This window comes from Pinus tabuliformis, chromosome 5_1, assembly GCF_031772625.1.
Source record: "Pinus tabuliformis cultivar Carrire ecotype Pingquan chromosome 5_1, CPIR1, whole genome shotgun sequence".
NCBI classification, from domain to species: Eukaryota; Viridiplantae; Streptophyta; class Pinopsida; order Pinales; family Pinaceae; genus Pinus; species Pinus tabuliformis.
The window spans coordinates 602,514,231-602,586,319 of record NC_142305.1 but is presented as its reverse complement, the minus strand read 5'-3'; the positions used below and the strand labels follow the sequence as shown (position 1 = coordinate 602,586,319).

At 37.8% G+C, this 72,089-nt stretch overlaps 2 pseudogenes; one reads left to right on the top strand and one right to left on the bottom strand.

The window, feature by feature from the left end:
- Window positions 1-36,042: 36,042 nt before the first annotated feature.
- On the top strand, window positions 36,043-38,761 carry LOC149166329 (cinnamoyl-CoA reductase-like SNL6; annotated as a pseudogene).
- Window positions 38,762-41,686: 2,925 nt separating this feature from the next.
- Window positions 41,687-44,562, bottom strand: LOC149166328 (pentatricopeptide repeat-containing protein At4g13650 pseudogene; annotated as a pseudogene).
- Between the last annotated feature and the right edge of the window lie 27,527 nt (window positions 44,563-72,089).

The window sequence follows — 72,089 nt, the reverse complement described above, 5'->3', positions numbered from 1 at the left end:
TTGAGATGGGGTAAACTGAGAGGTAACACTATCTTGGGATAAATCAGATTCCTCTTGAGATATCGAAATCCCCTGTAATTTATGAATCAAAGATTGGACTTCAGGGGCTTCGGTAGAAGAAGAATGATCTGGGTTCTTTGGGATTTCAGCAGTGGGCTCTGTTGTTGTTTTTACAACTTCTCGCTTAGGATTAGGATATTTTGAATGTGGTCGAGAAGTTGGAGGTGATGGTGAGGGAGTTTTACTCTTAGAATGGCCTATTAATTTGGATTTACTTGCCATTCACAGTCAGGCCCTCCTTCTAGCGCCAAAAATGTTGAAGCCTCAAAAATCATTGCTTACAACATTGGGGGAAAACCACCCAATCTGGACCTTGGTTGGCAGCTCCTTTTCTGTTTGGTGTAGTGGCTCCGACTGGGGTAATGGGACCAGTTTCCCAATATAAATTATGATAGTGTTGATGGGGTGATATATGATAGTTCAACATAATGTTTAAGCTAAAAGTAATCTAATCTAAACTAATAATCACATGCATATATCCTAATTTAAACACTATCTAGCTATGACTATACCCAGGAATAAAATTGAAACATGCGATCTACAATAATGTCCTAAAGAAATTGGTAATAAAGATCATTCAACTACAATAGGAAGTGAAATCATTTTAACAATAATTTCTTCGGATAAATTGTTAGCCGAAATGACTGTGAAAGATATATCACATAAGGATTTATTCATATATTTAGCATAAAATTTGGGTCATCACCATACAAAAGTGCAATAATGCTAACCAAGCTTTAAACTTTCATACATAAACAATTTGAAGAAAAATTACTGCTTAACAAATAAACAAAACGAAATCACGAGATAAAAGTACCATTTATAATAAGTTCTTCTCATGTGTTTTAGCAATATCGACCTACTTCTAATCAATCCAACACCATCTAAGAGTACAAAAGTGCAATTTCAGTAGAAGATGCTAGATAAGATAAAAATAAATCTTGTTCCATTGGTTTCTCCAGAACTAAGTCCTCAAAAGGAAAGAAGTGCATGTTTTGAAGATTGTCTCTAATAAAATTTTTGGACCCCTCTCTAAATGCATGAGAGGTGTTTAAATACTAAACTATAAATCCTAATAATATATTATTACAAAAATAGTTGAGGAGGTTTAAACGACCTTCTTCAAATTGTGCAAAAAAAAAAAATAGAAATTAAGATATGGTGACTAACTCCTTTGCATTTGATCTTTAAGATCGTAGATGTCCATCATGAGTTTGAGCTATGTCAATCGACTGATCATAGATTTCAACTGCCCAATGAACATGACATCGGTCAATGCTGGCACCATTTTCTGCATGGAAGAGGTTAGGCATCGTAGGGTCATCCACTGGCTGTAAGGTTTAACTAAATATTGCTAGTACGCTTCCCAGTTTAACCTGGTCATTTGCCTAATTGCTTCCTCTTTTTCTCCTGTTGCCTACCTCCACTATTGTTCGAGCTGTTTGACATTCAGAAGAAAACCTGGTACAGACTCTGCCACTAGGTTTGCATTGTGTAGATTTTTGTTGATAATTTCAATAACATAGTTCACTACTGCTGTTGCGACCGCCGTTGCCTTTTCTGCTTGCCTAATTCGAGAATCCCAGTCTACAAATAAAATTTCTTTGTGTGACTCCTCTAGTATAGGCAAATTGGCCTTCCTCCCATCCTCTGAATTCTGCTAGGTGATGAAGTCGAAAACTCTTTTCAAGACTTCATCATATTTGAGTCTCATGTCAATGACTTGACTCTTTAACTTGTCACTAGTCTCGCGATAAGGGCTCAACTGTGAGACCTTCTGGCATATAATTTATTTTTGATGCATTAGCTGGGGGTTTAGGCTGAGATCTTCAATTATAAACTGATCAATATTTGGGCTATCCTTATACTTATCTGTTAATGCTTGTATCTGTACTTCCTTTTCTACTAAATTGGCTTGATGTTTTATTTGCATCTGCTCGAATTCTTACTGGAGCTTGGCTATTTGTAATTTCGCTTGTTGGTTAGATTTTTCTTGCTCTAACTGTTCTTCCAACAACAAAATTTTATTTTCCTTTCCTCTAAGCAACATTTATACTTCTATTGATTTGTCAATAGTCACTGTAGCATAGGCTACTGCAAACTGAGACAGTCTAGTAAGGTTGTCAGATGGGTTGATGGGTGAGTCTTTCCAGACAATATCCATTGGTTCATTATCAGGAGTAGTAGCAGCTGTAGCATCCAACTTCCTCTTTTTTCTCTGCCTTTTGACAACAACTTTGTGGGTTGGTATATAGAACACATCTAAAGGAGGAATCTCCTCAATTCTCAAACAATTTTAGAGGTAGGAGTGGCAGGAATGTGCTCTACCTATTGATTACTTACAATTTTCTCTACTGTAATTTCTTGAGTTGTTTTGTGTTGCAGATTCTGTGGCTTAGGTGCTTGTTTCTCTGTATGGAGTTTTGTATTAAAATGCTACCATTCTTTCTCTAGATCAATCACCGGGGGTTTTGTTGACTGGGTGGAGGTGGAATGAATTTTAGCCTATTTTCTAGCTGAGGTTTTCTCAGCTGTCTTTTATGTAGATTGGGGTGTATCCTTTTCTGACTCCTTACCTTTCCTTCCCCCATTCTGTGACTATTACTCTGATTTATTTGACTCCCTGGTAGGCTTCTCTTGGGACTCTGCTTGGGAATCATCTTTAGAATTTTATGTGGAAATTCCTTCTAGGCTTACGCTGGGAGTTGGCTCCCTTATCGGTTCAATCAATAATTGGTCCAATGGGACCTCTAACAATCTCCTTTCTTTGTATTGATGATAGGCTTCAATCTCTTCTTGGTAAAAAAGTAGTGATGAAATGTGCTTCACTTCTGTGAATGTCTCTTTCTATAGGAAGATGTCATCAAATGGATCTTCCTCATGACTAAATGCCTTCACTTTTACCATGGTAGTGAAGTCTTTGGCAGTTCCATTTGGGTCATACTAGCGACCTGGGAATTTAGCTAATTTCAGAGATTGCATGACCTCTGCCTCTTTGAATCCATGGCCCAGATCGTGCAGTGCAAATGCTCCACACTGTAATGGAAATGCATGCTAAATGGCTTTTTTCGCTTCCTTTAATTCTTTTCTTAGCCCACCCTCACTAGCTATTTGATAGGCTATCTCTCTAGCCATCAATTTGTTTGGAACGTAGTATGGGAGGAAATGAGGTGAGGTGATGCTCCCAAAAACCATGATATATGTGAATGTTTCCTCCCCAAACCACCTGGCCACTGGGAGGATATCTACCTTGGCTTCCTTAGAAAATCTAGGGGCATCTCGGTTGTAAACTTGTTTGTGGATAGGTAGCATGACCCCATGACAAATTTTGTAAAAATGCGGGTGAAATTGAGACTCCCACATGTCCTTATGATATATATGAATGAGAAGTGGATCTTTCACACTCCACTTCCATCCCATGATAGGAAATTTTGGACCAAAACAATTTGCATCCATCACATAGACACTCATAAAAGGTGGAGGGTAAACCCTCGTTGAGACACTCCTTTTCCTCCTATAACCGATTATTGCCTTTGCTAAATTATCAAAAAAAATTTGGGCCCAATTCATTATGGTTGTGTTTATGACTGCATCTATTAATGGCAACCATTCTGGAGAAAATTTAGTGCTATCGAGCTTACCAAACATCCTACATAGCATGGCTGCTGCAAAACTATGGGGATGAGAAATAGATGCAGTAGAGTACATATCCGCTTTGTCCTTTTTGATCTTGCCTCATTATTCGACCAGGTCTGGGTGACATCTGATGGGTCCTCATTCTCTTTGGAAAACTTCTCAGGGAACTGTTTGTTGTAGATGGCTTATGGCTCTGGTAGGTGGCTTGTGGCTCTGGTAGGTGGTACATAAGCCGTAGTTTGTCTGGCGAAAAAGATCCCATAACCTCTTGGATTCTATTCTTAAATTCTTTGTCTGAGATATCAGCTTGATTAATAATCCACTTAACCATATTTGTGTAAGGGATTATCTTTGGGCACGCAGCTATGCGATGTAGAAATTAGCATGTCGTCTAAAAAATGGTGGCATTTGAGGAAGTATGAACGTCAGCTGTGACCTTTGTTTCCAGAGGTCTTGGTTGCTCTTCTTCTAATAAATCATACATGGTTTCCCATGTAGAGGTCCCTCCTTCTCTGCTGCATGTAGTATCTGTGAATAAAGGAGTCATTTCTGATTTCTCAGATGCAACTGCCTTGCCCTTCTTTGCCATCACTCCCAAAGACTCCTTCTGTGGATTTTCCCTGAAAATGGAGAAAAACAACAACTATCAGATATACAGAGATAAGAATGAATGTAAGCTGGGATAATACAGATAACTTGAAAAGGTGATAAGAAAGGAGTTTTATTTGAACACAAGTGAGAAGATATCATATCACCTTGGATGGCTTTTCACACATAAATGCCATTAAATTTTACTAAATGCCCACTAATGGTTCGTTATCTCTTAGCTTTAATGCTCATTAATGTCCGCATCGTAAGTCGGGAAGAAAGCTTCTAGGGTGATGAGCCTTTAAATGGAAATTTTTCGATTTGCGAAGCAATCTCGTAGATCGCATTATCGCGTTATGTATGTATGCTTTCCTTATTGTTTCTGCGATATGCGAGATGCGGGTTGCTTACTACTATTTCCAGGACATAATCCATTTGTCAGGTTTTCTTGTGTAAAGCAATTTTTATTAAGTAGCGAACCTAAATACTTGTCTATGATGTATTCAAGAGTGGGTCCAGGTTTCAGTTGCATTTAACAATCTTGACAGATGGTAAGTTTATAGTGTTCCTTTAAATGTCTGAAATGCGATGCGGTAAGGGAAATGCTGTTATCGCAATTTCACATCTCGCACATTTTTAAGGTAACTCATTAAGGTGTACCTTCTAAGAATAGCAATATGCGATGTGGGCTTTAACTTTAATAAAATGCCTTAGGACGTAGTTTATATAAGAAATGTAATAGTTTCAAAGTATTAAAGTGCGAAGTCGTCTTTTGATCGCTTTTCGCTAGATTTGGTGGATTAGCAAGGCTTTCAATCACGCTTGATCATGGGATATGCAGGAAAGAGAGACATTGAATAGTTTTTTGAAAAGGTGTTTGATTGATATCTTATTCCAAAAATTAAATAAAGAAAATGCCTAAATGCTAAACTTATTTTTGGAAAGCTTTTTTAAAGGGTCCCCATTTATTAATGTAATATTGACTACTACTATTAACAAATGGGGGGTCGTTGAATAGCACAACACAATCCAAGGTTCTACCAGTTGTTTCAAGGCTATCTTGCACTGTATGTGCAAGCCACAATTTCCCTACCCAGTAGTGAACATTAACTATAAATTCATCAATGTGTAACCACAAGCAATACTGTAACAACAAAAAGAGTAACAACAAGTAATAACTGTAACAACAAAAAGGGCTCACAACAACGCAATGATAAACATTCACAGCAATAATAAACTCACTGAAATGAACCTAACACATATCTAATCCAACAGCACCTGGTCAGGAGAGTGGGCCCTACTCCCTGATCAGGGCTGTGGCGAGATCAAAGAATCATGATATGCTCAGAAGGTCAACTTGTAATTAACAAAATAAATATTAAAATTGTGTTGTTATAGACTCAAAGTTAGAGTATTCTTCTGCAACCTTAATGACCCTTAACCGTGTTGGCTTTCACAGCCCACAACTCTACTTTATACAATTTGTCAATGGTACAACTCCTAGAATTATGACACTGTCTACCCTTAATTACATGGTGGTTTTCAAAAAAAATAAAAATGTCAAAAGATAGAAATGTGTCAATCGAAAAGTTGATTCATCGTTGCAGCCAGTATTCAAGAATAGCGCTGCCAGTTTGATAGCAATGTTCAGTGAATCATGGTCCTAGTCATTCTCCCTTTAAATATGAAAAAATAACTGAATTAACAAGTCACTTAGGTAATAATCCCCTGCAACTATGCTTCATTGACCAATAATACATAAAGACATGATGAGAGGTATACCTGTGCAATTTAAGATATTGATTAACCACCATTGGCATGAAATGGACAAAAGAACATGGTAAAAAGGGTGAGTAAAAGTATGCAAATCTAGCCACCAACATCTCCACCCAACTGGACTTACTACATGTCCTCATGTAGTTTTCACCTACGCAAGTCTGGGTTTGAGCTGCGATGATCAATGTGAAGCTGTGTAAGATCGTCTTTTGCAAACATCTCTATCCCTGGAGGCTTATACCCATCTATTTGGATGACTTCTTTCCACCAATCCTCGCTTACCTCGTACGCTAGAGTGTATTGATCAGCTGGCAGCGAGTTGATGGAAATCGGAACCTCAAACTCATCCATTGGACCCCATGAATCTACATGCAAGAAATATACCAGAGTACCCTGTTTAGAGCTCGAGAAAAATTGGGGGCCCCAGAAGGCTCACATATCTTGACAGTTGATGACGAGAGAATCCACCTTTTCTGGCAGCTATCCCGAGCCTCCTCCTGACAAGTGAAGATCTATTTTGTGCATATATCAACACACCATTACTGAGTTTCCAACATCTGTTCTTTCCATCCTTCGATCCCCAAGAGGGTTTCGTGTCTGTTATAAACATTCAAAGACTGACAATTCTCCATCCTAATGACAAGTGACCTATTTTCCTGATTTTCTTCAAATGTACCAAAAGCCTTTTTCCATTTAGCTGGTTGATAGTGTAGGGGGTAAAGGATTCAATTTGAATGTATCCTACATATGGCACCGGGTTAAATGATTGATCATTGCCCATGAAGTAGTCATGCATGTACAACTCGCATATCAAATGTTGATCCAAAATATTGTGGCATCTCATGATGCACAAAAGATGATTGAATCTTCCATATCGTGAATGAGCTCATGGCGAATTCTTTCTAAACAAAAGAATAGATATTTTTTGTGGAGGAACAAGGCATAGCTATGAGCAGGGGGATTACAAGCCATTACTTGCTGAGCCAAGGTAAACATCTCTTCCTTATTGGCCTTTAGTAGCTTCACCTATTCTTCCAGCCCCTCAATTTGCTTCTATTGTTTCTCTTGCTTCCACTTTTCCTTTTCTATCTATTCTATGTAACCAAAGACTATTTTCACAGCTTGGTCATGAGTTTTCCTTATTCCTTCCCGGTGTGCCTCTAAAGGCATGGACCCTCATTGAAAGAGCGTTGTTGTAGCTTGCTATTTCTAAATTTCTACAAACATGATAAACTCCTGTGCCTCGATCATATGCAAAAACAAATCTATTTGTGTAGCTACTGAAGTCGTTGGCTTGTTGTCAGTCTGTGTTGCCACTTAAACAGTTCCAGGTCAGGGCTTCACAACATTTTTCTTGTGCTTTCTCACTTTTCTTCGTAGGCGCCGCAACCATTTCCTCAATTTCATGATCTCCATTTTCAACTACATATTCTCTCTTAATTATGCTTGATATCATTCCTTAAGAGGGGGTCTCCTTCTCACACATTGCTCGATAAAATCTTGTTTCATAGCTACTTATTCCACAGGCATCATAGCTGGTCTAGGGCTTGGCAGGTTGACGTTGAAAAAATCGTCAACTGGCTCTTTTTTTACTCTGATTTCTTTCGTTTGTTCCTCGACCTGGGGAATAATCTTGCCATCTCCTTCTTCAAGTCTCAAGACCTCTATATATTCCCTTTACACTTCTAGATTCACTGCAAGGTCTTGTGTGGTAGTGTCTTTGACACCCTCCTCTTGTAGTTGCTCTGCTACCCGCCCATCCTCTTTCACATGTGTAGGAACGGTTCCTAACCCTTGCAGGTTAGTTTTGTCAGCAACATCCATTTCTCACAAATGGTTTCTAACCCTTGTAGGTTAGTTCGATTAGGAGTGTACTCTCCCATTTTCTCTGGAATAGTTTCTAACCCTTGTGGGTTAGCCTCATCTGCAACAGTCTCCTCCATATGCTCAAGAGCAGTTTCTAACCCTTGTGGGTTAGTCTGATCAACAACATCTTCCTCCATCGGCTCATGAATAGTTTCTAACCCTTTTAGGTTAGTCTACTTGGCTGCATCTACCTCCATCTCCTCAGGAATAGTTCCTAGCCCTTGCGGGTTAGCTTGTTCAGCTTCGTCTTCCTCCATCTGCTCAGGAACAGTTTCTACAGGAGTAATACCGGCCAAAGCTTCTTCATTTTGTCCTTCGATCAACACTGGTTCTTGTGTGACAGTGTTGATATCTAACCCTTTAATTTGCTCGATTCTTTCACCAATCGACACTGGTTTTTGAATAACTGTTTTGATAATGGTGCCCTTAGCTTTACCAACAAATTTAAGGATCAGAGGAGAAGCTTCTTCTTTCTCCATGCATCTAGAGGAAATGGTTTTCCTTGCACCTCTTGCAAAAGATGCAAGAAAAGGAAAATGAGTAATGATTTCATCAATTTTCGTTCTCTTAATGCCTGCTGACGTAGACCCTCCTTCGTCTTCTTCTTTATCCACCGACTGCCCTATGCTCCCCTTTTCTCTTCCTGCCTATGCTTCTTCCGAGTTGTCCTTCTTCCCAGCAACCAACACTATCTCTTGTGGAGTGGTGTCAACTACAACCCCTGTTTCCCCCAAAGGTTCCACATTCAATTGAACAAGTGGTGTTAGTTCTTGTGTGACAACATTGCCTACATTTTCAATTATAGGTTCTTCAACTGTTTGAACAGGTGGTGTTTGTTGTTGTGTGTCAACACCACCTACATTTCTGACTAGTTGTTCTTCAATTGCTTGGATAGGTGGTGTTGGTTCTTATGTAACAACACCACCTACATTCTCAACCAAGAGTTCTTTAATTGTTTAGACAAGTGATGTTGGTCCTTGTGTGTCAGCACCACCTGTAACTGCACCCAAGGGTGGTGATTCTTCTCTTAGATTGTCAGTCGACACTGGTTCTTTTAGATCAGTGTCGACTACACTCTCTTCTATCTCCATTGCATCAATCTTTATTGGGCCAACAGGCAACGGTGGAACAATGTCATCCGTGGCCTTTTCTTCCACTCCTATATCTTCTTCCTCTTCCCCTACAGGTAGCATATCCGCAAGTTCTTCCTCTGCCAACTCGGTAAATTGTTGCGAAGCCACAGAGGTTCGAGATAGAGCATGCACCACCAATAATCTAACCAACCCATGATTTGTAATAACTACTAATGGCTATCGAGACCGCCAAGAAGATTGCACCATTAAGTAGAGGCTACTCCATAGGAAGTATCACATGTCCAAAACATGAACTCGTGCATGTCAAAACCGAAGGCATGCAAGAATTTTGAAATGATACTTAAACAATGTAGAGAAATAACCTTCACAGGTAACATACCTCATTACAAAATATGCCACCTCACCCCATGGATATGGTAATGATTTACGATCATACCCTCTTCCTTTCTGGACTGCTGTCTCCCTAACCTGTAAAAACAATTCTAGAAACTTTGGTAGAGGAGCCTTCCGATAGAACCATTTCTAACCTCCTCGTTGTAATCCACTGGCAATTGAAATAGCTTCCTCCACGACAAAATATCCAATCCACAGACTCTAGAATGATTTCCTCCCAATTTTAGCACAAATTCTACTCTGATGTATTCATCAAATCCTTGTAGCCTCTCAAAATACACACGCCACCTTGAATCCAAGAAAACTTGCCAAACATCTACATTGCATCGAACCTGCTCTGTATTCTTTAGTTCGTGTCTCACAGATTGTCCACCCATTCTATAATGGTTTGTAACAACACTTCAGAGTAATAATAGACTGTCGGGAAGGAGTGTCGGTAGGTAGATTTGCAGTGAGAGCTGTGATAGGGATGGGGTGTAGTGAGAGTGAAAACCAGAAGGATAACGATGAAATATGGAAAAATCACTGTAGATAATGGATAATAATGGTAATTATTTCGTAGCATTGGAAAGAATCGTTCATTAGTGCAACAATACTAACTTCAAGTCCCGATGCATAGGGGCATCATGCGAAGTCTGGTGGAGAATCGTGAGTGAATGCGCTTAGCACAAGGTTTGATAAAAATAATAATAAGTCATCATTATAGTACCTCCCCCCAACTCAGGGATGAGTGTCCCTCGTCATATCGAGTCATGTCACATGAATTATTAATCAAATCCACAAAGTCGATCAAGGACGTACCTGGGAAACTTACCCTGATGGAGTAAAAATAAAGGGGGAGTAACAACATTAGGGGAGTAACAACACCCAAGGAGTAACAACACCGCTTGGACACTTAGTCGAAATCATGACATAGTAACAACACCGGAATACTTAGACAAAATCGGGATGGAGTAATAGCACCGATGGAGTAACATCACTGGAGGAGTAACAACAACAGTGGAGTACTTAGTCAAAATTACCACGATCAGAGTAACAACACCGAAGGAGCAACAACACTAGTGAAGTACTTAAGCAAAATTGCCATCATTAGAGTAAAAACACCAGAGCAGTAACAACGCTAGTGAGGTACTTGCAAGAAAAAGATTGATAGAGTAGTAACAACATTATTTATTTGTTTATATATATATATATATATATATATATATATATTTAAATCATGGGTGTAGAGGAGGAATTCCCTGCACTAATAACTTCAAAACCATAGTTATCAGAGAGATATTTGATAAAGGAGTCTCTTGAAGCTGGATGGTGATATAATCTGAGGCGATGTTCATTTACGATCAAAGGAGTGTGTGCCTCATCAATTGTGATAATTCTAATAGTCCCATTATTGAACACCGTATCAACTTAATATGGTCCCATCCACCTTGAGCAGAGTTTTCCCTTAAAATACTTGAACCGAGAATCATAGAGTAATGCTCAATCCCCTCTTTGAAACACCTTTTTCTTAATGAATTTATCATGACATTTAGTTCACTGTTGCTGGATTGCAACAGTATTCTGGATAGCTACCAAACAAATTTCATCCAACTCATTTAGTTGTTCCAGCCGATGTTTTTGGGCTTATGAAAGATCTAAACCTACTTCAAGGGTTGTCCTAAGCATCTTAATTTCGAATTCCATTGGAAACAAAGGGGATTTCCCATAGACAAGCTCATATGGTGAAAACCCTGTTGTGTTCCGCCATGTTGTTCTATACGTCCACAATGCCTTAGGAAGTTTTTCAACCCAATTCCGGTGATAGTTTTCTACAGTCTTTGTAAGAATATTCTCTGGTACATTGTTTGTGCTTTTGACTTGACCATTCGCCCAAGGGTGATATGGAGATGTTACCCAGTGCTTGATTCCATATTTCTTCATAAGTCCTTCTATCAGATGTGATGTAAACTATACCCCTCCATTTGAAACTATCTCTCTAGGAGCTTCGTACCATGCAAGAATTTCTTCAAATAAAAAGTTTGAGACAACCCATTTCCTTGCTTTCACAACAGCCTTGGCCTCTACCCACTTTGTTACATAATCCGTACAAATCAGAATGTGAACTTTCTATTGTGAAGGTGGATTAAATGGCACGAAGAAATCAATAGCCCATTTTTCAAAGGGCTCAAGAGCTAGTTGAGGTTGTAATGGAATTTCATCTACCCGACCAGGCTGACCCATCCACTGGAAACTATTGCACCCTCTAACATATTTCCTTGCATCACGAAAAATAGAAGGTCAATAGTATCCCATTTGTAACACCATGTGACATGTCTGCTTATCTACAAAATGTCCTCCACAGGGGCCATCATGAGCATCTCTTAGAACATCATAGATGTCATCTCCACTTATGCAAAATCGAATTTGCTAACCATATCCTGTGTAGAAGAGATATCCCTCTATCCATGAATAACAGGCACTGTGATGGATAATCCTTTAATGTTCTTTGTAAGACAAGTGTTGAGGCACCTTTCCTGTAGCAAGAAAGTTAGCAATATCTACATACCACGGAGTGTGAGTAGAAATTGCAAAAAGATGTTCATATGGAAAACTATCCTCTACAGGTGTACCTTCATCACTAGTACCCATCCTAGACAGGAAAGCCGTGACTATGTTATCTTTCCCTAGTTTGTCTATAATAGTAATATCAAATTCCTGAATTAACAACAACCATCTTGTAACACGACCAGGGGTTATTGGTTTGTTCATAATATACCTGATAGTTGTATGATTAGAGTGCACGAAAGTAGGATACCTTGTGATGTAATGCCAAAATTTATTAACAACGTAAACGGTAGCCAAAAACTCCTTTTCAGTTACCGTGTAATTTAATTCAGCAGGGGTCAAATTCTTGCTCACATAGTAAATTGCATACGGCTTCTTGTTCTCCCACTACCCCAAAAATGCTCCTACTGCTATTTGAGAAGCATCAGTAGAGATGTGGAATGGGAGCTTCCAGTTAGGACCACGTAATATCGGAGACTTGCAGACTAGTTCTTTGATTTCTACAAAAGCTGCTTCACATTCATCTGTCCACACAAATTCTGCATCTTTAGGAAACAATTGAAAAAGCGGGAATATTATTTTAGAAAAAATTGTATGAAATGCCTAGAATAGCCAGCATAACCAATAAAGCTGTGTACCTATGTTAGTGTCTTAGGCATCAAAAATTTTAAGATTACCTCTACCTTTGTAGGATCAACCCGAATTCCTACAGCTGAAAGCAAGTGTCCCAACACTATCCTTTCCTTCACCATCATATGGAATTTAATTGTACTTAGAGAAACATGTGTATGCTTGCATCTTTCAAGTACTTTCTCTAAATTTTTCAAAGCTTTTGTAAAGGAATCCCCATATGGGGTAAAGTCATCCATGTAAATCTCAACACTGTCATTAACTAGAACAAAGAAAATTCTTAATATTGCCCTTTGAAAGGTAGTAGGTGTGTTACAAAGGCCAAATGGAAGGACTCGGTAGGCAAAGGTTCCCCAAGGGCATGTGAAGGTAGTTTTGTCTTGATCCTCAGGAGCTATTTGTATTTGATTGTATCCACTAAATCCATTGAGAAAGGAGAAAACCTCCTTCCCGGCTAATGTATCAAGGACTTAGTCAATAAAGGGTAAGGGAAAATGGTCTTTCTGAGTTTCTTTGTTTAGTTCCCTATAATCAACGCAGATCCGCCACTTGCCATTCTTCTTAGGAACAATGACTAGTGGGGAAACCCATTGACTGTCCGATATCAGATAAATAAAACCCACATCTAATAGCTTCTACAATTCATCTTTGAAAATGTTTTTTAAGGCAGGATTCATTCCTCTTTGTGGATGCCTAATAGGCCGACATTCCTCTTTAATGTATATATGATGAGTACATAAATCAACAAGGATGCATTTCATATCAGTATATTCCCAAGCAAAAGATTCTTTATGCTCCTGAAGGACTTTTAGCAGTTGTTTGGATTGGGAGTGTGAAAGGTCAGGATTAATATTCAATGTTTTCCTTGGTTCAATTTCTACAGGAACACTATTACGAGGTACAATTTTAGGAATGTTTTCTATTTTTGTTTCTGGTTCAATATCTTCCTGAACATTGCAGCTCATGATAGTTTCTAACAATGACAGGTTGAATTAGAAATGGAGTCGAGATTGTTGAGAAAGGTGCTAATGGCATCGTCCTCTGTTTCATCTTTAAAATAGAGAGCCTCGCTGATGGTAAGGATGGGTCTAATTTCTTCATCTTCATATTCAGGCTCTTTGGTAGGTAGAGACTTTTGAATCAAGGTAAATCCGGGTTTATTTGATGAACTTGGTTCTGCAAGGGGGTAAAGGATAAGGTTCTTTGTAACTTCCCCATTGGATATTACCATGTTTCTAGACCGACACCCAATGTAAGCATCTGTGGTTGCGAGCCAAGGTCTTCCTAAAATCAAAGGGTTTCTAACGGATGGGGATTGGGTATGTAAAACAAGAAGGTCAATGGGGTATTGCCACGAGTCTACCAAAATAGTGATATCTTTTAGCTTCCCTACCGGTCTAATAGTAGATCGATCTGCCAATTCTAAGATGGTGAGAGTTGGTTTAAGGTTCTGTAGATGCAAGGTAATCATGGTTGTAGATGTTATAACATTAATCGCTGCCCCCAAATCTACTAGTACATTTGGGATATCCACCCCATTAATCTTCATTATCAGAATTGGATTGCCAGGATCCCCATATTTGACAGGTATATATTTCCCCAGCATTATATCTGATAATTTTCCCATGACATGAATAGTAAGTGGGTCCTTTTGGTTTTCTACTAGGTTTTTTAGAACAATATTATTTAATTGTCTTAGCATAAATTGTTACATCGTTCATAGCCTGAAGTAATGGAATTTTCATGAATAAATTTTTCAATTCTCCCAAAAAGTCAAATTCAGGATGAGGACTTTGTTTGCTCAAAGATAGTCTTTCAGGATAGGGTGGATGAGTTTGACACCCTCTAGTAGAAATAGTCTATGAAGGGGTTTGTTGCTTTATAGGAATATGTGTTGGCTCTTCCCTTATCGTTCTTTGTTATGGTTCTGAGACTGCATCATTGGTATTCTCCACAATTATAGGTGAAGTTTGAGTATTGACCACTTGACCAAATCGAAGATTTAATTCATTACATTCCATAGTGGCAATACTATATGCAGGGAGTTTGAGTGTCCCAACTTGTTGAGCCCCTCTGTTATTTGTATTCAGATTGGATTGGACAGGTAATTAAGGATGAAGAGGAGGATTACTGGTGGGCATATTAGTAGGCAGCTGTCGCTATTGTTGCGACATAGGTTGGGAGAATTATCCTGAAGGAGGAGGAGGAGGTCAATGCTAATTCTGGGACCATGAAGAATTCTGACTAGATTGAGGATACCGGGGTTGCCAGGGTATTGAATATTGGTAAGACTACGACTAAGAGGGTGAAAAAGGTACAAACTTCTGACCAAAATTCATATTATTAAAATATTGAGATGGGTCTTGAGGCATACCTTAATTCATACTCAGCATCTGTGGTTGCCATGGTTCCCTTGATCCCATAAAATAAATTTGTTTTTCTTCTTCATTCTTCCCTTGAAATACTTCCTTAAATCCAAGAAGAGACAGAAAAGTGCTCGTGGAATGAATCTATTCACATATAGCGCAAGCCTCCACAGAATTTAATGGACATTCCTTCAACAAATGCTTCTTCCTGCATTGAGGGTAGAAAATAGACACGACCTTCTCTACTTCCATCTACTTTTGCTTCGTTTGCAACATGTCTAGCTGCAATGATAATGTGCTCAGGATATCGGTTCTCAAGTTATCGAGTAGATTCCTAATTTCAACCTTTGTAACTCCATTGTTGGATGTTTTGAGAGTTCAGATTCCCTGCCTCTGTCTCGCAGCCCCTTGTGAACACTTGATGCATAATTTATAGATGGTATCAAATTCCTCCTTTGATATATCTCCTTTCCCTACTACGTTCAATAGCTCCAAAGGTTCCTCCCTCAGTGCCTTGAGAAAAATGATCTTCAAGATATTCTTATCCAAGTCACTGTGGCCGGATCTTTGCAAACTATATTGAAAACATTCCACAAAATCTTCCATATTCTCATCCTCTTTCTGCATAATCTTAAAAATTTCTTCCTTTACATCCTGAGATTTGCAGTAGTCCTGATATTTCTCGAGGAAAATCATCTTCATATCATCCCATGTAGCAATAGATTTTCCTCCCAAACCCATAAACCATCTCAAAGTTGTGCCCTTCAAAGTAGCGAGAAATATGTTCAATTTCTGAGCATCAGAAATGTAATCATACCCTCAACAAACAACGTCGAATTGAAAAAGAAATGTTTCCGGATCCTCGGAAGTAAGACCATGGACGTTGGGTAGTGCTATCAAAGGAATATGGTTCATAAGTGCATCACCTCTGATATCTCCAATTGGGAATTCAGTTGAAGAAGTTGCAGGAGCCATGAATATCTGCCAATACTCACTTGGAATTTCAACAGGTTATGGCTCTAGTTGTTCTATAACAGATAATCAAAGTTGTTTAACAACACTCCCTTGATCGAATGGTGCCAAGAATTCCTTCAAATCTTATTCCTCTGAACTTACAATATGTAGTTCCTCAGATCATCTTCTTGCTACTTCTTCTTCCTTGAATTACACTTATACTATTGGAGGAGGTTATGGTTGTGAAACTGATAACCCTCCAGATCTCGTATGAGATCTTACCCTAGTAGCAGCTCGTGATGATGCTCCAGACTCAAACCTTGAGATGATCTCCTAGATGTAAGTTTTTTTTCCCAAATCAACCCCTTTTCTTTTCGAGGGTCTCCCTTTGCCCCTTTTATTGGTGTCTTTGTTCATACAATCAAGAAATAAAAGGGAAACATTCAAACAAATTAAAAGCTCAAGACCTGGAGCAGGATAAGGACTTCCTTCCCCAAGACGAGAGAGTGGCCCCTAAAGAAAATAAAGGAAAGAAAATAATCAAATCACAGAAATCAAGGTCAATACCTGAAACAAGGTGAAAAATAAAACTTCCCTTCCCAGGATGAGAGAACAATACTTATGAAAAGAAAAACAAAACAATCTGAAGCTCCAGACCTAAAGAAAGGTGATAAAAACATCCTTCCCCAGGATGAGAGAATAATCCTACAAAAACAAGAAAATCAAGGAACCAAACAACCAAATGATCTAATACTCAGGACCGGGAGCAAGGTGTAAGCTTTCTTCGCTAGGACAAGAGATTAGTCCTATGGTCAATGTTGGTTGTACTTTTGTGCCCTTGATAGCCTCCCCAAGAACAACGCCAAAATGTTGGTGTCCAAGTATGAATCATGAAATTCACCCAATCCACATTTAATTGTCAATCCAGGGTTCTACCAATTGTTTCAGGGCTATTGTGTATTGTATGTGCAGGCCACAATTTCCGTACCCGACAATGATCATTAACTATAAATTCATCAATGTGTAACTGCAAGCAATGCTGTAGCAACAATAAGAGTAACAACAAGTAATAACTGTAACAACAATAAGGACTCACAACAACGCACTAATAAACATTCACAACAATAATAAACTCATATAAATAAACCTAACAAACATCTAATCCAACAACACTTGGTCAGGAGAGTGGGCCCAACTCCCTAATCAGGGTTGTGGCAAGATCAAAGAATCACAATATGCTCAGAAGATAAACTTGTCATTAATAAAAGAAATATTACAATTGCACTATTATAGACTCAAAGTTAGAGTATTCTCCTGCAACCTTAACAACTCTTAACATTGTTGGCTTTCACAACCTGCAACTCTACTTTATACAATTTGTCAATGACACAACTCCTAGAATTACGACATTGTCTGCCCTTAATTACATGGTGGTTTTAAGAACGAAACAGAATGTTAAAAGATAGAAGTGTGTCAATCGAAAGGTTGATTCACTGTTGTAGCCAGTATTCAAGAATAGCACTGCCAGTTTGATAGCATCGTTCAGTGAATCATGGTCCTGGTCATTCTCCCTTTAAATCTGCAAAAATAACTGAATTAGCAAGTCACTTAGGTAATAATCCCCTACGACTATGCTTCATTGACCAATAATCCATAAAGACATGACGAGAGGTATACCTGTGCAATTTAAGATATTGATTAACCACTATTGGCATGAAATGTATAAAAGAACACAATAAAAAGGGTGAGTAAAAGTATGGAAATCTAGCCACCAACAGAACTCATCCTCGAAAAGAATAAAGTCTTGGATTTAGTCAAAGGAAAATAAAGAAGCCTACTAATGAGTCAAGTGATGCAGAAAAGGAAAAGTTCGAGGAAACTAAAATATTGGCCATGACACGAATAGTGGATGGAATAAAGGATAACCTCATTCCATATATATCCAACATAGATTTTACTAAAGATATGTATGAGACATTATGTAAATTATTCACAATTAAGAATCTTGGTCAAATTGCAAGTCTTAAGAATGAACTAAGATCTATAAAGATGACAAAAGAAGACATTGTGGCATCCTTCTTTGTGAGAATAGCTAGAATCAGAGTTGAACTCCAGGCAATAGATGAGATAGTACCTGAAAAGGAACTTGTAATTACTACACTTCTAGGATTACCAACATCTTGGAGTGCCTTCTAGCAGGTCTCAACAGTTGGAAGGAAACTCCTACATTTGAATAACTATGGAATGCATGCAGTCATGAAGAAGTCACAATTTATTTAGTAAGCAACAAAGAGAATGAAAAGGATAAAGTTTCAAATGCCTATTACACTCATCACAAGAACAAAGGATCATTCAAGAAGTCTACAGGGCCTAGAAGGAAGATAGACTTATCCAAAATTGAATGCTACAATTGTCACAATATGGGTCACTATAAAAGTAATTGTCCTGAAAATATGAGAAATAGAAAGATAAATAGGGATCATGCAAATGTTGCCGAACATGGATTTCCAAAGAAGCATAAGATCGAAGAATCATAAATAAAGGACTTATACTACTAAGTCCTTCTACTCTAAGTTTTTAATTGTTTTGTATTTTTATTTTTAGTACTTGTAGATTTAACATGCTTTGGAAAGACATTGTTGATTTGTTTTGTGCAAGTTATAGGTATCCCTCGAGATTGGATTAAGAGGGAGCCCTATACTTTTTTCCAAAGATAAGTATCCTACTCCTTGTATTATATTTTGTATTTGGTTTTGCTTTTCCTATCTATGCTAATAACATTTCTTTTTATATTTTCCTTGTTTAGGAAAAGCTTGCTGATAAGCTCAAGGGCGATGGAAAATAACTCTCAAGACAAAGAATAGAAGTTATATTGGAATTGATGTCCTATAAGGTTTGTCTAGAAAAAAACTCAAAGGTATTGTTACACAATATTTTGTCACACCTCGTGCATTTCCCTGTGACATACCCCAAAGTTCCCGAAACAAGACCATTATGCAGTGTACTCATTCATATATGCAGCTCAGATCCTTCCTAAGTCATTAATTGGAAAATGCCTTGAGCTTTCCCTAGAAGAAATAGCTCTAAAACCCTAATTTGAACATCATCACGCTTATGAGACTCAAAACAATGATGATCACCTGTTGCACTGAACTTGACCCATGATGGTATCGCTCTGTTCCCTTGTATACCCACGATGATCCCAAAAAGGAAACTTTCCTTAAGAGGATGAGAAGCTTCGTGATCTAGAAGCTTCCAGAGCGGCGAGCTGGAGGTTGTTTAGCATAGATGAGGTCAAATTCTCCCAATTTGGCCTCTTGGTCTTATCCCTATGAGCTACCTTTTTGAGATGAGGGCCTAATCCTATCTTTGGAGAGGTCCTAACTCCATTTCCCAACCTATATATACATCTTTTCCCATTCACAAATGGTTGGTCTATGCCTATTTTCACCCTTATGCTAAGAGTGTGCCAATATGCTACTCATTTGGCTTGGAGAAGGAGTGCTTGGAGAGCCTAGATTAGACTTGGATATTCATTCAAGGAGAACCTATCAACATCAAGGCTTGGTTGTATGCTTCCCCTTATTTTCTATTAATATAAAACTGCTACCTCATTTTCCCTAAATGTGTATGCTCATGTATCATTTAACTTAACATTCCCTGATCAATTAAGTAGGTTGCTTTTGAATATGCTATTTGTACTTGCATGCCTTGTTGTGTTTTGATCCCTTGTGCAGGTGCATAAAAGCTGAGAGGAGTAGGAATGAGCCTGTGACACAAGTGATTCAAGGTCTTCAAAAAAGGAGATCGAGATAGCATCAGAACGAGGTAGGCCATCTTCTTCATTTCTCTTTTCAATTGCAACTTAGGAAAGTGTCTAGTATATTGTCACTTAGGTTGCTAGACCCACTCATTCGGCTAGAGGGATCGTCTCTGTCTATGATCCTTTCCATCCAATGCTTCACTTTGTTTTTGTGATGAGTTTGACCAACCGTCCAATCCCATACTTGTTTTCTTGTTTGTAACTATTTTCACTTCCTGGTAATTGCTTGAAGGTTCTTGATTTGTGTTGCTCTTGAAGATTTTTTGTTTTTTCTTTATCTTTCTTGACCATCGCAGTTTTATCCCTCATTGTCATGATGACATCGCTGATATGTTGACTACGGTAGTGATGATCATTGCTTTTCTTTTAATAGGTGCGATGATAACAAAGGTTAAAGAAAATTAGGGTTTGTCTTCTTGTTTTCAGTTTTTTGCCTTTTGTCAGTGGCTTACCAGTGTGATTTTAGTGTCCTTGTCTTGCTTGACATGTTTGTCTGATTACAATTGCCTCTTTATTTGGTTTTAAGTGTGTTTGGAGCTTGATCTACCTTCTAGGGTTTTAGGTCTTCTAGGTCATCCTTCATTCACTCATTGGTCTTCTCTTCAGAGATCGATTACCTTTGTTAAAAGAGTCTTTTTGTGTTTGGATGTCTTTTGCAAATCACTTTTGGTTCTTGGGTATTAAGTTGTTTTCATTAGTGTCGAATTGAGTAGATGCTTTGAAAGTCACTTTAGTTCCCTTTAGCAAGCAATAGATTACTAAATTGTTTGTTTCGATTGAACTAAAAGGAAAAATTTGCTTTGAATTTTGTGTTTCGAAAAACAAAAGCGAAAGTGTTTATCTTTTAAGTAGTTTTCAAAGAATTTGTTGCATTCAAAATCATTAATGTGAAAGAGATTTTCATGATTATTGAAGTTGTTTGCATTCTCTTTTGCTTTTTACATTAGATTACATTGATTGCATTAAAAAGAAAAAGAAATCATCATTATATCTTAAGGTAGTTCACTTTAAGATTTTGTTTGGCATTGCATTTGCTTATGATATGAAAGATTAGATTTCATGCTTTGCGTTTAGCATTTGAAAATTATCATTGATGCATTTTTGCTTGGTTGATGCATGATTTGAGTGTTTCTCTTCCCTACATAGGTAGCTTTCATCAAATGAAAGGATTCAATTTCATCATTTAGTTGCATTTTAGGAACATGTGACATCGTTAAAGCCTTGAAATCAAAACATAATTTCAAGATCAACTTTAAAATCTATCAATTAATATAAGGATCATTTGAAACATTAATGTTCATACTTAGTGGTCTAGGCTAGAGACGTGTTTCGATGTCTATAAAACTTAGCAGCTGTCATTTGCTTTTGCATTAGACAATGCTAGCATGGACTAGTGATCCCCGTACTGTCGAGTATATGAAGGGAGACCCTTATAGGTTGTAAACCTTTATCCATAGGAAGCCGAGTCTGTCGCCCTGTAAACATGATACACTGAACACAACATTCAGGGAGATTTCCTACACGTACCTCAAGTCCTTGGTAAATTTATTTTTTGAGGTGTATATTGCAGTTCATGATTACTTGCTACTCCTTTTGCCTAGAGTTACTTGAGTGGTCATTTAGATCTTTCCTGACTCTTTAAATTTGAAAATATCGTCGAGCACTTGTCCTTTCAAGCTCACTAAACCATTGAAAGTGACTAGAGTCACCTTTTCGTCCTTTTATCGACTCTTAAAAGATGAAAAGGAAAAGTTTTTGTTTCTAAAAATAACTACCCATGATAAACATGTCGAACCAAAGCAGTTGCTTCTTGGACCAATATTGAGCAATTCCATATTAGTTTCAAGATTGTTAATAAGCCCTCAATGAATCTCCTTTCCTTTTCTGCTCTTGAGAGGATGTCATCATGGTTGAACCATTGAGTTCATCTCACAGTTCCCCTTAATTGTCTGGTACTGAAGGGTCCTCCCAAGGAGTTCATCCGGAGCTTCCTCAGTCACTTGAAGATCAAGGTTTGGAACTTAGGATTATTCCAAGTATCCAACCCTTGTCGTCTCGTCCACCTCCATTAGATTCCTAGTAACCTCAAGAATTTGATACTGAGACCCTAGACAATCCTATTTAGATCCCTGAGGGTCCACAGAGGCTTGTTATTCATCCATCAAATCCGTTATTTGATTCTCTTGTGATATCTCCTCGGCATCCTTACAGTCCTTACGATCGGCCTAATATTCCTTTGGAGTTATCTCCTCGCACATCTCAGGTTCCTCGTCACTAGTTGTTTCCGTATATGGAGTCAGAGGGTGAAATACCAACCTCTTCTCTGGGTCATTCGGAAGTTTCTACTACCCATACTCCTCATGTTGATGATGAACAAGGGTATGAATTTCCTCCAGAAGGCTTTCCTTTTACAAGAAGAGTCCCATCTCTCACCCTTCCTGAAACTAGTGGACCCATGTTTCCACCTGGTTATACAACCTTAGCTCAGTTAGTTTTGGGTACTCCTAGTGCTTCGTCATTGTATCAAAATCCCATTTGGTCTTCAAATGCTATGCCTACATCTGGTCTGTTCATTCCAAACACGACCTCTCAAACTTCTGTACAAACTACTGTCACGTTAGTTCCTGTTCAACCTATGATTCCATCGCAACCTGTATCGTCGTTTCAACCGACTCTTCTGGTACAACTGACTGTTTCAGGTCAGGTTTCGATTAGTTCTTCTACCCCTCCGTCAAGTGGATAGAATGTGCCACCGCTTGGGGGACAAAATCCGAATATTACTCTTGTGTCAAGAGAAACCAATATGAGTGGATTACAAAATCACATGGTGGGAGTTAATCAACCTTATTATGGTGGTATTCCTAACCTTGTTGGTCCATCCGGGTCAGGTAAGATCCAGTATCAACAACCTTATATGACTCAATTTCCACTCCAACAGGCTTATGTCCCATATGGTTCGTAAGCCTTGGTCAATTCGTCTTACATTCCTCAAGGAGGAGCTTATGTCTAGCCTGGTCAATCCGCTATTCCTGGTGGACATGGTCAGATTCAATTTGGAAATTACCAATACCCATAGGATATATCCCAAGGAACTATCCAACAACCCTTGCAACAGCAAGGGAAACCTTTGCAGCAACAAGGGAAACCTTTACAACAGCAAGGGAAACCTTTGCAGCAACAAGTAAAAACATTGCAGTAGCAAGGGGAATTGTTACAATAGTAGGGGCAACCTTTGCCGCAGTCTCAGCAACCTTTGTAGCAACAAACTCAGTTTGTTCAGTAGTCTACTCAACCTTTGTAGCAACAAGGTCAACCTTTGCAGCATCAAGGTCAACATTTACAACAACAAAGTCAGCCTTTGTAGTAGCAAGGTCAACCTTCGCAATAGCAAGCTTCATATGCATATCAATGGGGTCAGCGCTTACAAGCCCAAGGTCAACCCCTGCAACAGCAAGGTCAATCTCTTCATGTTCAGGGTCAACAGGCTCAACAACCTTACAATCCATATGCCGCATATAATATTTATAAACGGCCTATGGTAGGTCAATATCAAACCTACCCTAGAAAAAATCCACCTTATGGTCAAGGTAACCCTCAGTGGGGGAAAAATCAAGTCTCGTATGGACAAAATCCTCCACTGTGGGGGAAAAATCCTTACTAGCAAGGTTGGAACCTGTAGTTTGGGTCTCCTCAAAGGCCCTACATGTCATTCAACACACAATTGCCTTTCTTGGCTATGTTGGAGCTGCTTGATGTCTCATGACTCACAAATGATCTTATCTTTCATTCGCCTTACTAGCCTCTGATTTCGACTAAAATTCCAAGCAATTGCCCCAAATTCGAGGGAAAGTATAAAGAGGACCCACAAGCCCATGTGATGACATATCACTTATGGCACTCTTCAAATTCATATGTTGACGATTCTATCTATCTTCGTCTCTTTCAGAGAACCTTAACAGGTGCTGTCGCAAAATGGTATATCGAGTTGCCTCGAGCTACCTATGTTGACTTTAACTCTCTAGATATGGCCTTCCTCACCCACTTCCAATTGTTGGTTTGGTATGAAGCTAGAAATCATTTTCTCACATCCCTTAAGCAAGATACCACAACCCACATTTTTGATCATATCCATGAATGGAGACGTCAACGTCACCTCATCAAGTTTGAGTTTGTTGAGTTGTTGACTAAATGGTTCACAAAATCATTCATTAATAAGATTGCTAAGGATATAGCTATGGGCAGATGTGTTACTGAAGAGAAAGTTATTTCCCATGCTCAGTATCTAGACTTAGTCTATTCGCAATATGGCACATTATATGATATGTTTCTTGATGCTCTGATACCATCTTCGGATCTGACATCATCAAAGTCTCCCGATATACCATTTGTTGATGGTGTAATTGGTTCAGTGTCTCAGACTTCCACGAAGGATTCCTCAAAGCAGAAATCTGTTTCAAGCACTGGTTCCAATAATCCTTCGAAAAATTCATCGGATCTTGGTAAAACCTCTTAGGTACAATCTTTTCAGTATACCGTAGCAAATAAGGTCTCTAAAGGTAAGAAAAAGGGTAAAGGTAAAGCTAAATTCAATGCTTTGAAACAGGATCCACCCAAATCATCTGATAATGATGATTCTAAGATAAAGCTGAAATATCCTTGCCTCATTTGTGAGGAAGATCATTACACCAAGGATTGTCCCCGACGTTCTGAAGTTAACCGCTTATTGAAAGGGACATTGGCTATTTTGAAAGAACCTTTTCCATCTCAGCAGACATAGTTGGTAGACCAATTGAAATCCTCTGCCTCTTTTGGTTCCCAAGTTTTCATGATGCAATGTTCATCACCTATTTCAATTTCTACTCAAATAAAGGACTATCAAACCCGCATATGCAGACGATGGAGAAAGAAGTTATCGACACACCTTCTACCTCTACTCTGTCTAGTTCTAGTCCACTCCATATTGAGCACCCTAGCAATGAGTTCGTAATCCGACCACCTCCCAAAGGTGTACTTCGAAAATCATCTTATAATTTGAATGCTAGAGCTGCACAACACTACAATATTGTTGAGTATTTAGCTCAAGCACATTTGGTGATGTTTGCCTTGGAGTTTCTCCAAACCTATCCAATGCAGTGGAAATCATTGTTGTCTACTATTGGCGCTATTGATCTTTCCAATTGGAGTTTAATTACTTTTGATCTTGAAAACCACATTCCCTGTCTTCCTCATCAAATTGCTTTTCTGATATAGGTCCTCATCAAAGGAAAGATGATCCATCAGATTGTTATTGATGAAGGTGTTCTCACCTGTATTATGTATGTTTCGTGTTGGAAGGCCATTGGATCTCCTTCTCTTAACTAGTCCCCAAACACTTTGGAGGCCTTTGATGGCAGAGGCTCTTGTCCATATGGTATTCTCACAAACTTGCTGATTATGTTGGAAGGAAAGATCGTTGAGCTAGAAGTGGAAGTTGTAGATGTGAATCTCAACTGCAACCATCTTCTTGAGTGAAGTTGGACCCACGCTATGTTTTGTGTGGTTTCTTCTTTGTTATGGGTGGTTCGTTTTCCTCACAAAGGAAAAATTGTCACCATTGACCAACTGTCTTTTTTATCTTCTGGTTCATCAAACGACAATGTCCCTTATGTGGGAAATACCAAAGTTCCTTATGCGAGTGTGGGGGTAGGTATTTTTAAAGACTCTACTTTAATGGGAAATTTTACTCTTCCACCTCCAAATGTTACTTAAATCAATATGATCTTGGTTTCGACTGATCCTTGGATTATTCCTACTCCAGGTCAAATTGATTCATTTGGTGTTTCTATGCCTTTAAGTCCATTGGAACAAAATTATCAAGAAATCGTCTTGGCTTCGATGGCCACTTCAGAAAGTCATACTTTTTTTAGTATGAACCTGGACACTTATGTTCCATCTCCTTGGCTTGGTTCTTGGGATTCTCTAGATCATTTGAACGAGACATTCCCCATTGACGAGAGTATCATTGAGGTTATGTCTCTAGATGAAACTCCTTTGAACAATCTCCATCATTGTTCTTCATTTCTTCCCAGCCTTGATTAGATGCATTTGTGTCTTGAAGCATTTGTTTCTCATTTCCCAATGCATCCACTTCAAACACCTATCTTGGTGCATGAAGTCCTATCGGGGGGTAATATGGGAAACATTACTACAACTTTGCCCATTGACATTTCAGTCCAACCTGAAATCATCAAGATCTTTCAATTGGGGGCATGATTTCCTCGTCATGAGATTAAGTTTCTCCTGCCTCCCCTCATGATATTTTTTTCATCGAGTCTCTACCATTTGCCTGCTATCGCAACGGGGTTTTCATCTTATGACTCATAACCCTAACTCACCCGGGGGGCATGGGGGCATAGCCCTTTATGAGTTTTACTCCATTATTTGGTTGAGTCAATGCTTACACGTCATGTCAAAGGTGAAACTTCAGTTTTATTCTCTGTTGATTGATTACCTGAGTTTGAAAATGGATTCCATCTGAACTTTTTTACATGTGTAATTCATGTAATGTATTTTTGTAGATTAGTGTGTGAATTCATTAGTGTGTGATTTTTATTTTTGGTGTGTTTGTTTGCTTTGCAGACATGCATTTTTCAGCTTACCTTGTGTTCCACTTGGTTTGGAGATGTCGTCGAGTCATTATCAGTTTTTCTAATGGTTCTTGTTGTAGCACACAGAATTTGTCCTCTGCAGCTTGGGCACTCTTTGCCTTTGATGGTGAGTTGATTGACTTACAAGGTATATGCCTCGATTGGACAACTAACAATATTGTTGAATACAGTGCAGTCATTGAACTATTGTCAGAAGCAGTTGCTCTTGGCATTAGAGATTTAGTTGTCAAGTTAGATTCACAGCTCATTGTGTTACAGTTAAACAATCATTATTCAGTGAGAAATCCACAAATATTGCATATGTATCTATGTGTTTGATTACTAGAAAGAAATTTTGATTTTATCACATATCAACACATTCCACGCAATTTGAATACATTAATAGATGCATTAGCCAATTATGTTCTTGATCGACATTTGCGTCATTTATAAAACTGATCATATTCTGGACACATAAGTAGGAAATAAAACATGTATATATATATATATATATATATATATATATATATATATATATATATATATATATATATATATATATATATATATATATATATATCTTGAGTCTGTCAAAGTTTTTACATCAAAATCTAAAAAAATAAAGTGTTCTGGGACACTTGGCTTTCAAAGCCTACAAAATGTGTAAAATAGCTAGAAAGGCTATCAGCCTGCATGGTGCTCATGGTAGCACGAGACTGCTCTGATCACTCAGCCTAATAGCCAACGAAGTCTTGCAGATACCCCCCCGTGTGTCTCTGCCAGCGCAATGGCACCTCGTCTATAGTAGCATACTACATAACTCTCCGAGTAATCAATTCTAGGTTGCACTACATATCAGTTAAGGGGTCTGCCTCTTCCTCATAGTTAGCACCCACTATTAGATGAGAAACTCGTCGTGCTATTGGTGACATGCCAAGCAGTCTTTCGGGTCCTACATCTGTACATTTATCATAAGTTGAGTTCCAGTTTACACTTTTACAAAAAAGTCATAAGACTTGAAAATAATCCAAAAAACAAGTCTTTACCTACATCAGTCCGCTGTTCTCCCAGTGGCAGAGGTAGATCTGGATCCCACCAAAAATCTATGCCAATGTATGCATAATCGTCCACCACGAGTACTTGGCACTACAACCAACTAAAGAACTGTGGAGGGTAGTGCATATGCTGACCCATCCCTCCTCAAAGCATGAGTTGACTCCACCTTACCAACCTCGAGCCTTGGGGGGCAGGATCTGCTATCGCTGCCCACTGATACCAGAATAGGGGCACCCTCTCTAGGAAGAAAGTCATCAGTATCGAGCCAAACTCGAATTGTCTTAGGTTTCCTTGCTTCCCTTTGGTCAGCTATCTTTTCATATTCTCTGGGAGGCCTCCACACTAGTTGAATATGGTGGGGGTTAGACACTCTACTCCATACTGGAATTGGGATTTTGAACTCTCATGCAGGGCTTGCGCCCCAGATATGTGAGCTATGGTGAATAGGATGGTTTGTAGAGGAAGGTTGTTGGTGATTGTGGCGATCTTCACCTTCCCACCCCTTGTCATCTCTGCACCTAGGCAATGCCTCCTAATCAGAGCACTAGTACTCTCACCACTTGGGCGAGATCCAAAGAGCTGGACTCTTTCTCCTCTTCAGGACAATCTCGTGATAAAATAGATGTCTGATTCTTCTATTTTTAGTTCCTAGCCTTTGATGATAAAGATCTCTCGATCCACATCCCAAATACTGATAAAATAAAGCAGCAATTCCAACTAAGCCCTCAGTCCTATGGTCCTAAAGAACTTTAGCAACCCACAATCTCTAAAGGCATTACTGCATTTTGGATTCTGAGCTGCTTCATGATCTTCAGCCTCATGGCCTCTTTCTTTCCATTCCAGAACCATGATCTACAAAACATCATTTAACACCAATTAGAATATTTTTCATGGATTGAAATCAAGATATTTTTCTTTAAAAAGGGTTTTTTTCTTCAAAAAATTCCGCCTCGATGCCATCGCACCTATTTTTATAAATACAGTGATGTTATCACAAGTGTATTTGAGCTCAAGAGTGATTATCGTGGGTCCGATGAGCAAACCCGCGATGATCGCCGGTGCACAAACATTTTAAAATCCTCCATTTTAACACATAAAATTTCATTAAAAATACATGAAAATGTGAAGAAATGCAAGAGAAAGGACTGGCCTCTTACTTGTTGCAAACGGTTCGCAAAATGGCACCCTGGATCTCCCGTAATGGTCACTTGAAAATCGAGCAAATTAGGGCACAAATGCACTTTCAAAACTTACTAAGATAAGATGGTAAAAATAATGTTACTTTTGGTTATTTATAAGTTTTGAAGTCATTTTTGTCAATATTTAATAATATTTTATTATTATATCTCGATATTAATGATGGGTGCATTTATTTGTGCAGTTACAGGTGCTTTCGGTGGACATTGATTATTTTTGACTGACTCTCATGAGTTGTTGTTTTATCTCTTTTTCGGACTCGTTAAAAATAATCGAAAAAGGAACCCCCCTGGAGTCATTTTTAGGCCCTTTTCTAACTCTCAAAAATTGAAAAGATCGCCGAGTACTTGTCATTTTGAACTCGTTAAATCAAATGAATCGACGTCACCTCAGTATACATTTACCTCTTTTTCACGCTGAGATTGACTATTTACGAAAAAGGTACACCTTGGTCGACATGGTTAAGAGGTTCTCTCAGATATTGTTTTCTACCTTTTTGGGTTCGAGAGACAAATTACGAAAAGGGACATGATGGAGTTTTCTTTTTTGTCTCTTTTTCAAAATCTCTAAATGTCAAAAAGACATCAAGTTATTCTTACGTCAGACTCGTTAAAATTTTACGATGAAAGACTCATCACCATGATGAGACCGAGTTTCTCCTTCCTAGGACTTGTAAAACTTACTAGGATGGATTCATTCGAAGAATGAACTTACATGACAAGCATATGCTATCCCCTTCAAGCTTGTGATAAAAATAATTGGGGTACTTGCTAGAAATAGTGAGGGAAAAATGAATATGACACATCATTTGTATAGGTAGCATGTCGCTCTTGAACATGACACTCTTATGATTTTGTGTCGGATTTGGGATATCCTCACTCAATCACTTGTCCTCCTGGGTTTGGGTGATCCTTTTTTGCCTCTCATTTGACTATTCCATTTTTTCATCATGACCTTTAGTCCTATGTTGAGTCAAATGCTGCCACACTCCGGAGTCATGTCGCCAATGTTCAAGAGAAGTCCTATTTGCAGTTATTTACCTATACATTGTCTGACCCATTGTTACAGTCTTGGATCTTATTCATTTCATTCCACTTTATTCCTTGTTTCATGTCGATGATGGGGGACTCATCATTTCCCTCCTTCGATGGGTCACTTCCTATCGACTTCAGCTCATCATGTAGGAAGATGACTTAGAAACTCCCTTTTAGTACCTTAGAGCTTGTATACCCTAATGGAAATTTCTTTGCATATGATGATAGGTATTCATCATTGGCCTTTGATTGGATGATTCCATGAGTGTTCGATTTCAGTTTCATTATCACATTCATGGATTGTATTGTCGTACCTTGAGAGCCATTGTCATTATTGGTGGTTTCTCTCGTACCTGTTAACGGTCCACATCATTGGCCGATAATAAGGTGGTTTTATAGCATGTTCGGCTTTGACACATTCATTCACATGTTAGGAATCGTACTTTGATTGTGTTGGGATGGAGCACAAGACCCTGAGTCTTGTCTGATATGGCTCAGGCTACGTGGAGTTATATGTTATTCATGATTGTACACATGTTTTTTCTACACGGATGGCTGTGACCATATTGTGGGACTTTACATTTATGGTGATCCTTCTATATTGGATGGATGTGAACATACCTCGGATCTTAGATTCACTGATGATCCTTCTCATTTGGATGGTTGTGCCCATACCATATATCTTTCTATATAGTCCTTATCATCCAGATGGTTGCGACCATACTGTGGATTCATGATATCAGATATGTATATGTATATACATCCTTGATTTGTAGGTCTCCCGATGGTGATTGTCCTTGTCCTTGAAAAATATCATAAAGCATATCAGCCATTACTCCTCATTTTGCCTTCATGATTTAGGGAGTATTTGTTACATAGTATTTTGTCACACCTCCTACACTTCCCTGTGACATACCTCAAAGTGCCCGAAACATGACCATTATGCAGTGTACTCATTCATATATGCATCTCAGATCCTTCCTAAGTCATTGATTGGAAAATGCCTTGAGAACATGACCATTATGCAGTGTACTCATTCATATATTAATATCAGATCCTTCCTAAGTCATTGATTGGAAAATGCCTTGAGATTTCCCTGGAACAAATAGCTCTAAAACCCTAATTTCAACATCAACGTGCTTATGAGACTCAAAACAATGATGATCACTTGTTGCACTGAACTTGACCCATGATGGTATCACTCTGTTCCCTTGTATGCCCGCGATGATCCAAAAAAGGCAACTTTCCTTAAGAGGATGAGAAGCTTCGTGATCTAGAAGCATCCAGAGCGGCGAGCTGGAGGTTGTTTGAAATAGATGAGGTTGAATTCTCCCAACTTGGCCTCTTGGTCTTATCCCTATGAGCTACCTCCTTGAGATGAACACCTAATCCTTTCTTTGGATAGGTCCTAAATCCCTTTCCCAACCTATATATTCATCTTTTCCCATTCACAAATGGTTGGTGTATGCCTATTTGCACCCTTACGCTAAGATTGTGCCTATATGCTACTCATTTGGCTTGGAGAAGGAGTGCTTGGAGAGCCTAGCTTGGACTTGGATATTCATTAAAGGAGAGCCTATCAACATCAAGTCTTGGTTGTATGCTTCCCCTTATTTTCTATTAATATACAACTTCTGGTTCATTTTCCCTAAATGTGTATGTTCATGTATCATTTAGCTTAACATTCCTTGATTTTTTAAGTAGGTTGCTTTGGAATATGTTATTTGTACTTGCATGCCTTGTTGTGTCTTGATCCCTTGTGCAAGTGCATAAACAATGAGAGCAGCAGGAACGAGCCCGTGACACAAGTGATTCAAGGTATTCAACAAAGGAGATCGAGATACCATCAAAACGAGGTAGGCCATCTTCTTTGTTTCTCTTTTCAATTGCAACTTAGGAAAGTGTTTAGTAGATTGTCACTTCGATTGCTAGACCCACTCATTGGGGTAGAGGGATCGCCTGTATCCGTAGAGAGGATTTACCTAGACAACAGGTATGTTTTAAATCATAAGTTGTTTTTCTTCAAGATAAAGGTACATTCATTCATTCTAAATGAATCTGTTTTACATTACTAACAAGTGTTATGTCTAGGACCTTTGAATCATAGATATTCTTATTTGGGAGATTAATCATTAGATTGAATCTACCCTCATTAAAATCATTATGTTTGTGGAACCCTAATAGGTTCTCTGTAAAACCATAACCTAATGGTATGCTAATGTGAAATCCCTAGTGTACTGAGGGTTACCAATGAAATTTAGAAAATACTATTCTGTTGAAAAAAATGCAACAAGAAAAATCCTAATTTAATTTGTCCTTGAATTAAATTAGGAATTAAATTGTAATTCTAATTCTAATTGTAATAGAAACTTGTAACAGTTAACTAAGTTAAGTTGACTTAGTTGGCTTAGTAAATTTGAGTTGGGAGCCTATCTAGAGTCATGTAGAGTTATCACTAAATTTTAGGGGCCCAGGTTGATTTATGATTGAGTTGTAATTATTTAATTCAGTTTAATTGAGTTAAATTCAGTTAAAGTAGTTCCAACTAATGGAGGAATTAGTGGGAGATCCAGTAGTGGGGTGTAACCAACACTGCTTAACCAGTAAACTTAATATTCACACATAATTAACTCATGCACGACAGATTAGAGAAAGACCCAGTTGAGATTAGAGTTCAGGGACAATGTACTATCAATTGTAAAATCATGTAAACTAGCATTTGCACCTTATGTTGCAAAGGAAACGTCGTAAGGCACAGAGTGGGGAAGAATAGCATAGAGTGGGGAAGAATAGGGACATGTATAGTGTGGGGAAGAAGAGCATAGAGTGGGGAAGAATAGGGACATGTGAATGGACATTGTTGAAGGCAAGGGTGGATGATAATGAGTTACAATTGCAATAGTTAGTTATGTGTATTATGAAAATGGATATTTTGTAAATAATAATAGTTTGTGGAAGAATAGCGACATGTGAATGGAGATTGTTGAAAGAAAGGGTGGATGATAATGAGTTAGAGTTGAAAGTATTAGTTATGTGTATTTTGAATATGGATATTTTGTAAATAATAGTAGTGTGTGGAAAAATAGCAACATGTGAATGGACATTGTTGAAAGCTAGGGTGGATGATAATGAGTTATACTTGAAATGATTAGTTATGTGATACGACATTGTGAACAACATCATGGTCATCGTTCCATATTTGAAAATGAATGAAAAATTGTTGGAGCTATCATGATAATAATAAAAATTCCAGCATGATTTTGAAAAAATTTAGCTAAATTTTTTGAAAATGTGGATTATAGTTGTCACGTTTTAGAATTTTGAGTGCCTTAATTTTGCACAGAAAATGATAGAAATTACAGCATGATTTTGAAAAAATCCAGCTAATTTTTTTGAAAATGTCAATTACAGCGGTCAAGCTTCAGTGTTTTGGGTACCCAGGCATTCATGACGGATGCTAAATCCATTTACGCCATCCAAAAACAATTTGAACACTCCCACAGTCAAATTTCGAAATTTGCCATCCAGAAAAAATGAATGCGTACACGCATAGAGGATTATTATGGAAGATTCCTTCTTCAGGGAAGCGTAATATAAGCCATGAGGATATTAAATGTCCTTAAGAACTAAAGCACAGAACTTGGGAGCTTGAAGACCCAGGAATGGAATTTGGTATTTGGTAACATTTTACAAGGGAAACATGATTAAACATCAAAGTTTCAAACGAATGCGTACACGCATAGAGGATTATTATGGAAGATTCCTTCTTTCGGGAATAGTAATATAATCCATGAGGATATTAAATGTCCTTAAAAACTACAGCACAGAACTTGGGAGCTTCAAGACCCAGGAATGGAATTTGGTAACATTTTTAAATGGAGTTTCCAATTCAAACTGATGGGAATCACCCACAAGATTTCAAGTTCATGTCCCTAAATTTTTACATTCATGATAATGTTTTCTCACTGTTTCAATGTCAATTTCATGATGCTTCCAAAAAAAATTACAAAACAATTTTATAATTTTTAATTTCTATCTATAAAATAGCTACTCCATCATGAAAAACAGAGATTATTGCTACTCCATCATGAAGAATAGAGAACTTGCGAGCTTCGAGGCCCAGGAATGGAATTTGGTAAAATTTTAAATCGAGTTTCCAATACAAGCTTTCTCAATTTGACAGAATCACCTACAAGCTTTCAAGTTCGCGGGCCCTAAATTTTTGCATTCTTGATGATGTTTTCTCACTGTTTCAATGTTAATTTCATGATGCTTCCAAAAAACTATAAAATAGTTTTAAAGTGTTAGTTTTTATCTATAAATTATCTACTTCATCATGGAGAATACACATTTATTAGGTATTATTTGGCATTTCACATCATGTTGTATTATGAGTCATTGTGTAAGTAAAGCAACATTGTGAATCTAGTGTGAGGAGGACCAAGGTGTATTTAGTAGTCACAATTGATTGAGGGATGAGGCACATTGAAGAGTCATAGATAAGAGAGATGCATTGAAGAGCATTTTGGTAGTACATCATGAGAAACTGTGTGAGGCATTTTGCCACCATTTGGTCATCTCAACATATTTGTTACTTTTTGAAACTAGCATTTCCCAGGTATGCTTGCCCACTAAAATTTGTAATGTGATTCACTGTAGTGTTGTAAGTTACACTGCATGGTTTCTTAAATTCTGTTGTGGTTTTACTAATTCCCTATATGGTCTGCTAAAGCCAAAATATTATAGCTTATGACATGACGTGTGAAGTTTACTTTCCAGGCTTTAGATATAGAAAACAGTAGCTGAGTTTTGTTACTTGTTAACTGTTGAATAGTTGGGTATACTAACATGTGAAGTTTACTTTCCAGGCTTTAGTTATAGAAAACAGTAGCTGAGTTTTGTTACTTGTAACTTGTTGAATAGTTGAGTATACTAACATAGTAAAGTCTGATATACTATAGTATATACCATATTGCATTTCCAACAGATAGGAGGCATTTGATTGAAATAAAATTTAAATACTAAAATCTGAAGCATTCCTAGGAGACAAAATAGTTCAGAAATAGCCCACATTTTGATTGAAATAAATAGTAGAATATACGCATTTATAAGAAGCATAACATTCCAATATTGGCATTATATTTCAGTCAGTTTTGAATTTAACCAAATATACGTGGATTATATTCATCTATCATGAATGTATCTGAACATTGGTAAGTAATACCTTCAAACAACGTATGAATGTAATCTGAACATTGGTAAGTAATACCTTCAAACAGAGTATGAATGTAATCTGAACATTGGTAAGTAATACCTTCAAACATTGTATGAATGTAATCTGAACATTGGTAAGTAATACCTTCAAACATTTTATAAATTGAAATATGATATATATCAATGCACTACTCACTATAAGATGTATTGTGATTTAGAATATTTTTTCATAATTATTTAATTTATAGTATTGCCACTCCCAACCTGACGTTTCTTGTAAATTTGGAAGGAACTTCACTGTTCTAAACCCTCATATCCACATTCCCAATGTCCTGCATTCTAGATACTTGTATTCTAGATACTTGTGCAATGTGAAGAAACTTTGATGTTATAAACAATCATATCCACCTTCCCAATGTTCCGGCATTCTAGATGCTTGTGCAATGTAGCTATTATTTTATAACAACAATATTTCAAAGTACCATTTGGCACTACCAAGAGTGTCTAAGAGTACAAAAATAAAAAGGCCATCACATTCCCCTTGCAAGAATGTCTAAGGAGTACAAAAATTAAAAAGCTATCGCAGCCCATACAGTGCACAAAATATTAAGCAAACGTATGACAAATTTAGATGAATATATTACTGTAAGTGCTAGTATGTGGTTGGGCACATCATCATTTAGAAAGAAGAAACAAACGACACAGCAAAAAGAGTCAGCATCCATCTTAGTTCCCAAGGTTGAAGTTCAACAAATTAGATGGGAGTACTCTATCCAGGAGGAGGAATTGCTCGGCCTCCGCCGCCGCCCGGAAAAACCTCCGGCTCCAGCCGCCGGTAATTCCTCTGCCCTTCGCCACCCTCCGCGGCCTCCGCCCAGCTCCGCCACCCTCCGCATTAATGTCGACGACTGACAGGTTCCTGACAGACATTCCGATTTCCATCGTGTCTTGCCGCCGGGAAGTTAATTCACCATGGAATTTGAATTCGGAAATAACCCGCGGGCTGCTCCCTCACCAATTCCTCCGCCTGGGTAGACTACTCCCTGCCATTCAACTTCACACAGAAGCCAATCCCATGAATCCAGTGAACGCTCCTGCCATGGTCGACCACGCATACTCTTTTACTTATGTCTCTCTCTTGCAGGCCTGCATTCGGAAAAACGATTTGTGGAGAGAGCAGCCATGCTGGTGTTTACCTCTGGTCTGAACCCCTCTAAGGGAAATGGCAAGGTCGTCTGTGTCATGGATGCGTCCAGTTATGTAGGCTTGTGGATTGTTCAGGGCCTTCTGCAACGAGGCTATTCAGTGCACGCCACTGTGCAGAGAGATGCTGGTATGTTTATTTATTGAAAAGAGAACAAGATTTTGTAGTTTCTTGATAAATTTCATGTCAAGATGAATTTATGAATTTAAAATTTTAACCCAAGTTTGATGCATTACCTTTTTTTTCAAATCCCTAAGAATAAATATAGGAAAATTGCGCCATCCCATTACTATTTTGAATTCCCAGTCACCTTGAAATTGAGATGAAGGTTTTCACATTTCTTTTTGATTGAACTTATAGTATGTTGGCATTCTTCATTGATGATTTTAAATGGTGGCAGGCGAAGTTGAGTCTCTCAGAAAATTGCATGGGGATCGATTGTAGATCTTCTATGCAGATGTCTTGGATTATCACAGCATTACTGATGCGCTCAAGGGCTGTTCTGGTCTGTTCTATAGCTTTGAACACCCTCAGAGTGCTGCAGGTTATGATGTAAGTTAGTGAACCTTTGAATTAAAGATGTGGGCATTTTGGTATATGTATTGGAAGGGTTGAATATTGATAGATGTGGACTTGTGTAATACAGGAAGTGATGGCAGAACTTGAAGTACAAGTAGCCCACAATGCACTGGAAGCGTGTGCTCAGACCTAGACCATTGAGAAAGTTGTGTTCACTTCTTCTGTGGCTGCAGCAATTTGGAGAGAAGATGGAGACTACAAGGTTAATGCCCTTGATGAGAGGCATTGGAGTGATGCAAATCTTTGCAGGAAATTGAAGGTCTGTATATATAATTTTTAAATGACAAAATGTTAAGTTTAGTATACAATCTAAGTAAAGTGGACTGATTTATCACTTTTTCCTTTTAACTTGTTAACGATATCTAACTGAATGGTATGTTCGATAGCGTTGGTCTGATTAGTTGCTTAATCTAGTAAGTAACTCAGAAGTTTGCATCTAAAGCTGCTTTGATCAGATTAGTTAATCTAATAAATAACTTCAACGTTTGCATCTACAGTTTTTCAAGGCCAGCTACAATAGTAGTTTTCCAAGGCGATGGAATCCATGACAGTAGTATATTTAATATGAGCTAAACATGACATTTGTAACAATTGTATCTGGGTGGGGAAAAGCATAATTTCTCCTTCCAATCTAAAGAAATAAATCCAATTGACTCTTTCATATTTTAGTTTGTCCACCATCATTTTACTGAGCTATACAATGCATCTTGCTTCAGCGTTCTCTCAGTCCATGAATCCATATCCAATTAGATTTTGGCTTTTTGAAATTGCTCAAATGATAATACATGCTACATATTCATCTTGCTTCTTTCAGTCCATGAATCCATATCCAATTAGCTTTTGGCTTTTTAAAATTGCTCAAATGATAATACATGCTACATATTGCAGATAACCCTGCAATAATCCATATCCAATTGATCTTTTGCCTCTTAATATTGCTGAAGTGATATGACCTCATAGACAACAGAGTGCATATATCTTCTCTATATGCAACAATCCATATCCAATTCATTTTTGTCTTTGAAGTTGCCCAGGTTATAAATTCATCAAATAATGAGAAAGTCTAGATATGTAACCTTTGTCTAAATCTTTGGTGCATATTGAATCAGGGCTAAAATGGCTTTGTGCTAAGTATATATATTTTTACAGAGAGAACCTAAATACATTGTGGTATGGTATTCATCATTTTTTTGAAGGGGTATATGTATAAAATTTGGGTGTTTCTCAAAGATTGTGGAGTTCAAAGCTGTACAGTTTAATAACAGTATTCCGAACCTTGCAGTGATCTGTGGTATTATGTTCTAATTACACAATATTTCCTGTTCACAGTTGTGGTACGCATTAGCCAAGACACTATCAGAGAAGGCTGCATGGGCGATGGCCATGGACAGGGGGTTGAATATGGTGACAATCAACTCATCTCTGATTGTGGGACCTGGTATCACATACAAAAGCTCAGGATCTACCATTGCATATCTTAAAGGTGAGGGTGAGAGATCTGCATATCAAATAGACTCTGCTCTAGAACGTACAAATATGGTATAGTAATCCCTTGGAGAGGATCTAATCTATGGAAGTGCAAAATATTAGCTAGTTTATTTACAGTGGCTAGTCTTTGTGATTGCAGGGGCTGCACAAATGTACAAGAAGGGCACTTTAGCTAGTGTAGACATAAGGTTTCTAGTGGATGCACATATATGTGCTTATGAAGATCCATCTGCCTATGGGAGATATATATGTTTTAATCAAATAGTCAGTAATGCAGTGGATGCTGTCAATTTAGCACATAGTTTGCAACACTTGATACCATTCCTTGATAGGTACAGAGCAATTAATTATTCTTCAGATATTAAAATCACTGAAGATTCTGTATCTTCAAGATTTAAATTGGGTTGCTTACCTAATGATATTTTATGTTAGCTATTATGTCATAATGAAATTAATCATACATAGATACTATCCAAAGCTAGTCATGAATTCATTATTTATTTGTTTTTTTCATAATTTGGTAACAGATTTGAAGACTCGACGGTTTGCCAAGAGCATCTGAGTAATAAGAAGCTGACTGGATTAATGGTTGGATATGGAAACCGTGCAACCCTAAGCAGCGAATTGTAAGGGAAGGGGAGAGCTTTTCCCCATGTTATAGCTTAACAGCAGCCATCAATGAGGGGCACAAGAAAACTTGGGGAGTTTACATGTTCAAACTATATCCATTTTTGTACATAATGTAATGTAATTTTCACTTCAAGGTTTGTTGGATAGTTGGCAATAAGTCGATTTCCTTCACTACGAGCACCAGCCTTCATTTGATAGTTGGCAATAGCCCTAAGTCGATTTCCATAATGACCAGCATTGAAGTTTAAGGATGTGACTAAGGCTCTCTACCATATGCATTTTTTTTTGGTTAATTTCTGAAGTAAAATCAAATTCATGATTCCTTGCAAGGAAAAGTGAAAGCAAGCTTTGTTGATGGGCTGTTTTGTGTGTGAATAAAAAGTGGATACCTCACACTCTGGAATTGTTTTATCATTATGAAAGTTCCTCCTGTTTGTTTTACCATTATGGGAAGTTACACTTTTTAAGCATCAGCTGTGTTATGAATGGAATGGGAAGTTACACTTTTTCTGTTTTATGGAGTGTGTAATGTTCGCTTATATGTGGCAATTTTGTTACAGAAGGGCTGTTTTTTTTGTCTGTCTCTATATTTTCTTATAAATTGATAGCATCTTTATATATTGGGATGGTAAATTCTTCAATTACAAGATAAAAAATAGAATACTGCTCTGCCTTGGAAGATCGAACTTTTATTTTTAATTTTTTATTATTTAAAGTATGGAATGGATTCGGTTTTTGGAGCTAATGGAAGGTAAATTTCCATTTCTTTTTCTAATATATTTGGGTTTTGGTTCATTAATATATTTTATAACATGAAAGAAAAGCTTCTTAATTAAATAAAAAACAAACTATTTATATATCTTATGAATAATTTTTGTTGGGATTAAAACAAACTCTACAAACATTCTCACCTTTTTTTTTATAATTTTAAAGTTATTAATTTTTATTTTATATTTGTCAATATTTTAAATAATTTATTATTATTAAAAATATATTTTTAAATATATAAATAAATTCACTTTTTTAAAAACTAATTGAGTCTACTTGCTTTATGTAAGTAGTTTTTACTTTCAAATATTTCTCCATAAATTTGAACTTTTAAATTTCAAGAATATTAAATTTACATAAAGTAACTAATTCACATTTCACATCTCAACTATATAAGAAAATATTACTTTGTTAAATTTTTTTTATAGGATTGATTAATTTTTTCACATATATCTTGAAAATAAACTAAGGGAAAGATAAGCACTAGTTTTTATTTTTTAGAAGGGTCCCCATTTATTTAGCTTTATTTCTAAAACTAAATAAAAAGGGGGGTTGTTGCTGGCCACAACAGGGCCATAACTCTTACTTCCTTTTACTTGCATCAATTTCCATTCAAAGATAGAGATACCATTGATACAATTTCAACATTTTCCATTTATTAATAGAAGTTTAATTTCACTATATCTCTGTGTTTTGGTTATAAATATGTATCGTTCCCTTCATAAATTCGAATCATTACAATCAAGTGAAATCTCTTAATACTCGATGACTAATTTAATCTTTAACTCTTTCCTAACTTGACCATCGTGTGGACATCGTTAACCTTAATTACATGTGAAAACCCTTAAGACAAGATGTATTTTTTAGGATTCTAAATAGGGTGCAAGTGATGATGGTGAATGTGGTACAAGGGAAATGATGTTTCAAGAGCTAGAGATTATTTTTCTTTTTCTCTTTTTATATGCTTAGTTCTTTCTTTCCTTCTTTTTAATCTGAGAATGGGGCTGGGAGAACCTGGGTTTTATAGCAAGGCAGCATGTCTCATGTGCATGATGTGACTTTAGTTGCTTCTACCTCGAGCATTTTTTTTAGCTCTTTGATTTTTATTTAGACATTCTTATACCTAATAATTTTCCTTTTTATTTTGAACCTTGCTACAATACATATGATAACTCAAGCATGGAAGGAGAAGTGATGATAATGCATGAAAATGTTGATGAAGTGATGGGGTGTGCAAAATGAGTAGGGAAAATGATGTAAAACACCTACCTTGGTTTCTAGTAGTTCAACTTGATTCATAAGGTGATACATTATCTAGAGGTAAATTATGAACAAACCATCGTACAACATGGTAAAAGACAATAATTTAAAGTGTTATGAGCCAGTGTAGAATATACCAATGATTACCATATATCACAACCCACCTCCAAAAAGCAACATCATCATGTGTGAGAGGACGAACATAGAGTGTGTCATAGTTTGGTATAATCTCTCTCTCCCAAACACCTAACATCACAAGGGTTAGCTAAGTATGTTAAAAACATCTTTGGCAAATGTCCATGGAAATTCCATAGATCTCATTTATGGAACTGTTGGTTCTAATACAAAACACAAGTGAATTGATTCTCTAGCTACACCGACAAGTCAAAGGATAACAGGAACAAAGCAATAAAGAAAAAAAGATGACTTGGAGAACTTGGGAGTCAGACACGGACAACAATATTAACAGGATGATACTTGGGAGTCAGACATGGACAACAATATTAGCAGGACGATAAACATCATTGATGATATTTCAAGATTTGCCAATTATATTCAACAACGCAACCAATCATTGAATCTGGTTATTGCTGAAATGGAAATTTCTTTGAAAGTTACATTTCATTCCTCACTCATCCAAATAGGGAGATTTCTAAGTCCACCAAACAACATGTTAGCAAGACAAGACTATTGCCAAGATGTAATATCAAGGTCACTCCTTTTCTTGTCATTCTAATCTCATCAAAGACACTAACTTTCGAGTGCTCTCCAAACTGTTCAGAATAAACAATTTATTCTAGTATAATCAACAATGTATTTGGTTTAGCTCGTAATGCTAAATGTATCATTGAGCTAGATCTAAAACTCCCCAGCTTGCATGCTGGGCCAATAAATGTATTCATGTAACTTTGCCACTTCCATGATTACCATGGACAATCTTTTAAAGACCAAGGGGAGAAAACGAGTGCTAGGAAACTTCTCCAAGGTTTAACATATGTTGATTGCAGGATTGATGAATTTCTTGTTGTAGTTACCCTAGAGGAGATTCAAAGCACACCCGTAGCAAGCACCATGTGATTAGATATTTTTGGATCTATATTTATTCCTTTGCCACGACAAGGAATAGACATTTTGTCCCTCATAAGTCGGCCACCTCAGAAGTTGCATGATACAGTTAGGGCATGTAATCTCAGTGATAAGTCTGAGGCGAATTAAATAAAAGAATGGTATCTGAGCCTGGTAGCAATTTAACAAGGTATCCATGACTCGACGTCTTGCAGAGTGAATGAGAAGGCTGTTGACTGGAGTTGAATTATTTGACAGTTATGATAACAATTTCATTGGTTTGATTAAAACACGTTGAGTGAAAATGCTTGCTCCTTGTCTTAAGAATGAAGCTTATCTTTATGTTTTGAACAATGCAAGGTGGGTAGAGGGAATTCATATCTCTAGTTTTGCAGACCACTTGGGCTTTTGATTGAGGGAAGTATGGAAGTCGTTTGCTATATAAATTAAAGTCTGCTCCTCATTTTTGCATACAGCCTTGAAAACTAGATCAGAACATACCCTGTTCACTTCATCTCTGAAAACAATCTCTATAACCTCTTTGGTCATGTATGTCACCTCTCACCCAGAAGGAAGGCATGCACCTGTTTGTTGACCTCAATCCAACTGCATCCAGGAGTTTTTTTAACTCCTCTGACTTTCATTATTTTTCTAACCTTTTCAAAGTCACGCCATCTACCAGCCATAGCATATATGTTTGAGAGAAGCACATAAGGTGCAACATCTCTCACATCCAACTCAAAAAGGTGTTTTGCCACGGATTCTCCTAACTCTATATTGTTATGTATTCTGCAGGCTCCAAGCAAACACATCCAAACAGATGCATCGGGTTTGATTGGCATTTTATTGATAAAGCCTTCTGCTTCATCTAGCTGCCCAGCACGGCTAATCAGGTCAACCATGCAGCAGTAGTGCTCCATCGCAGGTATGATGTGATAATAGTCCCTCATGCAATTGAAGTATTGAAGGCCCTCATAGACTAGGCCTGCATGACAGCAGGCAGACAAAACACAAACCATTGTGATATGGTTTGGTTTTACATCACAGGCTTTCATTTTTTCAAAGAGTGTGATGGCCTCACTTACATAGCCATGCATGGCATATCCTGCAATCATGGCCGTCCAACAGACAACATCTCGATGTCGCATCATGTCAAACAGGTGGCGTGCATTGTCTAAGCTACCACATTTTGCATACATGTCTAATAGGGTAGTGACCACAATGACATCCAGCTGAAATCCATTTCTAATTATTTGTTCATGGATCTCTACACCTTGCTCCAAAGTTGCCCAGTTGCCACATGCAGAAAGAACACTGACAAAGATTTTTGTAGTCGGCTTCACACCCGCTAGTTGCATATCTTTGAAAAGCTTCAGGGATTTTTCTCCCGAACCATTCTGTGCATAACCTGCAATCATTACTGTCCAAGATACCTCATCTCGTAATGGCATTTTATCAAATAATCTGTGTCCCTCCTCTATACTCCCGCAACTTATATACATGTCTATCAGGGCACTCTCCACAAAGATATCAGACTGCAATCCACTACTAATTATTTCCTTGTGGATCTCCATACCATGATCCAATGCTGCCAACTTTGCACATGCTGAGAGAACACCAGCAAATGTTTTTGCTATCGCCTTCACATCAGCCCATTGCATTTGCTGGAAAAGCTTCAGGGATTCCTTGGCACGCCCATTCTGGGAATACCCTGCAATCATCACCATCCAGGATATGATGTCTCGGAGATTCATTTGGTCAAATACTTCACGTACCTTGTCCATTTTCCCACATTTTGTATACATGTCTAGTAGGGAATTGCCCACAGATACCTCAGACTGGAATCCCCTTCTATTTATTTCTTCATGTACCTCCATACCCTGTTCCAGAGCTCCCAAATTGGCACATGCCAGGAGAATACATTGGAATGTCTTCGAGTTTGGCTTCACACCTGCCAATTGCATTTCTCGGAAAAGCTTCAGGGCCTCCTCATCCCAGCCGTTCCGCGTAACAACTGCAATCATCACTGCCCATGACACGGTATCCCGTTTACGCATTTTGGCAAACAAATGGCGTGCATCTTCTACACTCCCACATCTTGCATACATATCTACAAGGGCACTTTCAACCAAGACATGAGACTGGAAACCACTTCTGATTATTTCCCCATGAATTTCCATACCCTGTTCCAGATCGGCACATCCCAGCAGAACACTGGCATATGTTTTGGAGTTTGGCTTCATACCCACAAGCCACATTTTCTTGAAAAGCTCCATGGCCTCCTCTGCCTGCCCATTCTGCGCATACCCTGCAATCAACGCTGTCCAGGATACGACGTCTCGTTCACACATTTTGTCAAACAGATAGCGTGCATCCTCTATGTTGCCACATTTTGCATACATATCTATCAGGGAATTCGCCACAAATACATCACTCTGCAATCCACTTCTTTTGATCTCTTCATGAATGTCCAGTCCTTCTCTGATGTCTACAGAGTCGGCGCAAGCAGGGAGTACGCTGGCGAATGTGAACTTATTGGGTTGGACGCCTTCTCGCCGCATGAGGAAGAACAACCCTAAAGCCTCGTGGGCTACCCTTTGCCTGGCATAACCTGTGATCATCACAGTCCACAAACATATATCACGTTTGGGTATTTGATCAAAAACTCTGCGAGCATCCGCCAGGCTCCCACATCTGACATAGACCATTTCAGTTTCATGAACCGTTTCAGTTTTGGATCAACGATCAAACTTTGTTCAATCGTCTTACACCACAAATCCATGGGGAACAATAGGACATGGCGACGGCTGGGGAAATTCATTTCAAAGGGAAACACCTAACGGCGTATTAAACAGGCGGTTCATGTAATTAGAAGACAACCTAATGATGGATTTCAAAGTTATGGAAGAGGAATTTCCCAATTAAATATGGGCTAATTCCCTAAGAAACTGCTCAAGGAAATAGGAGCTTGGTAGGTAGAAAATTTGGCTAAGTATTGGATTGAGTTGGTTTGTGAAGTAGTGAGATAGATTGTCCTTGTGTATAGATTATTCAGGTTGAACAAGCATTATATTTTCTTCTCAATTTTTCTGATTAATCCAATATACAGATAGTAGGGGTTTTTAGCTATGGATTTTCCTAGAGAATTATTGTGTTATTTGTGATTGAAATTCTTCCTTTTTTGCTTTGTGATTTCATCGATCAATTTTTGTTTCTGCTGATGAGTAGAGTGTTGGCATTATGACACAGATTTGGCACTATGACACAAGTGTTGTTCTTGATGGAAACTCACTCAGATGACAGATCACAGTTCAGTAGGTTAACAGCTTAAAGTTACAGATCAGACTTCACAAAATGAAGAAAGAAAGGTATACACAGGTTCACCATTGGCCAAGCTGCATATACACGTGAGTTCACGGTATACAAGTCATGTATATGTACACACGCACTTTCACAGAATGAAAGGCGTGTATATCTTGGAAAACTAAGTTTTGCTCCAAGGTATTTGGTCCATGGTATTTTGCTCCATGGTATTGGTCCTGTTATCACTCAGATTTTCCTTAGAAGTTATGGGAAGAAGGAAAGGGGTCCGAGGTAACCACAAACCAATATTTTAAGTACAAAATCTAGCCAATTTGTACTCTGAGAGGGCTCTCTCTTTATAATTTAGCTTTGTTTTGGTGTGATATTAGGCTAGTTATTAGAGTTCAAGGTTGTTTTGTTTGAGAGTGGTGGGATTCTGGGAACAGATGGATAGAGCAAGGTCTTCAGGCCATTGGGCTATGGAGTCAATGGAGTGATGGCTTAACTGGATCAGATCATTTACTAAAGGGAAAACTCACAAAGCAAGGTAGTAAAATAAAAGGAAAATGTCAGGTTTAGGTGGATGAAATGGTCTTAACCAGGGAGAAAGGGCAATCAAGAATCCTTTAACTGGGGTCAAAATGAGGAGCAGAAGAGGCCTATCAACAAAGGGAAATTAAGAATTCTTTGTTCAATTAAACCAAAGGGATAAACTATGAAGTAAGGGAGCATTCAAGAATTCCCTAACTATGATAGTCTAGTAGAAAACATTGAGAAGATAAACAATTTAAAACAGAGTGCAGTAAAGCAATTTCTGAAAAATCATTACTCGTTTATCATTCAGGTTTTATGAAAACACATATGATTATTAATAAACAGAGAAAAACAATAATAAACAAGAGATATAGAATACTTATTTGATTTCTGTTTGACACAAGTATCCCGTGAACAGTATTTACTTTATTCCTTGATCCAGCAAGCCATACAAGTCTTGGTACAATAACACTTCAATTCTAGAAGAAAATGTCTATAGAAATGTCTTTGAATCCACCACCTAATACTTCGAATAAAGAAGTATTTATACAAAATTTACATCAAAATATCTCATAACTAAATGAGATTTATTCTAGGAATATGAAATATCTTTTTATACAAATATAGAGACAGATGGTCTCGAATATAGAAACAGAAAGTGAACTGATCGTTGCTGTCCCTGTTTTTGTTGAAGGAGCTGGAGGCATGCTCTACGAATGTGCATCTTGCTGTTGATCTGTAACTTTGTGCTGGAAATCTGATTTGACCTTTTCAACTGATACTCTTTCACCTGTATCTGATACACTTTACCTGTTCACCAACATTCATCCTTGTTAAAAAAATTTACTGTGGTAAATATTTCTATTTACCTCAATATTTACCATGGTAATTTATAGGATGTTAGTCATATTGGTCCAACAATCGTCCTTTGGTATTCTTGTCCTTATCAACTTCGTGTAAATTTCATCTGCTTCTGTATACTTCACAAAATTGGGATGTAATGAGAATAAGTGCTTTACTTCATTTTCAATGAAAAAGAGGTTCTCTAAACCATCATAAAGCACTTTTCCTATTGGTAATGCCTTGGTTGAAGATGAACTAGCCTGACTGTCAGCCTGCTGATGTAATTTATCATTGTAATAAATATGAACCATTAGCCTATCAGTAATGACTAAAGGGCTTGGGAGTCCTTTAATTCTTAGGATGTCAAATTTTCTCATGAACTCATCTATAACTTCCTGCATGCTTTGACATATACGTTCCAGGCATTGCATCAGATTCCTTTTGGTCAACACTTTCTTCAGTTCGAGGATGGTAGCAGTCCTATCCTCAATATCTAATTGTTCTAACTGTTGCCTGCTTTTACTGTTTAGAAAATTGATTAATTTGATAGCTTCCTCAGGTTTCCTGCCCAGCTCTTCTCTGGTCTTCTCAATTTCTTCAAGATCAAGCTTTACTAAATCAATCTGTTCAAAAATAATTTGAATTGATGACCAAATATCATTGATGGAATCAATGATATTGGTCCACAATATATTCCTAATGTCTGTCAAAGGATTTTCAAATTTTAGATCCTTCTCCAATGCTTTAATTTGTTGGGCCATCCTTTGTTTTTCCTCATCTCTTCTACATAATTGATCTTTGATATAACATATTTTTGCTCCAAGGTAGTGAATTTCTCTTTCACTTTCTGCAGCTCTGTTACTTGAAGCTTCATTTCTTCCATTGACTTAATTAAGTCCTCTGTGCTCTGTGTTGGTGTACCTTCCTGTGATGTACCTGTTGCTTCCACTGGTGTGGTTGTTGCCAAAGGATGTTAGGTGCTAAAACAATTGCCATTATGGAAGGGATTGCTGTTGAAACTATTGGAACTACACTTTGAGGCTGTGTGGTCGACTTACTCTGCCTTGACTGTACTGCTTTCTCCAATTCTTGCTCTGTTTCCTTCAATTTCTCATTTAACTTAAGGACCAAGTCCATAAGTTCTTCTTCATTTTTCTTTTATATGACCTCAGCAGTCTGAGGGTGAATGAGCGGTGGCAACTTCAATTGTTTTCTAAGTGCAGCTATGTCTTTATTCTTTTTCTTAATTAGGCTTTCTGCAGCCTTAACATCTTTTGGGTCATGACCCAACTCAATTACTAACTCTTCCAATGATTTTATTCTATTATCTTTTGCCTGTGAGGAGGCTTTTTCCAGCTACAATTGGACTGTAGTGTTGCTCAATGAATTTTGCAATCTATGAGCCATCATTGCTTTGCTATTTAGTGTTGAATAGGCCATCTCACTTGTTTTTTTGTGTAGTTCAATCTGGTCGATAGGGTGGATGTCTTTGGCCAAAACTTCAAAGTAAGTTTTGAGATAATCTGCCAAGGATTTTGGCTGCAACACTGTGGGCTTTAGGAAAATCATTTGCATTTTTCCATCTTTGATGTCAAAGGCTGACATCAGTCTGGTCTAGTTTGTAGGGGCCATTTTTAAGTACTGAGCATAGGCTTGGGCCTTCAGCTGCTCATTCTTTGCCTTGATCTCTTTAAACTTCCCCTTTATATCTATAATTTTCTTAGAAGAAGACTTGAAGGATGAAACTTCTGTGTTGGGTTGTCTTTCTAGTTCTCGCCTTTGTGAACTTGAGGGTGTCCCACCTCTTGGGAATGTTTGTAAACTATCTATCCCTTCCTTTCTCATGCTCTCTATAGTTTCTCCAATGAATTCCTCCTCTGAATATGGATTCATCCTTTGCCTCTTAGCAAAGGGTTGATCTGTGGGTATGCTTGGAGGGGTAGCTACTTCCCTGTCTCTTTCCAAGTTCCTTTCCTCATTTAGAGGAGTTTGTAGCACTGGAGGATTTCCCATATTAGTATGAGCTGGATGTGGCTGTGGTGGATCTAACTCTACAGATATTTCAGGCTGCTCTGATTTCTCTGGCTGTTCTGTTGTTTCTAGTTGTTCTGATGTAGATGGACTTGGTTCCTGAGTTTGCCTCTGTGAAGGCTCTACTGTGGGAGCACTGGATTCCTGGGCTGGCCTTTGGGAAGACTTTGCATGCACCTGTACAAAGGAGTCTAGGTCAAGTCTCTTCTCCAAATCTTTCATCACATTTTCAACTTCAACTTTGTCACTATCTTGTTCTACCAATGTCCCTTCCCTCCATTCATTTAAATTGGCATATTGTTCTATTTTAGGGATTCTGTGATGGATGTAAGGTGACAACTTATGTTTTATCCTCCTATCATAGAAGAAATAGCGAGGGTCATAAGCCTAAACAAAACTTTTCTTTAAATGCATCTTTGTCTCTATGATTTCTTCTGCTTCTTGCCCTGCTTTCCTGTTGTTGCACACAAATGGGCCTAAGTGGTCTTTGATCCTTAGTCGGGCTTTCTTCTTTGCTTTCATGAAGTGGATTTGATCAAAGTTGATTATTTGCCTATAGTACTCTAGGGCAAATAATCTCATGGGGACATACTTGGGCAATTTTTAGGGAGGCAGTTCACACCCATAGACTCTGATCTCAGTATGATTCTGGTATAAGTACCAGTCACCTATCCTATACTGCTTTGACAACTGAAGGATTCTTTTGATATCATCATTGATTCCGGGGGGGAATTCCTATCAGCATGATAGTTATAGGATGGACAAACTGATCAAGCAAATCTATATATGAATAGGGAGAAGAGGGTGAGTGATGAAAAATAGAGGTCCAAAAAATGACTGACCTAGGGTTACCTTTAGTATTAAGCCTATGCACAGAGAATGGGAATTTGTCAGTTTGGTAGTAAAGGAAGAGGTGATACAGGATTGTAGAATACTTGAACACTCTCTCATTCTCTAGCCTCATGAATTGGTTGTGGATTTTGTCAGCTATGAATGCAGCATAGTCATATTTGGCCACAGGAGGCTGACCAGGGGTGAAGATAGTCATGAAAGCTAGGGTCAATTCATCAACAAACTCACTAGTATTGAAACCCATAATGGCAGCAATCATATTAACAATATCTTTGCCTATATCAGTGAAGAAACATGTTAGGTAGGGAGGGGGATCTTTGGGCATATGATTATTATCCATGAAAGTATGGCAAATACGACTGAGTTCAGAACTAGACATTTTGGTGGATTTTTCTAGTAATTCTCCAATGGAAATGGGGGTGAGGTTCTGGCCGGGCTAAAGCTGTAACATTTCATTAATTGAATCAACAGTAATTGTAAACAGGACTGACTGGTCGAGGGACATTACGGCTATGAGGTTAGGATTATAATTGGCATGACATTGATGGATAATGTCCGAGAAAATGTGCACAAAAGGGACTAGGTACTTTGGGAGATTTGATTCCCAAAGTCCTATGTTATCCGAATTGTTCATGTAATCGTCTCGACATCGTCAATATGCTTCTAGGGGGCATTTATCAGTTTGAAGGTCTTTAATTTGGAAGTATTTATCTGCTAAGGGAAGGTAGTCAAAGTCCCTATGAGGAGTAGTGATTGGAGCTACATTGAGGGCCACGGGGGTTTCCATCCCTAGTTCTTGTGTTTTCAGGGACGAAACTAGGATTTTCAAAGGAATTATTTAAAACAGAGGTGCCTGGTAAGTTTTGGACTAAGCTAACAACTCAATTGAATTGAAAACTTTGGGTTTTAAAGTAATTTTAGAGGAATTTCAGTATATAACAGGGTTTCCGAGAGACAATCTGGTAAATACCTGTTCCTCGGTGGTTGGCTGTGATGTACATGTTGGCAGGATGCACACAGGGGATTGGAGCAGCATTGAAAGGCAGTGTTCAAGGTAGTTGACAGTTTTGGGAATGAACTATTTGATTTTGGACGTACTGCATGCATGCATGGAATTGTTCTGGATAAAGGACGAAGAATAGATTACACTTGTTTTTTATGCAAAGTCAATATTTTGGTGGGTTTGGCGACAAAGACAGGTGGCGTCAAATTAATGAAGTGATGTTTTGTCATTTATGGGAGGCGGTAAGCGGGTTTCATCACACCGCTTATGGGAGATTGGCGGTATTGAGTGAGGGCCGCACGATTCCACTAGTCAGTTGACATGTAGCATCGGCGACTTTTGGAAAACCTCTCGTATCGTGCGTTTAACGTCTAACCAAAAGGCCCGTGCGATATGAGCGATACCGTCGGATCTGAGAGATCTGATCGAATGGTGGTTGGGGGGTGGGAAGTGACTGATGGTTAATTGAGGGGGACCGACGTTAATAAAAGACTTTAATTATATATGGGGCGATGTGATTGGTCAACGTTATTAGTTAATCATGATGATTTAATTAATCCTTTATTTAGCTTGGCGAGGGTCGGGGTTCTTAATTAGTCATAGGTTGACTAATTAATCCAATTTATCAGTGTTATTAAGGTTATATTTCAACCGCGGGGCGGGATATATATTTTTGGGATTTTAATAATAATATGGGTAATGGGTGATTTTTTCGAGATTTAAATAATAATACCAATTAGCAGTTAATATGACTTTGTAGGATAGGAATATGCACTAAGTTAAAATGTTTCCGAAAGCATTTCATCATACAACATTCATGACTTAGGCTAGTAGAATATGAGGGTTTTGAGATAAATTGTTTTAATTTCCCTAAGTAAAATAGGATTTTACTTAGGAAAAGCTTTATAAAGGGAATGAATGACTTTATGGAGGGGTAAATGTTGATGAAGGGGATTTAAGTACTTTAGGTATTTCAAATTATTGGGCCGAGGGTCCAGTCCCTCCAAAAGTTAGAGAAATGCTCTGAGCCTCTCTAACTTGTTATAGAGACCTTTAGCACTTAGGGGAGATTAGTGAATTTTTAGGGAAAAATGGAGTAAGGAAGTTAATTAATTTGACTTTGGTTTCTTGATGTGCTGTCTTCAATGTGAGCTATGCTTTTTCCAAGTGATGAAATCAAAAGATTTAAGCATTAAACTTAACCATTCCCCACATATTTATTTTGCAACCATCATCTACTTACCCTACCTACTTTATCCTAACATTTTTACTCCTCTATTAGGGTGCACTTAGACTGGCAAACCCTTTTCAAACTTTATTTTCTTTTACATAGTGATATCTATCTAAATCTAACCTTATTACATCCAAGGGCTCAGATTGAACTGTTGAGCTCCTTTTATTCACTCTACCTATCTAGTTATTTGCCAAGATTAAACAGTTTGGTCCGATTTTATTCTCTATCTCTATAAACATGAAATTGAAACATGGATTAACCAAGGTTAAACTATTTGGTTACCATGGATTGTGGCATAGGTGACAAGCTACACACAACCTTTATTACACAAAAGTAAAGCAGTGGCATTTGGACTTGCACACTTTCATGGTCTTTTCGTTTTGTTGGGGTTCATTTTCTTTCATTTATTCTGACCTTTTCATTATTTTTACCCTTTGATTTTTGTTTTAGGGTATACCCTCTTTACATTTTTTAAATTTTCTAATTTTTCACAAATGTGGAAAACATTTGCAACAAACAAAGGCATGAACATATTTCAGAGTTAAACCAAGTCAATCATGATATATGACACCTATTGGTATAGGTGCATAATAGTGGCTCCACTTGGGGATGGCTTTCCCTGGTGGAAATTCAAGAACAATAGATCAATGGCCTTTTAAAAACTTTGATTATGCTCTGCTATCTTCCTCTTGCCTGATGCATTATTTGTATGTATGACAGTAATACTTTTGAAGCTTAAGGGCCTTCTCTTCGGGCTTCAACTTCACAATTTTACCATCCAATCAACACTGAACATTAAAAAGTATATATTATGTGCAATTAGAAATCTAATCAGATTTTAAAAACTGGGATCAAAGTAATGTTTCAACATCCGACCATTGACTGGTCCTCCTTCAATTTCTACACCATCTAATTCTTTCAGAAAATATGCATTATTTCCTCTAAAAGCATATATAATGTATGGCCCTTTCCACAGGAAGTCAAAATTCCCATGCTTTCCTTTGTCCTCTCTTCTGGAATCCCACCTTAACACTTTATCTCCCAGATAGAAGTCTTCTGCTTTGGTCCTTTTGTCAAAAATCTTCTTGAGTTTTTCTTGTAGTACTTGGGATCTTTGGTACACTTCCTCCCTGGTTTGCTGTAAATGGATGGTCTAGTTTATTCTTCTCTGTATATCATTTGGTTTCACTTGAGCATCTTGAAGTAATTTCATGACAGGAACCCCTAAATATGAAGGAAAAACTGTCTCCATTCCATATATTAGCTCAGAGGGACTGGTTCCAATGGACTTCTTAGTAGTAAGCCTATCTGCCCACAAAGCATTGGTTGATTTCTTGTTCCAAGTTTTCTTATTTTGTTCCAATAGTTTTTTGATAATATTTATTAGGCTTTTATTGGAAGATTCTACAAGACCATTCCCTTGAGGATAGTAAGATGTGGAATGACCAAGTGTTATATGATACTTGTGATATAAATCAATCATTTTCTTTGACTTGAAGGCTGCAACATTATCTGTGATAATTTTGCCAGGACAACCAAACCTAGAAAGGATATTAGACTCTAGGAAACCTATTATGACAGTATCAGTGGCATGTCTAGAGGGAATGGCTTCTATCCATTTAGTAAAATAATCAGTGGCAATGAGTATCCATTTATGTTGACTAGAAGAAGGTGGATGAATTTCCCTAATGAAGTCAAGACCCCATTGTTGCAAAAGGTTTTTCTGTGGATATAGGTTTCAATGGTTAAGGTAACAATTTTATTTTGCCTTCAAAGATTTGGCATTTATGGTAGGAAGTTACAAATTTCTTCACATCTGCAAACAAGGTTGGCCAATAAAATCCAGCTCTTAGAATTTTGTCAGTATTTGACTTCCAATAGAGATGTCCACCAGAATCCCCTACATTAAATTCTTAGAGTACTTTGTCAGATTATTCTTTTAATAAAAAATTTAACAAAATGCCTTCATGATTTTTCCAAAATAAAGTATTATCCATAATGCAAAATTTTGATGCTTTCATTTTCAAAAACATACTTTTAGTTCTGGATAACCCTGGAGGAGCCTGTAGGTTTTGTAGAACATACATTATATCAACATACCGGGGGGAGTCTAAAAAGGACTAGCTGATTTGTGGAGTCGCCATCTCTTGTTCGTTACCCAGATCTACAATAAGATTGATGTCTAGGGCTTGGAAATTTGTTTCTGCCATGAGTTTAGCCAACCCTTGACCTTTAATTAACTTGGCAGGTTTTATCTCTATATCATACTCTAAAATAGTAGCCATCCATTATCCCCTCTTGCCATCAACTCCATCCTGTGTTAGGATATCTTTGACTACAACATTTGGAACACAAGCTACTACATGAGAATATAAAATATATACTCTGAAATCTTTAATAGCCTTGATCATCCTTGATCATCCTTTTGTAGCAAAACTGCAGATGCAAAAGAGAAAATAATGAAGTCTCTGTCAAATTTGGGACTTGTGAAGACTGGTGTTTGAGTTAAGGCTAGTTTAATTTCTTCAAATGATTGTTTAGCCTCAACTATCCATTTAATGGTCGAATCCTTTTTTAACATATTATTCATTAACCTAATTAATTCAGCTAAGTTAGAGATAAATCTTCTTAAAAAATTTATCTTTCCTAAAAATGCTTGAAGTTCTTTAACATTTCTTGGGTAAGGTATTTGCAAAATAGCTTTAATTATAGAGGGGTCAATTCAGATGCCATCTTTGGAAATGATGTGACCTAACAACTTTCCTTCCTCTAAAACGAATAAAGATTTCTTTGGATTTAAGGAAATACCATATTTTCTGCATTTTAGAAAAACTTGCTTGAGATGCTCTAGGTGCTATTGATCTGGTTTGGAAAAAGCAGTTAGATCATCAAGATATATAACAAGAAAATCATGAATTTCTTTTGCAAAGGCAATGTCCATTGCTCTTTGGAAATTTGCTCCCGCATTTTTTAGTCCAAAGGGCATTTTAATGTACATGAAGGTACCCTATGGTGTGGTGAATGGAGTTTTCTCTTGGTCATCGGATGAACTAAGATTTGGTTATAACCTGAAAACCCATCTAACAGTGAAATTCTAGAAGAACCCACTACCCTTTGCAGTATATGGTCCATTTTGGGTAAAGGATAGTTATCTTTAAGTGAGACCTTGTTCACATTTCTCAGGTCAACACATAATCTTATTTCCCCCATTTTCTTCCTAGTAGGTACTAGGTTAGATACCCATTCTGAAAATCTAATAGGGGCAATGATTCCTGCTTCACACATGCGTTTGATTTCTTTCTCAATTGATGGTAATAACACAAGGTTAATTCTTCTGATTTTTTGCTTAAAGGGCTTTTGATCTTCTTTCAAAGGGATAGTGTGCTGAATTATAGAGGTGTCATAGGATTTCAAATCTTCGTAACTCTAGGCAAAGACATCCTAGAATTCCCTCGTAAGTTCAACATATTTTAGCTTCTGATCAAGAGGCAAAGATTTTGACAATTTTATCAATTTGGGATTATCCTGTGTTCCTAGGTTTTACTCTTCAATGTCTGCTTTTAAAGGCTCCATTTTAGGTTTCTTCAGAATGTCATTAGAGTTAAACAAATCCTCCAAAGGAGTTAATCCTTTGGGTAAATGATTATCCTTCAGATTTGTAACCTCTGTTTCTTCTTCAATTATCTCATCTAGGTCCATTTGTTTCAGGTCTTTGATTTTTTCTTGTGAGAATTTAGTAGGGTGAAGCATGTTTATTGAATTCTCCTCTAGATTGTTAATGTCTACCTCATTAGTATGATCAAAATCCGAAACTAGGTCTACATCTATCTTAATGTTAGAAAATTCTTCATTTAAAGTTAGAAAATTATTAATCTGCTTATCACTATCAAAAACCTACCAGTTCTTAAGATTATCATGGATGGCTGGCCTATGCCTAATCTCAACAGTGTATTGATGATTGGGCTACAAAGGCAATCTGTAGGTACTGGAAAACATAGCCAGGCTATGAGCTTGCATATTATGTTTTCTAGGAATAGTTGCAAGCTGAGTTTCCAAAAAAGTGTTAAGGATTTCTATGACTGTCCCTCTGTAACATCCCAATATAGGATCTCTGGTTATGTAAGTTCCTTTTATCTGTTTAACTATTAGTTCAGAATCTCCTATGATTGATACTCTTACGGCTCCTAATCTTTTGACTAACTTGAGGCCTAGCAGGAGTGATTCATATTCTGCCATATTTTTTGTACATTTGAAATTCAACCTATAGGCATGCCCTTTTGCATGATCATTCTCTAAGTTATAGACCCATACACCTGCCCCTGCACCTAGTTTGTTTACTGAACCATCAAATTCTAGATGCCATAAAATTTCATGTTCATAATTTGTATCTGGGGTGGTGTAGTCTTTCTTAGCTAAGGTCTTAGGATTTTCTTCATCATCTAATTTTACTTTGTCATCTGATATCTCTTGAATTTGAACAATTGACCTTTATTCTTTTCCAATTTATTTTGGTTATGTTGCTAAATCTTTAGGATTATCAATTTCTGGATTTATTTCAGCATTATAGAGAATAAAGGAATCCATATCAAAATGTACTAAGTAAATGGGAAAGTTTTGAGGCTTCTCCTCACTACTCACTACCTACTTCATTAAAGTTTCTCTATATAACTTCTTTGGTTGTCCAAAAACAGATATGGTAGCATATGACATGTCTAATTGTAGAGATCCCTGAAGTTTGGCACCCTAGGATCTAGACAACAACATGCCATACTTGGGTGGAATGTCAGCTACCACTATGTCCATAAGTATAGTTTTGGCGGGATATTGAACCAATGAAACACATAAATCCTTTATAAGACCCAAACATCTCACTTGACTGGAATCAAAGGAAAACAAATCCTTATAGGGTCTAGTGATGTCTAGGTTGAGTTTCTCCATAATAGATTTGGGCATGAGGTTGTGAGAAGCACTAGAGTCAAACATGGCATTATGTAAAATATTATCATGAATATTGAGACTAACATAGAAAGGTGGTATCCCTCCTTCCAGTGGTTTCCCATTTACTTCAGGGCCAAAAATCAACTTGGGCTGGTCATCAAAGAGATTTATAGAATCTGCATTTTCAATGATATTTAATGATTTGTTGATTTGTGACCTGTAAACATCATGTTTTGCCAGTTTTGTCAAAGGAACCAAAATTTTAAGCTCGGCTACCTCTGCTCCTAGATTAAAGGGTAGGATTGTTTTATTAGTTTGAACCTTTTGGTTTCTGGCCGAAATGTTTTCTATGTTTTGTTCTATTTTAGGATTTGATACATCCTTTGCTGATTTCTTTGATGTGATCTTTTGAGGTTCTTCCACCGTTTCCTTGGAGTGAATTGAAGTGGAAGGTTGTTCATTGCTGGGCTGGTTATCAGACACATCTTCTATGGTGGGGATGGAAGGGTTTTGATTAGTTCTTGAAAGGATCTAAAGCATTTTTGTCACTGAGCTTATTTTTCCTTTTTTGGGTTGATTAGGAGTTGTTTTTTGGTTTGTTTTAGGGTTATTAGTACTTTTTCTACTTCTTAGGTTATACTGCTTGTGTACCTCAAAAATGGCAGAGTCATACCCCTGTCTGAAATCAAATGATTCTCCTGTTTGAGTCTGAAATTGTTGGAGTATATGAGACTCTTGGTCATCCTGAATTAGAAATACATCTTCCTCCCCCTCTAGACCCATTAAATTCATCTGAGTGTCTTGCTCAGGGTCTTCTGATTGGGAGGCTTCTGCATAGTTTTCTTGGAAAGATGGTCGAATATTCTAATTAGGAATATTCTTACCAGCGCTTTGATTATGATTTTTCCTAAAATTAGGATTTCTCCCTAAATTGGCCTGTTGGACATCCCAAGGAGATTTACTTTCAGTTGTATCAACTCTATCAAATAATTTGTCCATTCCTTTAACAATAGCATCAAGCTTTTTTTCAAAGGGTGAACTTTCATCTTTTGTAGGTATTCTTCTCTCGTTTTTTGCTTTAGCTCATTTAGAAAGTAGATTATCCTCAACACTTACAGCTACACTTTGCATTTCTTTTAGAGTGGAGGGATTTCTTTCTCTCAGTTGAAAAGACATGTCTGAATCAAATCCATCAAGAAATTTGATCAGGGATAACCCAGGAGGGGGTCTAAGGTCGAGTGGAATGGCACTGTAAACATTATTAAATTTAGTGCAATAGTCCTGGACGATTTCATGGGGTCCCCTTCTAAGGTTCTCGTATTCAGATAAAATCTGAAGGGGGTCTTTCCTTTTTTTCCACCTGTTCAAGAATTGTTGGTAGAGAGTTCTTAGGCTATCTATACTATTGGTTGTTAAGGCTCTAAACCAGGTTCTAACTTCTCCAGACAAACTTTGAACAAAAATTCTCATTTGAACATCAACAGTGTCTATCTCATATATCTCAAAGTAGTCGGTCATCTTCTTGGTGTGCTGCTGAGCAGTGTAGGTTCTAGTGCCATCAAAGATGGTAATCTTACTTTGATAGTCTTGCGGCATTACACCTAGGTTAGTAGGGAGCACCAAAGGAGCATATTTGTTGGACATGATTGTAGGTTGGGCAGGAGTTGGGGTAATGGGAGGTGTTTGTGCTGTGGAGGAGGAACTGGAAGTGGTGGTGAGATATTGGGTGGTGATAGATTGAAGAGGGAGTGAAGGGATGAAAGGATGAGTGAAATGGATTTCAGATGAATGAGGGGATAGTAATGAACTAGCTGAAAGTGAGGTGGTTTCAGAAAATTTAGGTATGCTTTTAGTGGTAAGGGATGATAGAGAAGAGTTCTGTAAATACCGATCAATTGATAAATTGGCTCTTTGGATTTTGAGTTCTCTGAAGAATTTTGGATCTTGGACTAGATCTAATAATTCACTGTCAGATGAGGTTCTGAACATAGAGAGTTCGAAATGTTCGTCGAAAGGAAGATATTCTAGGGAAATCCGTTTAATAGGACATGAATGTGATCTGAACAAAGGTTTGGAACTTACTGAGCTTTCTTGTCTTCTGATGATTCTAGGAATCAGGTTAGGATTCTCAAACATAGGTGGTGGATTGGGATCAGGATTAGCCCTAGTGTAATGAGTCCTTTCTAAAGCCAGATTTCAAATTTTTATGAATTTTCTTATATAAATTTTTTCAAAATAACTTCTAAAATCCTCTAAGATGCTTTCAAATCAAACTTTTCGGTTTCTTAAAGGTTTATTTCAATTGAGGAATTTTTTCATTCCCCAGTATGGTCGCCACTATGTTATCACTCATATTTTCCTTAGAATTTATGGGAAGAAGGAAAGGGGTCCGAGGTAACCACAAACCAATCTTTTAAGTACATAATCTAGCTAATCTGTACTGAGAGAGGGCTCTCTATTTATAACTTATCTTTGTTTTGGTGTGATATTAGGCTAGTTATTAGAGTTCAAGGTTGTTTTGTTTGAGAGTGGTGGGATTCTGGGAACAGATGGATAGAGAAAGGTCTTCAGGCCATTGGGCTCTATAGTCAATGGAGTGATGGCTTAACTGGATCAGATCATTTACTAAAGGGAAAACTCACAGGGCAAGGTAGTAAAACAAAAGGAAAATGTCAGGTTTAGGTTGATGAAATGGTCTTAACCAGGGAGAAAGGGCAATCAAGAATCCTTTAACTGGGGTCAAAATGAGGAACAGAAGAGGCCTATCAACAAAGGGCAATTAATAATTCTTTGTTCAATTAAACCAAAGGGATAAACTACGAAGTAAGGGAACATTAAAGAATTCCCTAACTATGATGGTCTAGTAGAAAACATTGAGAAGATAAACAATTTAAAACAGAGTGCAGTAAAGCAATTTCTGAAAAATCATTACTCATTTATCATTTAGGTTTTATGAAAACACATATGCTTATTAATAAACAAAGAAAAAACAATAATAAACAAGATATATAGAATACATATTTGATTTCTATTTGACACAAGTATCCCGTGAATAGCCTTTACTTTATTCCTTGATCCAACAATACATACAAGTCTTGGTACAATAGCACTTCAATTCCAGAAGAAAATGTCTATAGAAATGTCTTTGAATCCACCACCTAATACTTCGAATAAAGAAGTATTTATACAAAGTTTACATCAAAATATATCATAACTAAATGAGATTTATTCTAGGAATATGAAATATCTTTTTACACAAATATAGAGACAAATGGTCTCGAATATAGAAACAGAAAGTGAACTGATCATTGCTGTCCCTGTTTTTGTTGAAGGACCTAGAGGCATGCTCTATGAATGTGCATCTTGCTGTTGCTCTAATAACTTTGTGCTGGACCTCTGATTTGACCTTTTCAACTGATACTCTTTTACCTGTATCTGATACACTTTACCTGTTTACCAACATTCATCCTTTTTACCAAAATTTACTGTGGTAAATATTTCTATTTACCTCACTATTTACCATGGTAATCTATAGTATGTCAGTCATATTGGTCCACCAATCATCCTTTGATATTCTTGTCCTTATTAGCTTCATGTAAATTTCATCTGCTTTTGTATACTTCACAAAATTGGGTTGTACTGAGAATAGGTGCTTCATTTCATGTTCAATGAAAAAGAGGTTCTCTAAACCATCGTAAAGCACTTTTCCTGTTGGTAATGCCTTGGTTGAAGATGAACTAGCCTGACTGTCAGTCTGTTGATGTAATTTATCAATGTAATCAATCTGAACCATTAGCCTATCATTAATGACTAAAGGGCTTGGGAGTACTTTAATTCTTAGGATGTCAAATTTTCTCATGGACTCCTCTATATCTTCCTGCATGCTTTGACATCTATGTTCCAGGCCTTACATCATATTCCTTTTGGTCAACACTTTCTTCAGTTCGAGAATGGTAGCAGTCCTATCCTCAATATCTAATTGTTCTAACTATTGCTTTGTTTTACTGTTCAGAAAATTGATTAATCTGATAGTTTCCTCAGGTTTCCTGCCCAGCTCTTCTCTGGTCTTCTCAATTTCTTCAAGAGCAAGCTTTACAAAATCAATCTGTTCAAAAATAATTTGAATTGATGACCAAATATCATTGATGAAATCAATGATATTGGTCCACAATATCTTCCTAATGTATGTCAAAGGCTTTTCAAATGTCAGATCCTTCTCCAATGCTTTAATTTGTTGGGCCATGCCTTTGTTTTTCCTCATCTCTTCTGCATAATTGATCTTTGATATATCATATTTTTTCTCCAAGGTAGTGAATTTCTCTTTCACTTTCTGCAGCTCTATTACTTGAAGCTTCATTTCTTCCATTGACTTAATTAAGTCCTCTGTGCTCTGTGTTGGTGTACCTACATGTGATGTACTTATTGCTTCCGCTGGTGTGGCTATTGCCAAAGGAATGTTAGGTGGTAAAACAATTCCCATTGTGGAAGGTATTTCTGTTGAAACTATTGGCACTATAGTTTGAGGCTGTGTGGTCGACTCACTCTGCCTTGACTGTACTGCTTTCTCCAATTCTTGCTCTGTTTCCTTCAATTGCTCATTTAACTTAAGAACCAAGTCCATAAGTTCTTCATTTTTATTTTCTATGACCTCAGCAGTCTGAGGGTGAATGAGTGGTGGCAACTTCAATTGTTTTCTAAGTGCAGCTATGTATTCATTCTTTTTCTTAATTAAGCTTTCTATAGCCTTAACATCTTTTGGGTCATGACCCAACTCAACTACTAACTCTTCCAATGATTTTATTCTATTATCTTTTGCATGTGAGGAGGCCTTTTCTCGCTGCAATTGGGCTATAGTGTTGCTCAATGAATTTTGCAATCTATGAGCCATCATTGCTTTGCTGGTTAGTGTTGAATATACCATCTCACCCGTTTGTTTGTGTAGTTCAATATAGTCGATAGGGTGGATGTCTTTAGCCAAAACTTCAAAGTCAGTTTTGAGATAATCTGCCAAGGATTTTGGTTACAGCACTGTGGGCTTCAGGAAACTCATTTGCATTTTGCCCTCTTTGATGTCAAAGGCTGACATCAGTCTGGTCTAGTTTGTAGGGGCCATCTTTAAGTACTGAGCATAGGCTTGGGCTTTCAGTTGCTCATTCTTTTCCTTGATCTCTTTAAACTTCCTCTTTATATCTATAATTTTCTTAGAAGAAGACCTGAAGGATGAAACTTCTGTGCTGGGTTGTCTTTCTAGTTCCTGCCTTTGTGAACTTGAGGGTGTCCCACTTGTTGGGAATGTTTGTAAACTATCTGTCCCTTCCTTTCTCATGCTCTCTGTAGTTTCTCCAATGAATTCATCCTCTGAATATGGATTCATCCTTTGCCTCTTAGCGAAGGGTTGATTTGTGGGTATGCTTAGAGGGGTAGTTACTTACATGTCTCTTTTCAAGTTCCTTTCCTCATTTAGAGGAGTCTGTAGCACTGGAGGATTTTCCATATTAGTCTGAGCTGGATGTGGCTGTGGTGGATCTAACTCTACAGATATTTCAGGTTTCTCTGATTTCTATGGCTTTTCTGTTGTTTCTGGTTGTTCTAATGTAGATGGACTTGGCTCATGTGTTTGCCTCTGTGAAGGCTCTACTGTGGGGGCATTGGATTCTTGGGCTGGCCTTTGGGAATACTTTGCATGCACCTATACAAAGGAGTCCAAGTCAAGTCTCTTCTCCAAATCTTTCATCACATTTTCAACTTCAACTTTATCACTATCTTGTTCTACCAATGTCCCTTCCCTCCATTCATTTAAATTGGCATATTGTTCTATTTCAGGGATTCTGTGATGGATGTAAGGTGACAACTTATGTTTTATCCTCCTATCACAGATGAAACCATGAGGTTCATAAGCCCAAACAAAACTTTTCTTTAAATGCATCTTTGTCTCTATGATTTCTTCTGCTTCTTGCCCTACTTTCCTGTTGTTGCACACAAATGGGCCTAAGTGGTCTTTGATCCTCAGCTGGGCTTTCTTCTTTGCTTTCATGAAGTGGATTTGATCAGAGTTGATTATTTGCCTATAGTACTCCAGGGAAAATAATCTCATGGGGACATACTTGGGCAATTTGTAGGGAGGCAGTTCACACCCATAGACTCTAATCTCAGTATGATTCTGGTATAAGTACCAGTATGATTCTGCTTTGACAATTGAAGGATTCTTTTGATATCATCACTGATTCTCGGGGGGAAATTCCTGTCAATGTGGTAGTTATAGGATGGACAAATTGATCAATGAAATCTATGTATGAATAGGAAGAAGAGGGTGAGTGGTGAAAAATAGAGGTCCAGAAAATGACTGACCTAGGGTTACCTTTCGTATCAAGCTTATGCACAGAGAATGGGAATTTGTCAGTTTGGTAGTAAAGGAAGAGGTGATACAAGATTGTAGAATACTTGAACACTCTCTCATTCTCTAGCCTCATGAATTGGTCGTGGATTTTGTCAGCTATGAATGTAGCATAGTCATATTTGGCAGCAGGAGGCTGACCACGGGTGAAGATAGTCATGAAAGCTAGGGTCAATTCATCAACAAACTCACTAGTATTGAAACCCATAATGGCAGTAATCATATTAACAATATCTTTGCCTATATCAGTGAAGAAACATGTTAGGTAGTGAGGGGGATCTTTGGGTATATGATTACTATCCATGAAAGTATGGCAAATACGGCTGAGTTCAGAACTAGACATTTTGGTGGATTTTTTTAGTAATTCTCCAATGGAAATGGGGGTGAGATTATGGCCAGGCTGAAGCTGTAACATTTCATTAATTGAATCAGCAGTAATTATAAATAGGACTGACTAGTCGGGGGACATTACGGCTATGAGGTTAGGATTATAATTGGCATGACATTGATGGATAATGTTCGGGAAAATGTGCACAGAAGGGAATAGGTACTTTGGGAGATTTGATTCCCAAAGTCCTACGGTATCCGAATTGTTCATGTAATCGTCTCGGCATCGACAATATACTTCTAGGGGGCATTTATCAGTTTGAAGGTCTTTTATTTGGAAGTCTTTATCTGCTAAGGGAAGGTAGTCCAAATCCCTATGAGGAGTAGTGATTGGAGCTACATTGAGGGCCATGGGGGTTTCCATCCACGGTTCTTGTGTTTTCAGGGATGAAACTGGGATTTTCAAAGAAATTGTTTAAAACAGAGGTGCCTGGTAAGTTTTGGACTAAGCTAACAACTCAATTGAATTGAAAACTTTGGGTTTTAAAGCAATTTCAGATGAATTTCAGTATATAACAGGGTTTTCAGGAGACAATCTGGTAAATACCTGTTCCTAGGCAGTTGGCTGTGATGTACACGTTGGCAAGATGCACACATGGGACTGGAGCAACATTGAAAGGCTGTTTTCAAGGTAGTTGACAGTTTTGGGAATGAACTGTTTGATTTTGGATGTACTGTGTGTATGCATGGAATTGTTATGGATAAAGGACGAAGAATAGATTACACTTGTTTTTTATGCAAAGTCAATATTTTGGTGGGTTTGGCAACAAAGACAAGTGGTGTCAAATTAATGAAGTGATGTTTTGTCGTTTATGGGAGGTGGTAAGCAGGTTTCATCGCATCGCTTATGGGATATTGGCGGTATTGAGGGAGGGTCGTGCGATTCCACTAGTCAGTTGACATGTAGCATCGACGACTTTTGGAAAACCGCTCATATCGCGTGTTTAACGTCCGACCAAAAGCCCGCGTGATATGAGTGATAGCCATCGGGTCTGAGAGATCTGATCAGATGGTGGTCAGGGGGTGGGAAGTGACTGATGGTTAATTGAGGGGGCCCGACGTTAATAAAATACTTTAATTATATCGGGGGCGACGTGATTGGTCAAAGTTATTAATTAATCCTGATGATTTAATTAATCCTTTATTTAGCTTGGCGGGGGTCGGGGTTCTTAATTAGTCACGGGTTGACTAACTAATCCCATTTATCAGTGTTATTAAGGTTATATTGCAACTGCAGGGCGGGATATATATTTTTGGGATTTTAATAATAATACAGGTAATGGGTGATTTTTTCGAGATTTAAATAATAATACCAATTAGCGGTTAATATGACTTTGTAGGATAGGAATATGCGCTAAGTTTAAATGTTTCCGAAAGCATTTCATCATAAAAAATTCATGACTTAGGCTAGTAGAATATGAGGGTTTTGGGATAAATTGTTTTAATTTCCCTAAGTAAAATAGGATTTTACTTAGGAAAAACTTTATAAATGTTGGGTTGTGTTATATTCTTTCCATGACTAGCCCACGTAGTTAACTAGGGGTCAGAGGGGGGGAGGTCATATGGGGTTTGAGGGGTACTCGTAACCCTATGTTAGGTTGGGTGGAACCACCTATGGTTTTGTGCATGATTTTCGCACATGTTTTTTTGGACGCGATGGTTTTCGGTCCATGGTTTTGGACACGATGGTTTTCGGTCCATGGTATTGGATGCTTCGACATGTATAAATATGTATTGTAACATTGAAAGGAACATAATGAAAAATCAAGTTGGTAGTCCCAGTTTTGGGATCTAGGGGAAAATCTTTGTGTATATGTGTTTTATGTGTTATGCTCTTGCATTGTTTATTTTCTGTGTTTTAGAATTCATATGCATGTAATTTCTGTACGGGGTTAAAACTTACATTTGGTATTGGAGTAGTTTTGGCTTCAAGGGGACGCCTTTGTAGCTGAGGGGTTTCACTCGGGCCTGTGGTAGACCTTGTTCAGTGGGAGATCTGCGAGATCAATTCTGGTGGTGAAAGAAGATGGCGAGCAATGGAAAGACAGAGATCGAGAAATTTAATGGTCAGAGTTTTGAGTTGTGGAAAATCAAGATGGAGGATTTGCTGGTGGATAAAGATCAGTGGATCACGGTAGATCCGGGTACTAAACCAATGGGAGTATCCAGTGAAGAATGGAAGAAATTGGATATAATACGATTGCGTGTCTCAGATTTAGTGTTGCTGAATGTATCAGGGGAAGCTATGACGAAGGCTTTGTGGGACAAGTTAGGGACTTTGTACCAATCTAAGTCTCTAATGAATAAACTGTTCTTGCGGTAAAAGCTGTATAACCTGAGGATGAAAGATGGAGACTCGGTGACAGAGCATCTGAACACATTTAATACTGTGGTAAGTCAGTTAGCATCTATTGATATTAAAATTTCAGAGGAAGATAAGTGCATTATTTTGTTGTGTTCTCTACCAGATTCGTGGGATAGTCTGGTTATTGCAATAGGTAGCAATGCAACTGCCTTGCATTTTGATGAAATAGTCTTAGCCTGGCTGACGGAGGAGATGAGACGGAAAAATATGGAGAACCGGAATGGTGATGCCTTGTTTGTACGAGGATGGTCACAAAACAGAAACAAAAATAGGTCATCGATTGGGAGATCTAAATCTAGAGGGAGATCTAAATCTCCAGGAAAACCTATAAAGGTGGTGTGCTAGAAATGCGGAAAGGAAGGGCACTACAAAAGGGGCTGTAAATCTAAAGATTTTGATAAAGGAAAGGGATCTGATGATGCTCCTTCTGTAGAGGTGAAAACCACCTCAGATGAAGGTGGGGATGTGTACTTGACTTCTTCAAGTACACATGTAGATCATGAGGCATGGTTGATTGAGTCAGGTGCATCCTTTCACTTCACTCCCCATAGAGAGTGGTTCTGCGAATATGAAAAATACGATGGTGGTGATGTCTTCTTAAGGGATGATAGGAAGGTTAGAATCATTGGTCGCGGAAAAGTAAAGTTGAAGTTGCAAGGTGGAAGGGTTAGAACACTTTCGGGTGTTCTGCATATTCCTGCATTGGCCAGAAATCTGATTTCTGTAAGTAAGCTAGATGATGCACGTGTAAAAACAGTGTTCGAGAAGGATACCTGCAAAATGGTTTGGGGAGCACTGGTATTGATGTGGGGAGTTCGAATTGGAACTCTGTACAAGTTGCAAGGTAACATTGTTATTGATGGGTGCAACAGTTCTGTGGTTCCTGAAAATGGAGCAAAAAATCTAGTGGTCTCTGGAGAGAAGACCATGTTGTGGCATCAAAGGCTTGGAAATATTGGAGAGAAGGGCCTTCGAATACTTCATGGTAAATGTATGGTAGAAGGTATGAGTAATAGCTCTCTGGATTTTGATTTCTGTGAAAATTGTGTATATGGGAAGCAGAATCGGGTGAGTTTCCCCTCTGGTAGTAAGAGGGCGAAACAGATATTAGAGCTTGTGCACAGTGATGTGTTTGGACCTGTGAAGGTTCCATCACTGGGTAAGTCTGTGTACTATGTATCATTTATAGATGACTTCTCAAGGAATACATGGATATATTTTCTTAAGAAGAAATCTGAAGTATTTGACAGGTTTAAAGAATTTAAGGCTTTCGTGGAAAATCAGACAGAGAAGAAGATAAAGGTACTGAGGACAGATACTAGTGGAGAGTTTTGCAGCAAGGAATTTGAAGAATTCTGTAAGAAGTGTGGTATAGCATGACAAAAGACTACTCCATATACACCTCAGCAAAATGGAGTTGTAGAAAGAATGAATAATACATTGATGGAAAGGGCAAGAAGCATGCTCAGTGGTGCCAGGTTAGGATAGGAATTCTGGGCAGAGGTGGTGGATACTGCATGTTACCTAGTCAACAGGTCACCTTAATTAACATTGGAGGATAAGACTCCACAAGAGGTATGTACTGGTAAGAAACCATCTCTTTCACATCTGAGGGTATTTGGATGTGATGCATATGTACATGTTCTAAAGGAGAAATGAACCAAGTTGGATAGTAAATCTGAAAAGTGCATCTTTATTGGGTATAAGGATGGTTTAAAGGGTTATAAGCTTTGGAACCCAGTCACACGGAAGGTTGTGTAAAACTGAGATGTGGTGTTCAGAGAGGTAAAAGATGTTATTAAACATGAAGTCCAACCAAAGGAACCTGAGAAGATAGAGTTTGAGCTTAAGGAGGAAGAATCAGACTCTACACCAGAGGAGGAATCAGAAGATGAAGAGCCAAAAACACTAGGTGTGAGAAGATCAGTTCGAGAAAGAAGGCAACCAGAAAGGTATAGTCCATCTGCTTTCTATTCAAATTTTGCTTTATCTATTACTGACGATGATCCCAGAACTATGAAGGAAGCAGTAGATTCAGAGGATGGCAAACTCTGGAAAGAGGCCATGGTTGATGAAATGCAATCTTTGCACAAAAATGAGGCTTGGGATCTTGTGGAGTTGCCGGCTGGAAGGAAACCCATTGGCAGCAAATGGGAATTCAAGAAGAAGACAAATGCAGAAGGAAAAGTGGAGAAATACATAGCTCGGTTGGTAGCAAAAGGTTATTCCCAGGTGCCGGGAATTTCTTTTGGTGATATTTTTTCTCTTGTTGCCAAGGTAACTTCTATTAGATTACTTTTATCAGTTGCTACTGCTTTTGATTTTGAGGTGGAACAGATGGATGTAAAGACAACATTTTTTCATGGGGATTTGGAAGAGGAAATCTACATGAAGCAACCTGAAGGCTTTGCGGTGAAGGGTAAGAAAGAAATGGTATGCAAGTTAAAGAAGTCTCTGTATGGGTTAAAACAGTCACCAAGGATGTGGTATCAAAAATTTGATACATTTATACAGGGACTTGGCTTCACCAGAAGTAAAGCAGATCACTGTGTGTATTTTAAATTAATTGGTGATCATGTTATTATCTGGTCTTGTATGTGGATGATATGTTGCTGGTTGGAAATGACAAAGAAATTATGCAGGATTTGAAGACCCAATTGTCCTCCAAATTCGACAAGAAAGATCTTGGTGCTGCAAACTATATTTTGGGCATGGAAATTAAAAGAGATCGGGCAAAGAGGAAGCTCTGGTTAAACCAGAGGAAGTATGTCGAGACAATACTGCAAAGGTTTAACATGCATGATAGTAAACCAGTGAAGGTTCCTATTCCTGTAGTTGTGAGGTTATCTACTGAATAGTGTCCCAAGACACAAGAAGAGGAAGAGGACATGTCCCGTGTTCCATATGCAAGTGCAGTCAGTAGCCTGACGTATGCAATGGCCGGTACTAGACCAGACATTGCACATGCAGCGGGAGTATTGAGCAAGTTTATGTCAAAACTAGGGAAGGAGCACTAGACAGTAGTGAATCGGGTTTTCAAGTATTTGCGTGGCACTAGTGATTATGGTTTGTGCTACCAAGGAAGATCAGGATTGGAAAAAATGTTAGATATTCATGGCTTTGTTGATGCAGACTGGGCTGGAGATCTGGATCAGAGAAGATCTGTAAGTGGGTATGTGTTTAACCTATTTGGAGGTGCAGTCAGTTGGATGAGTAAGAAACAATCTGTAGTGGCACTATCAATACATGGCAACCACTCATGCAAGCAAGGAAGTAGTTTGGTTGCAGAGATTGTGTTCAAGTATGGGGTTAGTACAGAAAGCTATAAGGATAGAATGTGACAGCCAATGTGCAATTTTCTTGGCAAAGAACCCTGCATATCATTAAAAGATAAAGCACATTGATGTTCAGTATCACTTTGTGAGGGATATGATAGAAGACAAAAAGGTGTTGCTGGTAAAGGTGGACACTTTGAAGAATACTGCAAATGCATTGACAAAATCTGTGAGCTCTGAGAAGTTCTCTTGGTGTAGAGAAACAATGGGCGTTGCAAGGCTGGATAAATGACTAAGCTCTCTTGTGGCCCCCTGTGGAAAGAAAGCAACAAGTGGGAGAATGTTGGGTTGTGTTATATTCTTTCCACGACTAGCCCATGTAGTTAACTGGGGGTCAGAGGGGGGGAGGTCATAGGGGGTTTAAGGGGTACTCGTAACCCCACTTTATGGGGTCCAAGGCGGCGCCCCGAAAAATTTTGGTTCTGGACCCCATGTTAGGTTTGGTGGACACACCTGTGGTTTTGTGCATGATTTTCGCACATGTTTTTTTGGATGCGATGGTTTTCGGTCCATGGTTTTGGACATGAAGGTTTTTGGTCCATGGTATTGGATGCTTCGACATGTATAAATATGTATTGTAACATTGAAAGGAACATAATGAAAAATCAAGCTGGTAGTATCAGTTTTGGGATACAGGGGAAAATCTCTATGTATCTGTGTTTTATGTGTTATGCTCTTGCATTGTTTATTTTCTTTGTTTTAGAATTCTTATGGAGGTAATTTCTATACGGGGTTAAAACCTACAATAAAGGGAATGAATGACTTTATGGAGGGGTAAATGTTGATGAAGGGGATTTAAGTAATTTAGGTATTTCAAATTATTGGGCCGAGGGTCCGGTCCCTCCAAAAGTTAGAGAAATGCTCTAAGCCCCTCTAACTTGTTATAGAGACCTTTAGCACTTAGCGGAGATTAGTGAATTTTTAGGGAAAAATGGAGCAAGGAAGTTAATTAATTTGACTTTGGTTTCTTGATGTGATGTCTTCAATGTGAGTTATGCTTTGTCCAAGTGATGAAATCAAAAGATTTAAACATTAAACTTAACCATTCACCACATATTTATTCTGCAATCATCATCTACTTACCCTACCTACTTTATCCTAACATTTTTACTCCTTTATTAGGGTGCACTTAGACTGGCAAACCCTTTTCAAACTTTCTTTTCTTTTACATAGTGATATCTATCTAAATCTAACCTTATTACATCCAAGGGCTCAGATTGAACTGTTGAGCTCCTTTTATTCACTCTACCTATCTAGTTATCTGCCAAGATTAAACGGTTTGGTCAGATTTTATTCTCTATCTCTATAAACATGAAATTGGAACATGGATTAACCAAGGTTAAACTATTTGGTTACCATGGATTGTGGCATAGGTGACAAGCTACACACAACCTTTATTACACAAAAGTAAAGCAGTGGCATTTGGACTTGCACACTTTCATGGTCTTTTCTTTTTGTTGGGGTTCATTTTCTTTCATTTTTCTGACCTTTTCATTCTTTTTACTCTTTGATTTTTCTTTTAGAGTATACCCTCTTTACATTTTTAAAATTTTCTAATTTTTCACAAATATGGAAAACATTTGCAACAAGTAAAGGTATGAACATATTTCAGAGTTAAACCAAGTCAATCATGATATATGACACTTATTGGTATAGGGGCATAACAGGTCCAAGGTATATGATCCGAAGTATTGACCCTAAGTATTTGGTCCAAGGTATTGGTCCTAAGTGGTTTTGGTCCATGGTATTGAGTAAGGCCTAAGACTATAAAAGGAGGAGAAGATCATTAGGCCAATGCACTCAAGTATTGAATATCTGATGAAGAGTAAGATCTAGTATGCAGGTTATTGGGTTATGGTGCATAGCTGGATCTGAACCAAGGATGAACCTTAGTGCTTGATGAAGGATAAGATCTAATGATGTATCAGGATCTTAAGGCTTGAAGTGAATTATCTTTATGTGGTTTGATTATTTATCTGAATAACTGGCGCATGTTGTAGTCTGTAAATATGATGATATGGGTCTGGAATTGTTGTAATGTTTAAATCATCATTTACAGATCTGTACGTAGGTTCACTTTAGAAAAGGTGTGTATACATGCTGGTCCTGCATATCAAAATAGTGTATACATCATAAATTTGATTTGCAAATCTGTATTCAGGTCCGCCTTGAGGAAAGCACGTATGCACACAGGTTTGACACATGGAAGTAGCGTATACCTTATAAAATATGTTTTAGCTACTTCTGTTTGCAGTGTTCTGGGTTCTACCTTGGGTTCTGGTTACTGTATTATGGTTACAACATTCTAAAAGATCAGATTAAAGGGTTGTTAGAGTGATTGATTGGTTTAGTTGTGGTTAGTTCAAAGGAGATTGGTTGATGCAGATATATTTGATAATTGATTGATGTTATTGATGGATCTAGTCTGAAAATTTATGAAACATGTTCCCTAGAAGAAAAGAGAAGGTCGTAGCCTTCTTTAGGTCGGCACCTATGTACTAGTAAACATATCAGCTAGTATAAGAGCTAGGGGGTTGTAGCTCCCTTCCAGTAGAAGCTGGAGAATGAGAGAAGGTTGTAGCCTTTTTCAGGTAGAAGCCCGCGTACTGGTATAAGGCTACACCAGTAAAATAAAAATAAAAAATTGTAAACAGAATTCTCTTATTATTAAAAGAAGACAGAGACGATTTCACCAGGTGGTTTTCACCCACATTGGGTTTCCACCTTATATCTTGGTGTTTATGTGTGTTGCTTATGTGTGATGCTTTATTTTGCTCTTACTACACTGTCTAATGAATTGCTGATATACTGATTAAAGTTAACTACATGATAACTTGGGTAAAACAAAAGATCTCTGCACATATGCTGGTTTCATTAAGTATCGCTGCGTATAAACGCTAGTTCACTGAGTTGAAGTAGCGTATATAAATCAGTTTTGAAAATTAAATTATTGATCTGATAATACTGCTCCACCCCCCCCCAGTATTATTTCCAATAATTGGTATCAGAGCAGGTC